The 72,089-nt window shown below is 36.7% G+C and overlaps 2 protein-coding genes across 2 annotated transcripts; both read right to left on the bottom strand.

Annotated features, from left to right (window-relative positions):
* Nucleotides 1-35,744: 35,744 nt before the first annotated feature.
* On the bottom strand, nucleotides 35,745-36,552 carry LOC136217236 (uncharacterized). The gene is made up of 2 exons (XM_066003838.1): nucleotides 36,349-36,552; nucleotides 35,745-36,269 (listed from the first exon to the last, which is right to left on the bottom strand). Exons 1-2 carry the CDS (start codon nucleotides 36,520-36,522, stop codon nucleotides 35,745-35,747), a joined length of 699 nt encoding a protein of 232 aa, XP_065859910.1. The 5' UTR covers nucleotides 36,523-36,552.
* Nucleotides 36,553-47,192: 10,640 nt separating this feature from the next.
* On the bottom strand, nucleotides 47,193-48,422 carry LOC136220693 (transcription factor MYB74-like). Its single transcript, XM_066008484.1, has 3 exons — nucleotides 48,284-48,422; nucleotides 48,019-48,148; nucleotides 47,193-47,805 (listed from the first exon to the last, which is right to left on the bottom strand). The coding sequence occupies exons 1-3, from the start codon at nucleotides 48,420-48,422 to the stop codon at nucleotides 47,193-47,195; spliced, it is 882 nt and encodes a 293-aa protein (XP_065864556.1).
* Between the last annotated feature and the right edge of the window lie 23,667 nt (nucleotides 48,423-72,089).

The raw sequence follows: 72,089 nt of genomic DNA, 5'->3' as shown, positions 1-72,089 counted from the left end.
TCAAGGATTGCACTTTCGGAGTGTCCTTTAGGAATCCTTATTTCTTTGGGTAGATTCATGTCTTGTGCTGTTCCTGTTTCAACAATCTCTGCAGAAGTAGATGGGTCAGTAAAAGTAATCTTAGGTTCACTCTTACTCTTGGTCAGCCTTTTCGTGAATGACTCAGTAGCTGGTTCTGAGTCAGCGATGGTTACTGAGTTTGGATCATCTTCGGTCAGCGGCTGGTATCTACCTGCAGGGTCAGTTTCATCGAACTCTACATGTATTGACTCTTCTAAAACTTGAGTTCGCTTATTAAAAACTCTGTATGCTTTGCTTTTTGTTGAGTAGCCCAGAAAGATAGCTTCATCAGCTTTTGAATCAAACTTTGCTAAGCTATCTTTGGTATTTAAAATAAAACATCTACAGCCAAAGGCACGAAAGTATCCAATATTGGGCTTTCGTCCTTTCCAAAGTTCATGGGGGGTTTTCTTGAGTATAGGTCTAACTAGAGCCCTATTAAGAATGTAGCATGCTGTGTTAACAGCCTCACCCCAAAAACACTTTGGAAGCCTATGCTCCTCCAGCATTGTCCTGGCTATTTCAACCAGAGTTCTGTTCTTCCTTTCAACAACCCCATTTTGCTGAGGTGTTCTAGGAGCAGAAAAATTGTGGTCAATGCCGCTGGCTTCACAGAATTCAACAAACTTTTGGTTTTTGAATTCTCCACCGTTATCACTACGGATATGAGCTAATTTTAGGTCTTTTCCATTTTCAATTTTTCTAACCAAATTTGAAAATGTCTCAAAGGTCTCATCCTTGCTGGTCAGCAAGATAACCCACGTATACCGAGAGAAATCATCTACAATGACCAAGAAAAAATCTTCTTCCACCCAGACTCAGCGGCTGGACTAGACCAAAGAGATCCAAGTGTAGTAATTCTAACGGACGTTTAGTTGAGACAATGTTTTTACTGTGAAAAGATTGTTTAGTTTGTTTTCCAGCTTGGCAAGCGTGGCATAATTGATCTTTTTGGAATTTAAGTTCAGGCAGTCCCTCAACCAATTGCTTTCTTGCTAGTTTGGCCAGGAGGTCCATGCTTACATGACCAAGTCTCCTGTGCCGTAGCCAGGAATTTTCTTCCTTCGTTACTAAGCACACAGTTTTTGAAAACTTTTTCTCTAAGTCTAGCATAAAGACATTATCTATCCGAGGGGCAGTTAAAATTAACTCATTAGTTTTACCCTCGTATATTTTACATCCAGTAGCATCAAATATAACTTTTCTCCCATTGTCACATAGGTGAGCTACGCTGAGTAAGTTATATTTGAGTCCGCTGACTAGGGAGACAGATTCAATAGTAGGATTACCTCCGATGGTTCCTGAGCCTACTATCTTACCCTTTTTGTTGTCTCCAAAACTTACGCTTCCTCCTCGTTTACATTCGAACGTGATGAATTGAGTTTCATCACCCGTCATATGCCTTGAGCATGCGCTGTCAATATACCACATTTTTGACTTCTCGGCACATCTCAGGCTTACCTGTCTTGTAATCAGTTTCCTTTAGGTACCCAATTCTTTTTAGGTCCTGACTTGTTAGGTTCAACAGGTAAAGCATCATATTTTATTTTGTGGCGACATACATTAATAGTGTGGCCACTTTTTCCACAGAAGTCACAACTGACTTTCTGTTTAGGACTCTTTACTGACTTCTCAGCACCCCAGTGCTGAGCGTGCCAGCGCACCTTAGTGGTGTGTCCTCTGCCGGTCTGCTGTCTTGTATGCTTTGTCGAGACTACTCAGCAGCTTCATTGTGAAGTTGTTCCTGAAGGTCTTCTAGATCCTTCTGTTTGCTGAGTTGCGTTTTTGTCCAAAACGACAACGTCTTGACATATGCGGGCCGAGTTGTACTGAGTTGTTTGACTTGGGCCTTGGCTTCCGTATTGGGCTTGGGCCTTTTGATTCTTATGTCTTATAACAGTTTTAACTCAACATTGAACAAACACATTAGTAGAATAAATCAAAGCATTTAAACTTAGTGTGTTTAGAATATGTATTTTAAATTATACTTAAACAAATTTGTCAAATCAAAATTATGTGGAAAGGTGTTTCAACAGTCACTAGTTGACTAAGCCAGTGTCTTGCTGATTGCTAAGTGCCGCTGTTACATAATCTTTTCTCAAAGGAAAGAAATCTGCCCTAATCATTTTAAAAAGGTAAAATAGTTCCTAACCCCCCCTTGGAACTATATTTGCAACCTTACAAGGGACCAACACAAAGCTCCACCTTCTCCGCAGATACAAGCTAGGGGATACTGTGAATTCCACAGCGGTTATGGGCATACTATTGAAAACTGTGAGAGGTTGAAGCACGAGATCCAAGATTTGATTGAGGAGAAGAAGATAGCTGATCCTTCATCGACGAACCCTTCCACTAGGCGTAATCCACTGCCTAATCATAGGGTGAGCATGATCGTAGTCGGGCTGAAAGAAAGCATGGTTGTGGAATCCTTCGGGGAAAATGAAGAGGAGTTGTTGGACTCCGATGAGAAGAGCAATGTAGGAAATGGTCTGTATGTGTCCTTCCTTGGCAAAGAACAGGAGGGTGAACCGATGGATGAAGGGTTGGACGGTGGAGCACCGTATGACGAAGATAGTGCTGAAGAGACCGGGGAAGGGTCGTCTCGGACTATTGTGCCAGAATTGAGTCTATTTAGCGGAGGAGAGGATCCCGATGTGCACTTGCGTGAATATATGCACGATATGTTTGTTGAATCTTTCGGGGTGGATGAGATTGCTCAGTGGTTCCACCATTCACTAGTAGGCGAGCCTTTGGGATGGTTCCACTCGTTGCCCGACTCCTACAAGCATGATTGGGAACGACTGTCTGATCTATTCCTAGAAAAGTACAAGAGAGCTAAGGATAGGACCGCAGAGCGCTTTGCGATGCAGATTGGGCCTATCAAGCGTCCGCTACCGAGGGTCAGTAAGTATAATGGCAACAAGGATCCGATGGAACACCTTCACTTCTACTTGTCGGCCATGGGTCCTTTGGGTTTTAAGGAAGAAGAGATCACCAGCCTGTTCTGTAATTCGTTGATGGGTGAGCCGTTGATGTGGTATATGTCACTTCCGATGCATGTCAAGAGCGATTGGGCCGCAATGACCAAAAGGTTCATTAAGGAATACACAGTATGGATGCTTGCAGAGCAAACCCCGGACTCACCCTCTTATGAAACACCCGAGGCGGTGTTGGCAATGCCCAGATATGGCGGATATCGGGATCCCGTGGAGCACGCAAGGTTGTTCCGCAACCACATGTATGACGCTGGATTTCCCCAATGTGAACTACATGAACATTTCCCAGAAACTCTCATGGAAGAAGCCTTGTTGTGGCACCAAGGCCTATCAGAAGAAGAAATGGGTCATTGGATACCTCTTAGGGATGCGTTTGTGTCGAGGTATGAGATGTATGTTCCATGGACGGGATCCCTAGAAGACCTGGATAGGATCAGGCAATTCCCCGAGGAACCATTCGTGGATTATGTTAGGAGATGGAGGTACCGCTACGAGCTATATAATGAAACGATGAGCGACAAGGTGCAGATCATGTGCATATAGAGAGGCGCTATTCCGTTAGCGGTAAGGAGAATGAACAGAGTGTTTCTCCAAAACTATGATGAATTGATAGGCTGGGCCATGTATGGATCGACAGATCCCTTGTATTTAAATTCAAACGTCCCTCACGTGATGGACCTAATGGTTGTGGACATCTGGGAAAGTTCCTCGAACGAGGAGGATGCTGATAGGAGAATTCCTATCAATATTTGGGATGAATCTGATGAAGAACCGGAAATTGCTGTCATGACAAGATCAGGTCGAGTGGCCGAGGGAAAGGCAACCGTGGGTGAGACTGAGATAGGGGAAGGATCGGCTCCCAAGCCAGATGACCAGGTCCTCGAGCAGTTGAAGAAAACACAAGCTAAGTCTACAGTGTGGGAAGTCCTATGTCATTCCAAGTACCACCGTGAAAATCTGATGAAAGAGCTGCAGAATTTGGTTATTTCTACCGATACTGAGCCAGCAGCATTAGTAGGGGCAATTATGGCCTGGAAGAAGACCGAAATCACGTTCACTGACGAAGATCTCCCAGAAGAGGGGAAGGCTCACAACAAGCCTTTGTACATCCGAGCTGAAATTAACGAGAAAAAGACTAGCTGTGTGATGGTCGATGATGGATCGGCCATTAATGTTTGCCCACTGAAACTTCTGTCCAAGTTGGGAGTAGAAAGAGGAGATTTGACTGCCTCGGAAACCGTGATCAGGGCCTATGATGATAGCCGTAGGCACATCGAAGGAGTGTTTAAGGCCAAGCTAAAGGTGGGGCCGTATGAGGAGGAGACTGAATTCACTGTGTTAGATATACCGGTGACATTCGCCGTGTTGTTGGGACGTCCGTGGTTCCACAAGTTAGGAGGTGTGCCCTCCACGCTCCACCAAATGATCAAGTTCCCCTTCGGGGAGGAGATAGTAACGATCAGAGCGGAGAAATTGAGTTCAGTGGCGGCATTGGGAATTGAGACTCAACTTTTCTCCGGGTTCCAAGTGTCTGGGATCTACGAGTCTAGCATGACGACCGATGTGGTAAAGATGATGAAAGGGGGTTTCATCCCCGGTATGGGCTTGGGGGCACACCATCAAGGGTTGCCAGAATTTCCGGATTTCAAGAGTCAGAAAACCCGGAGGGGTTTGGGATATGAGATGGGAGGTCCGTCCAACACAGGCAGTGAAGGAAAAGAGGGCCTAAGGAAGTATTTTGTGAATGAGGGTCACAGGAAGGTTTATTCGGGGGTTCCTGAGTCATGGACTAGCGCCGAGGGAAAGATTCTGCCAGGTTTCGAGATCTTCAATGATGTTACCGACTGGGGCAAAGGAAAGGCAAGCTGCTTCGTCGAGGAAATCATGATGTTAGATCTGAATGCCGAGGAGCAGGTCATCACTATTGAAGCAACTGTGGGAGCGGTGGACGAGCCCAGTACCTCCAAGGCTTATGAGAAACCCGAGAACCCCAATGATGATAATTGTATTACTGCTTTATTTGAATCTGACGATGTACTCGCCAATACTATCAATGAAATGAATTCTGATTTTGCTTACTTGCTTGATGTTGATCGTGATCATTCCATGCATTCTCATTCATATAACATGCTTACATTTGAAATCAATACAATAGAAATGTCAACTTTCAATCTTGGCACGGATGAAAATCCTAAACTTATACAAATTGCTCAAGAATTAACTAACGAAGAGAGAAAAGAATTTGAGAGAATAATTAAAAAATACGAAATAGTGTTTGCTTGGACATACGAAGACATGCCAGGAATTGATCAATCAATCGTAACTCACCGTATCCCAACTTACCCCGATGCTAAGCCCGTAAAACAGAAACTCCGACGCATGAGACCGGAATGGGCGGATAAGATCAGAGAAGAAGTAAAGAAGCAGTTGGAAGCAGGGTTCATCAAAGTAATCGACTATCCTCCTTGGGTCGCAAATGTAGTGCCAATCGCGAAGAAGGATGGCAAGGTGAGAATGTGCGTTGATTATAGAGATCTTAACAAGGCGTGCCCCAAAGATGAATTCGCGTTGCCTCATATTGATGTGTTAATCGATAGTGCAGCATCGAGCGTCTTACACACGAATGTTGACGGTTTCATGGGTTACATGCAAGTTCAGATGGCCGAGAAACACAAAGCAAAAACCTCGTTCACAACTGAGTGGGGAACATACTGCTATAGGGTGATGCCGTTTGGTTTGAAAAATGCCGGGGCAACGTACCAACGAATGGCTACGACATTGTTCCATGATATGATACACAAGGAAGTAGAGGTTTATATGGATGACATGATGGTCAAGTCAGAGACGAGAGAAGGACATTTCGCAGCACTCGAGAAGTTTTTGGCCCGAATTGCAGAATTCAAACTAAGGTTGAACCCGAAGAAGTGCTTCTTCGGCGTTTCATCGGGGAAAATCTTAGGCTATGTGATCGGGAATAAGGGAATTGAGGTAGATCCCGACAAAGTGAAGGCCATACGGGAAATGCCGACATCAAAGAATGAGAAAGAGGTGAGAGGGTTTCTGGGGCAGGTTCAGTATATCAGTCGGTTCATAGCAAGCCTCACTGCAATCTGCGAGCCAATCTTTAAGCTGCTGCGGAAAGATCAACCCACGATTTGGAATGATAAGTGTCAGCAAGCCTTAGAGAAGGTCCGGGACTACTTGTCTAATCCGCCAGTTCTGAGACCACCTAAACTTGGAAAACCGCTTCTCCTCTATGTAGCGATTGAAGAGCGGTCTATAGGGGCAATGCTGGCCCAGGAAGGGGACACCGGTGTGGAGCACGCGGTGTATTATCTGAGTAAAAAGTTCCTGGAGTACGAGCTTAAGTATAACATGATCGAAAAGACGTGCGTGGCAGTAGTATGGCTAACAAAGAAACTACGACACTATTTTCAATCTTACAAAGTGATCATTATTTCCCGGATGGATCCCGTAAAGTATCTGTACCGAACTCCGTCTCTAACAGGGAAGCTAGCCCGATGGTTGTTGCTTTTGTCCGAATTTGATATCGAATATGTAACAAAGAAGGTTATTAAGGGGAGAGCCGTAGCAGAATTTCTGGCCAACCAACCTCTGAACGCAGAAGAGGAAGAGATAAACTATGATTTCCCCGATGAGCACTTGAACGCAATAGAAGTTATACCGTGGAAAATGTTCTTCAATGGAGCAGTTAATTCGAATGGAGCCGGAGTAGGGGTGCTACTTATCTCACCAGAAGGAGAAAGGATCCCAATGGCAAAGAAGCTATCCTTCCCTCTCACCAATAATATGGCCGAATATGAAGCGTGCATCTATGGGTTGGAGTCATTAGCAGCACTGGGAGCATCATATGTTGAAATCTGGGGCGACTCAAAACTAATTATCGAACAAGCGCAGGGAAACTGGGAAGTGAGGGAAGAAAGGTTGTGTCCATACCTAGACCAGTTGGAGGGATTGGCGCAGAGCTTCAGCAAGTGTCGTTTTTATCACATTCCTCGAGCGCAGAACCGGGCAGCGGATGCTTTGGCCACTTTGGTATCAGTATGGGATAACCCTCGGAACCTTGCCTCGAAGCCTTTGGTATTGAAGAGGTCTCACAAACCATGCTACGAAGATGTAATGCTGTTGGGGGCAGATGAAAAGCCTTGGTATTTCGATATCGTAAACTTCATGAAGAGTGGAACATACCCGACAGAATCAGAACTTAGGGATCAGGCTGTGATTAGAAGGTTAGCTCAACAGTTCGTCATCCACAACGACTTGCTTTACAAAAGGCACACCGATGGTTTACAACTGAGGTGCTTGGATGCGGGAGAAGCCCGTGAGGCAATGGAGTCAGTACATTCGGGAATTTGTGGGGCCCATATGGGAGGAGCAGTATTGGCAAAGAAAATCATAAGGCAAAGCTTCTATTGGCTCACCATGGAAAGAGATTGTAATGAGTATGCGAAGAGATGCCATGATTGTCAAATCCACGGAGATTATAATCACTTACCAGCTATGGAATTGCACGTGTTAGCACCCATTTGGCCGTTTGCGGCTTGGGGCATTGATATCATCGGGGAGGTGAGGCCTAATGCATCAAACGGACACAAATTCATTGCAGTCGCCATTGATTACTTCACCAAGTGGGTAGAGGCAGAATCATTTAGCAAGTTGGGGTCTAAACAGATGAGGAAGTTCATTAAAAAGCACTTAATCACCAGATTCGGAGTGCCTCATCACATGATCACGGATAATGGGGTCCAGTTTCAAGGTGAAGTGAGAGGTCTCTTCCAAGAGTACGGTATTGAACATCACAGGTCTTCTCCGTATCGTCCACAGGCTAATGGCGCAGTAGAAGCGGCTAATAAGAACCTTAAAAGGATTCTCGTAAAGACAGTAGAATCGCACCGAAACTGGCACGAACAGCTTCCACTCGCTCTATGGGCTTATCGCACGACGATTAGGACGTCAACTGGGGCAACGCCATTCTCCTTAGTGTATAGGGCAGAAGCAGTCCTGCCAATTGAGATTGAAAAACGATCGTTGAGGATCGCGGTAGAAGCGGAAATTCCCGAGACGGAATGGGTGAAGAAGCGGTATGAACAGTTAGCATTGGTGGACGAGAAAAGGATGGAGGCTCTTTACCACGTGCAGTTATATCAGAGAAGGATGGCCCGAGCCTTCAACAAAAAGGTCAAGGTCAGCCCTATCAAAGAAGGGGATATGGTGCTGAAATAGATCCGAGTGACGCACACCGACCCGAGGGGCAAGTTTAGGCCAAACTGGGAAGGGTCGTTCCTCGTGAAGAAGATACTAAGCAAGGGAGCGGTGAAGTTAACTACTATGGACGGCATGGAGTTCTCCGAACCTACCAATCTGGATAGGCTTAAGAAATACTTTTCGTAAAAAAAAAAGAGAAAAAAAATTCCCGATAGGTTGAAAACCCGCAAAGGGCGGCCTATGCAACAATAAGGGACATCCCAATGGGTGAAAATCTGAAAGGGCACTCATTTGAAAATTCCGGGATAATAAAAGGAGAGATGAAAAATCGCTGGGATCTGAAAACCGAAAAGGCGGGTCCTGGTAACGATAGTTATATCTTGAGCAATTATAAAAATAATGTATAAGAGGCTAAGTATTTCTGTTGTTTGTAAATAAATAAAGGCATGAATATATTCGAAGAGAATGATTGGAATCGTTATAATCTACTGAATGCATGGTAATATGAATCATGAGTTATACATTTCTTACCTTTCTTTTCACATAAAAAGCCTACGTACTATCCACCCCTCTCCCTATACACAAGCTATACATCGGGGTAATACTAAGAAAAAACCTACAAATAATGAGCCTAATAAGGAGGAAGATCCCAGTAATCCTCAAAGTCCCTCAGACGAGAAGCCCGCTCTGCAGATAAGGTCTCCTCGGCAACTCGAAGTCTCTCCTCGGCGGCAAGACGCCCCGTAGTCTCCAGTCGCACCCTCTCCTCTGCAGCAAGACGCCCCTTAGTCTCCGCTCGTATCACCCCGGACCAATGATCATTCCTCTCCCGATAGACCTGGCCGACCCTGGCATCGGCCTCCCGCAGCGACTCGCTCCGTCTCAGCTCGTGTACATGAAGATCGCTCTGTAAAAAGAAAAAAGAAAAAAAAACAGATGTAAAAAAAGAAGAAGATGTTGGAAATAGGGCTAAGGTATAGCAGCGGAAATATAAAAAATTTAGCCTACTTCATTTTAACCATAGGATCCGTTAATCGTTATTTCATATAAAGAGGGATAAGAAGATATACCTTTCGATGATCAATCTACCGTTGCAAACGAAGTGCCCACAACTTCAAAGGAGATGTAAACTGTTTACCAATCTGCCCCTATTCGAAATAGACCTTCCAGACCTCCGAACGACGATCCCTTCGGTGGAAACGTGGAAGAATGTGTCTAGAAGCTACTGTCCAAAAATCGCGACGATCCGACGGTTCAATCTCCAGGAATCCTCGAAATAGTGAACTGACCTGATGTAGGCGAAGAAAAACGAATTTCTCCCTTTTGATTGTTTTTCTTCTTTCGTGAACACGGTGAGGTTAAATTAGAATCAACCCTTATGAGATGTAACCAAAATAGATTACCTCTAATTAACCAACACAAGATCAAGGAGAAAGAGGGATGAATTAGATTAATCAATCGATGGAATGCCGAATGAATTCTTGTCCACGAACTTGGGGATGGAATTCACTTTCTCTCTCTAGCTAGTAGATTTCGAAAATCACAAGGGGTGGGGCTAGAGTGTGTGTCGAAATTCACTAGGTAAGGGGTGGGGCTAGAGTGTGTGTCGAAATTCACTAGGTAAGGGGTGGGGCTAGAGTGTGTCTCGAAATTCACTAGGTAAGGGGTATATATATTATCTTGTCTCTAAACCCTAGTTAGATAGGATTAGGTTACTTAATAGCAATCCAATTCGGAATAGGATTTCTAATTATTATCTTACTATATATCTAATATAATTAGGATAATAATAAGTAACCTAGTTAGATAATAATAGGAGGACATTAATCCAATTAATAACTCCTAACTTGATTATCTCTTAATTAATTTAATTTCACAATCCTAATCCAATTAGGAAGAGTGGAATAAATTAATTCCCTTCCTTTAATACATATAATTTCGACCCCCCTTATCCATGGGCCTTACTGGGCTCCCATCTATTAATCAGATCCATCTCTCTTTTGTTTCCAAGTCTTATGTGTGATCCATTAGGTCCTTACTACTTCTGGCCGTATGCAACTATTAAATTAATTTCTCCAAGAATTATATTTAATCCTTGCATAACGGAATGATGAACAGAGCATGTTATCGGCATGTCCGTAATCATTCCCCCAGAGTCCGTTAAGAAGACAGGTTGATTCTGCCGTTAACCCTTCCGTATTAGTTACGGTATAATACGATCCTTTATCAACTACATCCTTGAACTGAATCTTATGACTATGGATGATGTCAAGTCATATATAGCGAGACGTTCGTTTTACTTGTACAGGCCGAGTCAGCTCAAATAGATAGGTTAAGTGAAATCTGTATTTCTACTCTTAAGCTATCACCTTGCAAGGATTTAGAGTCGAGTCTTCCACAAGCGATCCTTGGACGTATCTCCCATTCGTCGGGAGTGATAAATGCTCAATCCAATGTATAACTACCCTGACATTACCTCCTGTGACACCCAACCTTTGCAGTTCACACCCCAGAGTCATCTCTGTTAAGGATCGTGGGACCACGCGATCAAAGTCTCACATTCAGTAATTCAGGATGACCAATTAACATTCCTTTGAGTCTGAGGATTATTTATACCTATTAATACCTGATAACAAACCAAATTATTCTTGAATAAAGAATAAGAGAAAATTAATAGAAATAATGGTAAACCATTATTCCTTCTAAAAGAGATATTTATACATGATTAATGTGGCATTAATGATAATTAATGCAGGGAAGAATATGCAAATAATGAGGAAAAAGAAGGAGTTTCTAGCACTATGCCACGCCACGTGGACCATGGCGAGATACGCCATAACGAGATACGCCCAATGAGAGCAAGTAGCAGAGACCCGCCATATCTCTCAAGGAGAGCATACATATGCCTTGACGGATCAAAGAATATTATCCCAAGGACCAAAAGGGATATTCACCTTGAGAACGCCGCAAGAAGAACCAGATGGCGGATCTCCACGGTTCAGCTCAGTGAGATCCGCTGGCGAACCTATGAGGCGAATCTCCTCTTTCACCTGATTCATCACAGTAACGGCTAACCGCCAACTCGGCCATAAAGATTATTAAATGAATCATTAATAGTCTTAAACCACCAGGTTAAGAGTAACTTGTAACTGCCATTAAATGAGCATTAATGGAGACTTTCTAGTTACCTAGAGGTTACGAATTCCCCAACTATATATAGCCTACATCCCTAGGCTATCAAGGTACACACATTCACTTATTATTTGTCAATTCAGTTTGCTCTCTTGATCTTCCTTACTGACTTTGGCATCGGAGTGTCCCCGGCCGATCCCAACGGCGCCTCACAGGGACGTGCTCTGATCAAGGATTTTTTCCCGTGTTATCAATTGGTGCGGTGAGCGTGGATCTCTAACAAACAGAAGATCACAAAATCTTGATTGTATAGAGTTTCACAAAGAACAAAACAATGGAGTCAACAGAATAGAAATCACAATCTCCAACTTTGGCTCAATCAGTACAACAAATCTATCCAAAGATACAGTTCTCCATATATTGGTGGGAAAGAGTTTTCTACATTAAATCTGGAATTTTATGATGAAAAAGATAAGTTTCCTCCCATTTCTTATTCCATTTTTTATTAAAGAAAATTGAGATCCCTCACTCTTATAAAGTGCTATGAATATCGTTACATGTTATTATGATAAATCTAATAAATTGTAAAAGGTGAAGTCATAAACGCAAATCTTTCATTAAACCTTGCATGCTTACTATGCCCTCATATTTTTATGCATGACAAGTGTAATATGATATTATCATTGAACCAGTACAAACGCATGTATAAGACTCGTGATCTTGGGATTTACAAAAGGAAAAATCATCCATTCAATGTGATTTTGTCATTTGATATTAAAATATCATAAAATTGCTCATGTAATTGCAAAGGATTTAGATCTAGTCGGTCTTTTGGGTGAACATGCATATAACTATTAGAAGAAATTGCAAAAAATCATATTTGGTTTTCCTTGTACAATTCACCATCTATATATGGCTTTTCTCCTATTTAGTACTTTTAATATCAAAAATTCATATTTTTTAATATTGTTTTGTCAAACGGTTATTTCATTCCCTTTTTTACAAGGATGTGTTTATTCATATAAAAACTGTTTATCTGACATTATTAGAATTTCTTTTACCGACGTAAGAGAATTGAACATATTAAATCAATTTGTGATCATCATGTAACTGTCCCTAACTATTAAGGCCATTATGGGTTGATGAATTGCCAAATTGGATAAACAAAACTTTCATGTCTTGAGCTAACTACAAAACTGTGCAAATGTCAGTTTCGAATGAGAAGCATCGTAAAACATCTTCGCCACGAAGACAGGGCTTTTCTCGCAGAGGTAGGTCACCTCCCTCTCCAATACGCTGACGTAGTAAGAGGCCTATTGATACACCCCGGAGTACCGGCCCACCACCATCATCCTCCCGACCAGGAGACATTGGTCATGTCCCCGTAGGAAACCAAGTAGGTCATGACCGATTACATATAGGCGGTTCAGGCGGCGGTGGATCAGCTGCAGAAGCATTGGCCAAAAATACAACATGTAAAAGCTTACAGGAGGATCTGATCCGGAGAAAACCCCGTAATATGGCGAATCTAATTGAACGATGCAAAGCATTCAGGGAGGTAGATGACATACGCCGCGAATCGTTATCTCCATCACATAAAACCAAAGGCGAATCTCACAATCGAGATCGTGAGAAAGACAAAAATCGGGGTTCTTCCTCCATAAACAGGACTTTAGTACAAGTAATATAAATATTCCAGTGGTCAAATTTGAGGGGGTACCCAATCTAAGATTATTACCACCCTTTGGTTGGCCACCACACTGAAGCTTGCTGGGAGCTGGCAAACTAGATAGCTTTGTCCAGAATAACAAATAACAAGATGACAAGCTGAAGACAGATCCCAAAAATAAATGCAAAAGTGTCATTAATGTCATGGCGGATGGACCAGGGTATCAGCCACCCGTGGAAAAAGCAAAAAATATCCGCTCTAGATAAAACATCCCTCCATTGCTCCTTTTGCAGAAACAGGTCCAGTAATCTCTCCACATACAGATGTGTTGACAATTGAAGGATGGAAGATGAAATGAGGCGGGTAATGGTAGACACGGGCAGTTCTTGCAATATCATCACCATAGGTACATTCTCACCAACAAAAGAGGAGTAATGATTAGCGGGAACCAAAAGACGGTTCAAGAGACCTACTCAGCGTCACTATCAATTCGCCCACAATCCAAAGAGGACGAAGGTGAGAAATATAAACTTGTCACTACAGCTTTGGGCGACACAGAAACGCTCCTTATTGCTGATGGAAAGCGGGTACGAATCGCCAAAGGATTAAACATCATTGAGTCTGAAAGCCTATTTGCATAGGAGAATGAGATCCGTACAGGAATAAGCCCAGATATGATCACTCATAAGTTAAACATCATTAAGGATGTGGTTCTAGTTGCTCAGAAAAGACGGAACCATGGGCCTAAAATCAGTATTTTTACATATTCTTATATGTGCATTAAACTGTTATAGTATCCTATATTTTATAATTTATTCTTTCTCGCCATACTTCTTATATTCACTTGCCTAGCTTTTAGTGCTGATATACGTCCAGTGGCTGGCGAATCATAAGTTCCACAGGTGGATCAATTACCTCAAAGATAGGACAATTGATCCCATCACGGGCGGATCCCCTTTCCATAAAGGTAAGAAGCACAGACCCTCAGGAGCTTTCAAATAAGCTCAACTCTCTCCTCAAAGACAGGAAAAGGATTGACCACCATCAAAAGCGGGTTAAAATCATCTCAAACATGAGATCATTACACCCTCAACTTTATCCTCAAAGATAGGAGAACACTCTCATGGGCGAATCCATCTTTAGATGATCACCATTCGGTCGGACACCATTCGGTCGGACACCATTCGGTCGGACACCATAAATGAGTTAAAACATTCCTTGGACGCAAGGACTTTACACTCTCTCACTCCCTTCCCAAAGAAGGGTTCACAAGTCCTACGGGCGGATCGCTTCACCTCAAAGATAGGTAGCAAGTTAATCCCCTGGGCAGCTTTACTTCCTCTAGAAGGAATAGAACAGCTTCTAAACCTTCACAAAGGTTCACACATTGGGGTACGGCTGGCCACCTACCCTAAACAATCGGAGAAATCGTAAACCAGATTCTAGAAAATTACTTGCTAAAAGATATAATGCATTAGTAAAAATAGTTCTGGAAAGCAAAGGGATTCATCTCCAAATAATGAAGCCTCATCTTCATCTCCAAGTAATGAAGCCTCGTCTTCATCTCCAAGTAATGAAGCCTCGTCTTCATCTCCAAGTAATGAAGCCTCGTCTTCATCCAATTCAATTAATGAAGCCTCGTCTTCATCCAATTCATAAAGCCTCGTCTTTATCCAATTAATGAAGTCTCGTTTTCATCAAATTAATGAATCCGCATCTTCATCATAGAAATAACAAAGTCTCGCCTCCACAAAATGCACAAAGGTCCCTAAATGGCTGATCATTCTTACTGATCCCTAAGGGCGGGTCATTTTCCTCAATATGGCAGAACTGAAGAAAAGAAGTCCCTAAGGCGAATCATAATCCTATGCGGTAGGAACAAATGGCCCCATCTAGGGCGGGTCCACTTTCCTCCAAGATAGAAAAATAAAACACGGCGGATCAAGCCCTGATCACCGCCAGGATTAAAACATTTCTCAAACGTGAGATCTTTACATCCTTCAAAACTTCTCTCAAAAAGAGGAGTTTTCTACACCTATGGCAGATTGATCCACCTCAAAGAGAGGAAGCAGATCAAACGCTTACGGTAGCTTGATTCCCTCAAAAGGAATACCAAGCACACAAACCTTCACCAAGGTTCAAGCCTTCACAAAGGTTTTCATACAAGGGTATGGTTGGCCACCTACTCTAAGTTGCCTTGGACAGATCACTCAAAGATAGGTAGCAAGTTGATCATCAAGACTAAGCCATATGAGATCCACGGGCGGATCTCTAAGGCGAATCTCCTTATAAACGGTCAGAGTTCACAGACAACGTAAAAATCTCCATATATTGGATCCTAAGGAAAGAAATCCATGAAGCTTATCATAAGCTTCTAGGGATATGGTTGGCCACCTACCTCGAGACATAACAAGTTTGAAACCTTCGGAAAATTCATAACAAGATTGAAACCTTCGGAAAATTCATGACAAGTTTGAACACTTAAAAGATCAATAGCATGGAATACGATTAGACAGCCCTAAAGAGCTTTTTATACCTTTAGGGGGGCTTCTGATAACAAACCAAATTATTCTTGAATAAAGAATAAGGGAAAATTAATAGAAATAATGGCAAACCATTATTCCTTCTAAAAGAGATATTTATACATGATTAATATGGCATTAATGATAATTAATGCAGGGGAGAATATGCAAATAATGAGGAAAAAGAAGGAGTTTCTAGCACTATGCCACGCCACGTGGACCATGGCGAGATACGCCATAACGAGATACGCCCAATGAAAGCAAGTAGCAGAGACCCGCCATATCTCTCAAGGAGAGCGTACATATCCCTTGACGGATCAAAGAATATTATCCCAAGGACCAAAAGGGATATTCACCTTGAGAACGCCGCAAGAAGAACCAGATGGCGGATCTCCACAGTTCAGCTCAGTGAGATCCGCTGGCGAACCTATGAGGCGAATCTCCTCTTTCACCTGATTCATCACAGTAACGGCTAACCGCCAACTCGGCCATAAAGATCATTAAATGAATCATTAATAGTCTTAAAACCACCAGGTTAAGAGTAACTTGTAACCGCCATTAAATGAGCATTAATGGAGACTTTCTAGTTACCTAGAGGTTACAAATTCCCCAACTATATATAGCCTACATCCCTAGGCTATCAAGGTACACACATTCACTTATTCTTTGTCAATTCAGTTTGCTCTCTTGATCTTCCTTACTGACTTTGGCATCGGAGTGTCCCCGGCCGATCCCAACGGCGCCTCACAGGGACGTGCTCTGATCAAGGATTTTTCCCCGTGTTATCAATACCAATGAGATGAACAGGTGACAAGGACGAATCTACCCATCCTGTTATCTCAAATCGGATCCCCAATCCTAATGAACGACGTTTCATCGGATCTATGTAACTGTCCAGATATCTATATATGTGAAGCTTGTGAGATTAGCTTTCTGTCGGACAGAAGACATTGTTACATACAAGTCTCAACAGTGATATGTCAATCCTAAACATCTCACTTGACTTGGGGTGGTTTTAAGTTTATTAGTTTATTATAAAGTCTTGTCTCACTTCATGCTTGTATGAACACTTTATAATCACTTTAAACAAACTTACGGATTTCCTTTTATTAGACTTTATTTAGTGCTGTAAAAGGGTTTGCCTTTATATAGTTATCAAACATATATCTTATTAAAACAAATGATATAAAGAACAATTCATTTACAATAAGTTTGCATCCTACAACCATTGTCTTTAGGACACTAAACCCCAACATACTCCCACTTGGACTAAAGCCAATTGTTTCTAAAACTTATCCTAGTAGAAGTCAAATGACGATCATGTACTTTCTGGGCTAACGGCTTTGTCAACGGATCTGCAACGTTGTCCTCGGTAGGTACTCTTTCTATTCTCACATCTCCTCTAGCCACAATCTCTCTGATGATGTGGTATCGCTTTAGGTAGTGTTTGGATGCATTATGAGACCGTGGTTCCTTTGCTTGCGCAATGGCTCCATTGTTATCACAGTACAGAGTAATGGGATTGACAATGTCAGGCACCACTCCTAGTTCTGTAATGAACTTTCTAATCCAAATCGCTTCCTTTGCCGCTTTCGCAGCAGCGATGTACTCTGACTCGGTCGTAGAGAAAGCCACGCTTCCCTGCTTGGAACTCTTCCAACTGACCGCGCCCCCATTCAAGATAAACAGGTATCCTGATTGGGATTTAAAATCATTCTCATCTGTGAGATGACTAGCGTCTGAAAATCCTTCAATTTTCAGATTTCCTTCTCCGTACACTAGGAACATATCTTTAGTCCTTCTCAAGTACTTAAGAATGTTCTTGACGGCAATCCAATGCTCGTCTCCCGGATTCCCTTGGTAACGACTCGTTACTGATAACGCGAACGCTACGTCAGGTCTAGTGCATAGCATAGCATACATAATCGAACCGATCGCGCTGGCATACGGGACTACAGCCATGCGTCGTTTGTCATCATCAGTTTTAGGACATTGATGATTGTTTAACTTCACTCCATGCACCATGGGTAAGTTACCTCGTTTCGATTCAAGCATGCTAAACCGATTTAGCACCTTTTCAATGTATGTAGCCTGTGAAAGACCAAGCAGTCTACGCGATCTATCTCTATAGATCTTTATACCAAGTATATAGGCTGCTTCACCAAGGTCTTTTATTGAGAAGTTACCGGATAACCAAACTTTCACCGATTGTAATAGAGCAATGTCATTTCCCATTAACAGTATATCGTCCACATATAGTATGAGAAATGCTATAGAGCTCCCACTTGCTTTCTTGTAAATGCAAGCTTCCTCGCAATTTTGTTCGAAACCAAATTGTTTTATGGTTTCGTCAAAACGCTTATTCCAGCTTCTAGATGCTTGCTTGAGTCCATAAATGGATCTCTGAAGTTTGCAAACTTTATTTGCATCCTTTGATATGAAACCTTCAGGTTGCATCATGTATACATCCTCAAGCAGGTTTCCGTTTAGGAAAGCTGTTTTCACATCCATTTGCCAAATCTCATAATCAAAATGAGCGGCAATTGCAAGCATGATTCTGATTGATTTGGACATAGCAACTGGAGAGAAGGTTTCGTCATAATCAACACCTTGTTTTTGTCGATATCCTTTCGCTACCAACCTAGCCTTGTAGGTGCTAACCTTTCCATCCATGTCAGTCTTCCTTTTGAAGATCCACCTGCACCCGATGGGTTTTATTCCTTCGGGTGGATCAACCAAAGTCCACACTTGGTTAGTATACATGGAATCCATTTCAGAATCCATGGCCTCAAGCCATGCTTTAGAATCTGGACTAGTAAGAGCCTCTTCGTAGTTTTCGGGTTCGTCGTCTAGCACTGGAACCTCGTCATCATCTCCCACTAGAAAACCATATCTAACTGGGAGTTCACGAACTCTTCGTGATCTACGAATAGGTGCCACTGGAGTCTCATCTAATGGGACTTCTTCGGGTACTTCAACCGCTTCTGTTGTTTCAGCCGGCGTCTCTTCCTCTTGAACTTCGTCGAGTTCAATCACGCTTCCCTTTTGTGTTTCTTCGAGAAACTCTTTCTCTAAGAAGGTTGCGTATCTGGATACTATTACTTTCTGATCATCTGGATGATAGAAGTAATACCCTACGGTCTCTTTGGGATATCCAATGAAGAAACATTTATCAGATTTAGAATCTAATTTGTCGGACGCAATGCGTTTGACATATGCCGAACAACCCCATACTCTCATAAATGAGAACACATGTTTCCTACCAACGAACAATTCATACGGTGTGGAACTAGCGGATTTAGTTGGTACTCGATTTAGGGTGAAGAGGGCAGTTTCTAAGGCATAGCCCCAGAACATCTTTGGAAGTAAGGCCATGCTCATTATGGACCGTACCATATCTAATAGGGTACGGTTTCTCCTCTCGGATACACCATTGTGTTGTGGTGTATAGGGAGGTGTCCATTGCGAGCATATCCCACATTCAGTTAGATAATTCAGAAAATTATCAGAAAGATATTCGCCACCTCGATCGGATCGAAGCGTCTTTATTTTCTTTCCTAATTGATTTTCTACTTCATTCTTGAAGCATTTGAACTTGTCAAAAGCTTCTGACTTGTGCTTCATCAAGTAGACATAACCATATCGAGTATGGTCATCTATGAAGCTAATGAAGTATCTGAATCCTCCTCTTGCTTGGACTGACATAGGACCACATACATCCGAATGAATGAGTCCTAGATTGTCTGATACACGCTCACCTTTATTGCTAAAGGGTGTCTTTGTCATTTTACCTTTTAAACATGATTCGCATGTTTCCAATGATTCCGAATCAATTGAATCTATAAGCCCATCTGAATGAAGCTTTAGCATGCGTCTCTTGTTTATATGACAATCCCACAAGCAAGTTGAATTATCTAGCTTATGTCTTTTGGTATCAATTGCGAAAACAGAAATCTAACACATAAATCCCATTTTGTGATATTCCTGAAAAATAGAAAATCCCATCTCTATAAAAATCACAATGTTTGTTCTTTATCAAAATATAAAACATACCAAATGTTGGAGTACCGGCTTTTCCCTTCTTGAGGGTGGCTAGGTACACCAAACAGTTTCTTTTCTAATGCCTTTCTTCACCATAATATTGGCACTTTCTTTTAGGCTTCTTCACTTCCTTTCCCTTAGCGTAGTGGGCATGGCTTTCTTACCTTTCTTGGGATGTTTAGGATTGGGAGAATTCCCTTTCCACTTCTTTCATCCCTCTATGACAATAGCCGGTATTGCCTTGTCTTTCTTCATATTGGGCTCAACTGACTTGAGCATATTTGCAAGCTCTTCAAGAGAGGTTTGCAAGTCATTCATCTGATAGTTCATGATGAACTATGAATAACTCTTTGGGAGGGATTGAAGAATTAAGTCTACACTTAGTTCGTTATCCATCGCGAATCCAATACTAGAAAGTTTGGTAATATAGCCAATCATCTTGACACAATGTGTCATGACTGATGTGCCCTCTTGCATCCGGCAACGATATAGCAATTTGGATATCTCGTAGCGTTCGCACCTGGTCTGTTTCCCAAACAGTTCCTTTAGGTGCATGATGACGGAATAGGCATCCATCTCCTCATGTTGCCTTTGTAATTCCGACGTCATCGATGCAAGTATGATGCAACCGGCATGATCATCATCAGCCTTGTGCTTCTGGTAAGCATCAATTTCCTCGATGGGAGCATCATCTTCCGGGATAGGGGGTATCGGTGTATCAAGTACATACCCAATTTTCTCGAACTTCAAAACAATTTTGAGGTTACGAAACCAGTCGGTGAAGTTTGAACCATTCAACTTGTTATCGGTAAGAATGTTTTGCAGATTGGTGTTAGTCATGATTTTAAGAGTGTTTAATTAAACTTGAGAGTGAGAAAGAGTAGACGTATGTTATTCATTTGCTTTAAAGTATAACAATCTAAAATTATAGGCCTTTTAATTTATTTCAGATTGCTCCCACTATTTTGCCAAATTAATAACCCTCCATATTAATTCGAAGAATTTCACAAATCCTTTAGTGAGCTAGGATCCTAACTCCTGAGATTTCGCCTTAACTTTAGCCAACAAACTAGTCTCATTCATTAGGTAGATTCATTCAATCAATCACATCTCGAATGTGACTCCTAGGTTATTGGGTTACTAACCACATTAGTAACTAATATGTCATTCATATTAATCCCAACCATTTTGCCCATTAGTGTATGAACAACATGACTTTTGCCAACCAATTGTCATACTCTAATTTAAGTATTACCCCATATTCATGAAAGAACTATTTTCGATAATCCAGGTGTTACCATAAAACCCCGAGCTTGACTTTTGCCAACAACCCAAAGGCCCCCAGTACTGCCGGCTGAATTATAATATTAGGGAGGGGCAACCGATTTTAATAACTTATTTATTTACTTAACTTTTTAATGAGGGATTTTTTATTTAAGTCTCATAATCTAACTTAGTCTTGATTTGCTTTAGCATACATCAGACATACATTCACACATACATTGGCGTTATGGACATATCATCTAAATTATTCCGTCGAGCCAGAGACGGAATAAAAGGGCAAACCTAAGGAAATACTAACTATTACATATTTCTCTTTAGGTCCTCCGTCTTCTCCATGGCGCCTTGAAATTACATATTAATTTCTATACTACTAAAAGAAAACTTCAATTGAATTGAAGGGAATCAGATGAGAGGAGAAATTACAATAGATAGTAGAAAGGCAGGACGCGCAGGCCCTATTTCAAAAATACCAAAAGACTAAAAGAGGGTCCAAATATGTCCATAACTCCAAACATGCAAAGACTCAATTAAATAAATTTAATTGGTTGATTACATAACTGTCTTATGTAATATTTAGGTTAATCACATTAACTTATCAAATTAACTTTCATCCAATTTTACTTCTAATCGTTTTATATCTTTATATTAATTCTTAGATTAATATAACCATACAAAACGTTGATTATGCATGTCCCAATTATTTTGATTTCAATTCATTTAACGCTTTGATTTACAACTTGGTAAAAACAAACTTTTAAACGAATTTTCATTCGATAATCAAAACAGAAAACTATTAATTTCCGAAACATGTATATATATTTTATATTCAAAACTAATTTTAAACACATATATATCAGATTTTCAAAACGGTTGAAAAGCGATTTTCAGAAATAGGAAAAACTACAATAGATTTCCGTTTTATCTTTAGAATCAATAAAACTAATTTTATTAATCTAACCATAAAACTAATAGATTTTGTTATAATGATTATCAACCGAAATTATTAGGAACATAAGCATAATCAGTTTTAATTAACAATTAATCAAAACTTTATTTATCTTTAGAATTAATCAATCAATACTATTTGTCAATTAATCCTAACCATAAATATTTATTCAATCCTATTGAAAACTTCTATATTTTCATATATGAAATAACGGATTTAACGATGGCTCTGATACCACTGTTGGAAATAGGGCTAAGGTATAGCAGCGGAAATATAAAAATTTTAGCCTACTTCCTTTTAACCATAGGATCCGTTAATCGTTATTTCATATAAAGAGGGATAAGAAGATATACCTTTCGATGATCAATCTACCGTTGCAAACGAAGTGTCCACAACTTCAAAGGAGATGTAAACTGTTTACCAATCTGCCCCTATTCGAAATAGACCTTCCAGACCTGCGAACGATGATCCCTTCGGTGGAAACGTGGAAGAATGTGTCTAGAAGCTACTGTCCAAAAATAGCGACGATCCGACGGTTCAATCTCCGGGAATCCTCGAAATAGTGAACTGACCTGATGTAGACGAAGAAAAACGAATTTCTCCCTTTTGATTGTTTTTCTTCTTTCGTGAACACGGTGAGGTTAAATTAGAATCAACCCTTATGAGATGTAACCAAAATAGATTACCTCTAATTAACCAACACAAGATCAAGGAGAAAGAGGGATGAATTAGATTAATCAATCGATGGAATGCCGAATGAATTCTTGTCCACGAACTTGGGGATGGAATTCACTTTCTCTCTCTAGCTAGTAGATTTCGAAAATCACAAGGGGTGGGGCTAGAGTGTGTGTCGAAATTCACTAGGTAAGGGGTGGGGCTAGAGTGTGTGTCGAAATTCACTAGGTAAGGGGTGGGGCTAGAGTGTGTCTCGAAATTCACTAGGTAAGGGGTATATATATTATCTTGTCTCTAAACCCTAGTTAGATAGGATTAGGTTACTTAATAGCAATCCAATTCGGAATAGGATTTCTAATTATTATCTTACTATATATCTAATATAATTAGGATAATAATAAGTAACCTAGTTAGATAATAATAGGAGGACATTAATCCAATTAATAACTCCTAACTTGATTATCTCTTAATTAATTTAATTTCACAATCCTAATCCAATTAGGAAGAGTGGAATAAATTAATTCCCTTCCTTTAATACATATAATTTCGACCCCCCTTATCCATGGGCCTTACTGGGCTCCCATCTATTAATCAGATCCATCTCTCTTTTGTTTCCAAGTCTTATGTGTGATCCATTAGGTCCTTACTACTTCTGGCCGTATGCAACTATTAAATTAATTTCTCCAAGAATTATATTTAATCCTTGCATAACGGAATGATGAACAGAGCATGTTATCGGCATGTCCGTAATCATTCCCCCAGAGTCCGTTAAGAAGACAGGTTGATTCTACCGTTAACCCTTCCGTATTAGTTACGGTATAATACGATCCTTTATCAACTACATCCTTGAACTGAATCTTATGACTATGGATGATGTCAAGTCATATATAGCGAGACGTTCGTTTTACTTGTACAGGCCGAGTCAGCTCAAATAGATAGGTTAAGTGAAATCTGTATTTCCACTCTTAAGCTATCACCTTGCAAGGATTTAGAGTCGAGTCTTCCACAAGCGATCCTTGGACGTATCTCCCATTCGTCGGGAGTGATAAATGCTCAATCCAATGTATAACTACCCTGACATTACCTCCTGTGACACCCAACCTTTGCAGTTCACACCCCAGAGTCATCTCTGTTAAGGATCGTGGGACCACGCGATCAAAGTCTCACATTCAGTAATTCAGGATGACCAATTAACATTCCTTTGAGTCTGAGGATTATTTATACCTATTAATACCAATGAGATGAACAGGTGACAAGGACGAATCTACCCATCCTGTTATCTCAAATCGGATCCCCAATCCTAATGAACGACGTTTCATCGGATCTATGTAACTGTCCAGATATCTATATATGTGAAGCTTGTGAGATCAGCTTTCTGTCGGACAGAAGACATTGTTACATACAAGTCTCAACAGTGATATGTCAATCCTAAACATCTCACTTGACTTGGGGTGGTTTTAAGTTTATTAGTTTATTATAAAGTCTTGTCTCACTTCATGCTTGTATGAACACTTTATAATCACTTTAAACAAACTTACGGATTTCCTTTTATTAGACTTTATTTAGTGCTGTAAAAGGGTTTGCCTTTATATAGTTATCAAACATATATCTTATTAAAACAAATGATATAAAGAACAATTCATTTATAATAAGTTTGCATCCTACAACCATTGTCTTTAGGACACTAAACCCCAACAGAAGAAATACAGACAAGAATAGAAGTCATACATACATATGTGCATACATTCCACTACACTAAAATAAAATAAGGATACTTACCAGATGGCTGGCGCAACGCAAGCTGAGTCGATCTCTGAGGTAACCAGATAGCCCCACATAGTCGGTGCACGTCTCCCTCGAAGTCTAGAGGGCGTCTGAGGGATCAAACGGTATCCTCGACGTGAAAGCAGGAGGAGCCATCTCAACACCGGCATAGGCCACTCCGGACTCATCATAGCAAACTGTCGAGAAGTCCCTCCCGAAGTCGGGGTTAGGTACGCCTAAAAGGGGCCACTCCGATCGAGCAGCGCCAGAGGACTCGCCGGCACAATGTGACGGCTCGCTCGCAGACGTCTGAGCCCGGGCCCCATCAAAAAAATTTGACATGTGGGCACTCCTCCAGGAACCCTCCTGCAAACAAAGGCACAATAAATACCACTAACTATCTCATAAATAAAAATAAATAGGTCGAACCACTCACCGGAACCTCCTCCCGACCAAAGACTGCAGCGACAGCCTCCGTTGAAAACACGTCTGCCACGGGGTCCACCTCCATCGCAACCTTAGGGGCGTCCATCGGGGTCAATAGTGTCGATAAATAGAGAGCGCGGCCCCCTGCATGGTCCCATACATCTCTAGGGGCAAAGCGGCGGGTCAAATCACGGCAAATGTACGATAAGGGCATGGTCCGCACCGCAAACATGGAGGCGGGGATCTCGCCCGGTGTCCAATGCGAGGCACTAACCCCGGTGATGCCCTGGTCGCCCAAGTACCATGCCCGCACGCAGGGGCTGGTAAGTACGCACTGCTGCCCCTGGATGCGGGTGACGTACGCGTAATCGGGACCGAAGTCGAGGTCATCCCACCTAAACCGAATCTGAAAACAAAAGAGAAAAGTCAGGTCTGATCAAACGAAAATCTAGCATAGTTAGAAGATGTTCACCTCCCCCAAAGTCCGTGAGTCGATCCACGCTAAGAATCGCGTCACCGTCCGCCTCTTCTCGGTGCCTAGACTGAAATCACTCCACCGAGCCATAAGTGGAGGCCTAACCACCCGCGGTCTACGCCGACGCTCGCACGGGAGAATCTGCCTCTCATAGGCCCAAACCTGCTCGCAGAAACAAAGGTTACTAACAGAAATCGCGAAAAGAGTGAGGAAACAAGTCGAGGATGAACGACGTACCATGAGAGCAAAGGTATAGCCACCGAAGTCCTTGCGCTTCCGGCAAGTCAGGTCTAAGAACTTGTATAGAAAAGCCAAGCCGGCTTCTGCCCAATCATAAGACGACACTGTATCCAAATCACGAAAGGCTTGGATGAGACCCGCGTGTATCGTCCCCCTCTTGGTGCGGAAGACCGTCAAACCCAAAGCATACAGAAGAAAGCTGCGAACAGCCTGATCGGTGTCGTCCAGCCCGCAGGAGTCCCTGCGACTCAATAGTCCTGAGGTGGTGATAAACTTCGCCGGGGTGGACCCGACCCCTGTGTAGACTCCTGGTCTGATCAAAGCAGCTAGCTCATCGCGGTCGACCCGGGGACGCACCATATCAAAGAAGAGGGGAACCGGGGTACCGCTCCCCCGCAACCCGATCAGCAGGGAGAAGTCACGAGTCGAGATCATCATCTCCCCAAACGAAAAGTGGAAGGTGTGGGTCGAGTCTACCCATCTCTCACATAAGGCGCGCAGGCCGAAACGATCACATACTCCGTTGGCGCGTGGCAGTGCCAGGATAAAGGGCTCGAAGCCCAACTCTCGGACCCGGGCTTTGGCCGCCGGGCTAAGCATGGCATGCCGGAGGTGGACACCCTCGGTGGTCCCAGAAATCTCAAGGACCTGGAAGAAACAGGACGGGTAAGGAAAGGGGCCCAGCTAAAATCATTACTCCTCGAGAACCTCACTTTGACACATAAAAGTCTGTTAACCTAGTTGTTCTTTCGGTCATGCTTAGGTCTAACTTAGAACTACTAGTCAGTTAGGGTCGTTACCCCGTGAGGTGTCATTCATAGGATCATTTGTATAGAATTTAATTAATTCGTTATTCTTTGGTGTTCCACTCTCCCGCGTGTTCACAAGGAGCATAATCTAATTCTAACTTAGGTTAAGAGTGTTTAATTTAATCATTTTTGCATGATTCATGTTTTTACTATTCACGTGCACATTTTGCGTTTTTACTATTCACGTGCACTATTCACGTTTTACTATTCACGTGCATTATTCACGTTTTTTTACTATTCACGTGTACTATTCACCTTTTCACTATTCACTATTCACGTTTTTACTATTGGCATGCATTGTTCGTATTTTTACTATTCACATGCATATAATTCACATTCTTTCAAAAGATATATAAAGTGTTGCTTGCGGGCGAAGAAATTCGTGTTGTCTAGCTAAAGTCTTCTAAAGCAACTTAGAGGTTAGCATGCGAATCATGTTCAAAGTAGGGTTACTAAAGCCTAGGAGTCTAGTCGAAGGATGAAAGGGTAGGAGAGTACTTACCTGGTTAGAGTGAGTCCGACTCAGATTTGAAGCAGGATCCTGGAAAGGGGCCACTGTAGTCAGGTTCTCAAAACCTGCATCCATGCCCTTCGTGCCGTCGTATTTATCCAAATCCATCACGAGAATAATCCAAATCAGAAGTTAGAGAGAGAGAGAAGAGAGAGAAGGTGTGGGGTTGAAATGAAACCCCACCACCTTATATAAGAAAAGGGAATGACATTCCCGTAAATAGTGAAAAAGGTACGATGTGACATAAAGGTAAAAAGTAAATAATTAATTACCAGGTGCACAAACCTCCGATTTGCAGTCCGTTTCAGCCTGCATTTCTGCCAAGCGGTGATCGATAACATCAAGATATGACTGCAGACGATAGCCAAATTTTACAAAACAGTGGCGTCAGTCAAAAATACAGACAACAGTCAACAGAAAAATAATTGTTAGTCTGAAGCATTCCAGACGAAAAGATAAGGACGCTCCTATCAAACAACTCAAATACCCGAGATGATAGCTCCAGTAAAAATACGAACGACAACGCTTTAGAATTCAGAATTGTTAGAGAGAACCTTTTGCTATTGAGCAATTTTACCCGCGGTCGTGGACCAGGGTTGCTTTTGAGCCATTTTACCCGCGGTCGTGGACCAGGGTTGCTTTTGAGCCATTTTACCCGCGGTCGTGGACCATGGTTGCTTTTGAGCCATCTTACCCGCGGTCGTGGACCAGGGTTGCTTTTGAGCCATTTTACCCGCGGTCATGGACCAGGGTTACTTTTGAGCCATTTTACCCGCGGTCGTGGACCAGGGTTGCTTTTGAGCCATTTTACCCTCGGTCGTGGACCAGGGTTGCTTTTGAGCCATTTTACCCACGGTCGTGGACCAGGGTTGCTTTTGAGCCATTTTACCCGCGGTCGTGGACCAGGGTTGCTTTGGAGCCATTTTACCCGCGGTCGTGGACCAGGGTTGCTTTTGAGCCATTTTTACCTGTAATCGATTTAGAGACTAGGGTCGCTAGAAAGAGCTTTTTACCCGCAGTCAGTTTGGGCTAGAGTCCTTAAGAAGAACGTCCGCCAGCAGCCGATTCGAAGGCAAGGACAGAGAGGATCGAAGACGATGCCGGAGCGCGCAGCGCAGAGGTCAGGTATTCTTCCTCATACTCTTTACGTGTCTTTTACTTTAATATATTTACATTGCATGTGTTGCGTTAGCAAAAAACGTTTTCAAAACACACACATCACTGTCAAAATAGGAAAGTAGGGGCAACTGTAGACACCGAGTCGGAGGACCTGTGACGAAAACCTGTAACAAGACGGTCGAAGCGGTTGGTTCCGGAAGTTTTAAAGCAAAAATATATAATAAAAAGGGAAGAAGTTAGTGGGAGTCGCGGTAGTCAAGTGGACGGCTCGCGAGTGCTCAGCGACGTGGTGCGAGCGCCTAGCGGCAGCCGACGCGTGTCCGGCAGCGCGGGGCGCACTCTCGACGTCCGTTGGGCGCGCACGCCCGGCTGCGCGGAGCGCGCGATCGATGACCGATGGGCGCGCGCGCCTGACAGTGGGGGCGCACGCCCGGCGGCCGCTGGGCGAGCGCGCCCGGCAGCCGCTGGGCGAGCGCCCAGCGACGTTGGGCGAACGCCCAACATCAGTCGGGCGTGCGCGCCCAACGCTGGTTGGGCGTGCGCCCAACTGAGGTTGGGCGTGCGCCCAACGATAGTTCGGCGTTCGCCCAACCATGTTGGGCGTCCGCCCAACATAAGTTGGGCGTCCGCCCAACTAGGTTGGGCGTTCGCCCAACCGGCTTTGGGCGTCGCCCAAAGCTTTCGGGATCCGTTGCCTATTTAAGGCACGGATCCCCATGCATTTAGATGGAGGAGGAATTTTTTTGGAGCTTTCTCACTCTAGACATTTTTAGAGAGAGAAAGTCAATTTTTTGGAGAAAATATTTTTTTTTCCCAAAAAAAATCCAAATTTTCCAAAGTTGAATATTTTATCAAAAACACAAAAAACGCCGGAAAATCACAACTCGTGGAATCAACCGACTTCGACTGTCAGATACCGATCTTGAGGTATTATCCGAGGACTAGACTCGTTTTATTTTATTTAAATTATTTTCCTTTATTCATTTTTATGTTATAGTTTTTATTTATTTAGTCTTTTATTTATCACGTCTTATTTATTATTCCGTATTTATTTAATTTTCGTCACGTGTTAAATAAACGTTCGGTTTTGTTTTGAAATAAAAACCTCATTTTAATATCCCAATACGAACCATGATCCGATTCAAAGGTAGTTCGGGAATTAAAAACGTTGTAATTATAAGTTTTTGAAAATATTTCTAAATAATGTTTTAAAAATAAAACGTCGTTTTAGGGATCTCCGTTATAGACTATGATCCAATTTTGGTAGTTCGGGGATCCAAAACGATAGAATAGATCTAATCTAAAGCTTTTGAATAAATCTGGAAACTTCTGGACTGTTTCTGTAATTCTGCCTTTTCTGTCGCTAACAGCAGATTGGTCGACGGATTTTCCGTCGGTAATATGCTGGAATCCGAAAATTCCACTTTTAACCCTCTTTTCTCTTCTTTTTGACATTTCTACTTGTATATATATGTATATAACTATGTAATATATTTATAAAAATTATTTTTGGGCCTTATAACTATTTATTAATTATGTATTATATAGCTATTTATTTCATATTTGGGATTTAATTCGTTTTGACTTAGTTTTGTAAAGTATTATATATAGTTTTGGTATATTTAAGTTATATTAGCTCTTATTTAGGGTGAAAGTTATGTTCTATATATTTAATACTTAAAACTATTTAGAACTAAATGTTATTCTTTACATTTATGAATTTTCTTCATTGTTTTTATATAGTTATAATTAGGGTAAAAGGTATTTTGTTTAGTACTTTTTCTCATTTTCTTCATTATACCATATAGTATTTCTTACTCATTTTTATCTATAGATATATCCTTATTTTTAGATAAAACTATGTATATATATATTTCTATCTTATTTTTGTATATATGTATATATTTTAAACACATTTGATTGGGTACATTTGGCATTGATTTGTTAATTATTGTAATGATGTTCAAGTAAGGGCTAATTGAGTGAAAAAGGAAAAATAAAAGACAAAAAGAGATTTCAAGTTGTTTGTTTAAATTAAAGTTTTTCTAGATATTCTTCAAGTGTAAATAAATTTTTTTTTGTCATTTTGAACCATTTTCAAAATATCATGTGTTGAAACCCTAATTCATTCCAACGGCGGATTAAGCGAACCTTGTAATTAAAATCGTTTTCATTGTAAATAATAAAGTTTTGAATCGTTTTCTTAACTAAATGTTTTTTTGGTACAAAATAAATTGACTTGTATGCCTAATCACGCTCTTAGATTAAAAATGTTTGCTCAAATGTTTTCAAAGCGCTCGAGTCGTTCCAACGGTGATTCGAGTGAACGTCATTAACAGGGTTTTTGAAACGTACCTAAATCGTTCCAACGGCGATTAAGGTACGAACCATGTAAATAAACTCGTTTTTTGGGAATGAGATTAGCTTAGAGTTAGTGTATAGTTTAAAGCATAAAATCACACTGTGAATAAATCAATTCTTTCTTCTTCCCCTCTCTCTCCTATATACTTTAAATTTATGCAAAATGGGTGATTCTTTACTAAAATGGCTTTCAAATAACATGCTCAAAACGGTTTTCAAAGCGAGAAAGAAAAGGTTTCAAATGAATTTTAAACTTAAAGAAATATGCGATTAGTCCGTTATCGCCTAACACGCTGAGTAGGAGGCCGGTGGTTCATAACCGGGCGATGTCGGGGTGCCTAGTAGCCTTTCTCCGGAAAGGAGCTAGCCTTCTCGGCTCGTACCTAAGTTTCCCGAACCCTCACCGGTCTCCCGCAAGGGATCGGTGTTCATTTTCCCATTCGTGGGTGGCGACTCTTCCATACTCCGAGCTCCGGTCCTGCCGAGCAGCTTGATTCCACAATTGGTTGCTTTCGGCGCCAATCACCGCTTACGTCGCCATGAGGTGTCCACCCCCCGGTCCGTCCAGGAGATTAGGCCGCGGCACCTCGTCTAACAACTGGCCCTTTAGTTTGACTGATTTTGATATACTATATTTTGAACTATAATTGTCATAATTTAAGAGTATCAACCTGCCTGTCTGTTCCTTTTCTGTTGTGTGCTATAACTATTGCTCACTGAGGTTTTTGCTCGTATAGACAAAAATCTCATACCACGTTGAATCTTTCTTTTTCAGATTAAGGTCTATGTTCGCGAAGTGACCTTTGGATTGATATTGAAGGAGACTACTTAAGAATTTAGCTTTATATTATCTTTTGGAGACTTCTGATTATTGAGATTTGACTTGAATAGTTAGGTTCCTTTAATGTAATTTCGACGAATTTGATATTCTGTTAGTTAATTTTGGAATTTCCACTAGTTCAGAATTAAGGCTAGCATAGATTAAATTTAATTTAATTTATGCGCCGATCATGGCCTGGGTTGGGTCATGACAAAAATATTCCTAACAACGACTAAAGATAAATGTATCATGTCGTATCAAGTAATAAAATCTGATAAACACCAGGTACCGAATCCACGAGAGTTATTTTTAACCAAGTATTTTTCTACTAGGCTTTCTTAATGTTAAGGCGAACGATAAAGTGAATTTTGATTGTAAATTACTTCTACTCATACTCACTCATATTCTATGTGAGACAGATTTTTTTAGCATACCTTTTCCAACTAGCACGACTAAGTTGAAGTGTAGTAAGATTGATTCGTGAAATGTGTTCTAATCCATTAACCTAGTTTTATGAATTATATTAATCTTAGTCTAATCCTATGAACCCCTTTCTGGTGCTAATCATTCCTTTTCCCCAATAAAGATGTGGATTTGTGATTATAGAAAGATGCGCTTATGAAAAGATGTGAATTAACCAGTTCTGTGGGCTGCATTCCACATGACATGTTGGATGGGCACAAAACCTCATGCATGCTTGTTCAAAATTAGATGATTATTTGAACTTTGATGTAATTTTTTCATTCTTTTGACTTTGATGAGTATTTTTTTGGACCATATATTGAATGTACAAATGCCATCTAACATTAATGGTTGGCTCTGAAAAGTTCATTATTACCAGAGGTACCACCCATCCAGAATTGCACTTTAATCATGACGAACCTTTGCATCTCGGATAAATGAAATTGTCCTTTGATTTAGTTTTGGCGGGCTATAAAGATAAACATCTTCTAATGCTTGCTAGTTTTATTACGCAACTCAGTGAAGCTTGAGGTTCTTCCACACAATGGCGAAACAAATTTGTTGTTAACCTTTTTAATGATAAAGTAACTAACTTATCAATATAATATATTAATGTATTCTTATACGTTTATGGATTGAGTATTAATATCTACTTAATTGATTTTAGGAAAACAACATTCCAATGTAGAGTGGTAAAAGGCTACAGGTTGATAGTGGTCATACAAAAAATGAGTCATTTGTTGCATCGAAAAATACTTTAGTAACTTTGCTCATTTGTTCACATGTGTAAAAAATTAGAATCTATGGTGTTTGGTTTTGGTCCGAATGATATCATTGATTTTGGCAATGTTGGTTGCTTGGAATTTTGTTATCCTAAAAATATTCGCATCGGGCTCATGCGAGAAGATATCACTTAGATGCTCGAGGTATCTTGGCTCGATGCTCCACTTATGCAACATTTTATGTTGTAATATATCTGAACAATTTTGTTATCTAAATTTTAAGTTTTTCCTTAAAATCTAAAAGTTAATATAATACTATATAAGGCTCTTAGAGATCAGCTAATAAGTTTGGGTCAGATTTCATTAGATTCTTTTGCCCAACTAATATAGCGGAAACTGAATTACGTAAGATCTTTGATAGTGTGACATGTTACATGATACGTGCGATGGAATTACAAAGTTTGAAGAGATTCATTTTTTGCCCATAGCACCAATAGTGAGTTAAATTTAATTATGATATATTTTTTAGCTGTAAAAGTTATAATTAAGTTGATTATTAGTCATTGATCTTCAAAACTATCGTTTCATTTTATTAGTGAGCATTGGGGTCTTCTGGTCATTTCTCTAGATAAATGTCATGTATACGTATTTGATTCGATAAAGTCCGGAGTTGCCAAATTCACAATTAAGGCTCACGTGAATAAGTAAGATAATAAAACTTTATATTAATGATTTCTTTTTGCATTTATTGGTTTACATTATTCTAAACATGCATAATATTATTATTATTATGTGCAAGGCATTTAGAGCTTATTAGATACTCAAACGACATCCTAAAAGTCAACATAACTTGACATGGAGTAGTCAACAAGTATAATTTTTTAATTTTTTACCTAAAGTCATATCTTAATTTGCTCGCAGATGAATTAATTTATTTTTAAAACCCAAAATATGTATTGCGCTCAACAACAGAGACGAATAGAGTGTGACAACTTTGTAAAGCGTTATATGTTCGAAATAGTGCAAAATCACCATAAGAGTATGTATCTAGCACGAGTAAGTGTTAATGAAATTGTTACATATATTCTACTTTAACTTCATTCTGATGTTGGTATTCTTGAAATATTGACACTTTTTAGGATTTTCCACATTAAAAACACCATATTCAAAGGAGGAGATAAATGAGGTTCACGATTTATTGACACATTATATTTTAAGCAATATCCATTAGTAGTATATATTGTACATGTTTTTAAAGCATTAAATGATAATATTAGTAATTCAAAATTCAATTTAAAAATGCAGTATGTTGTGATGAATTGGAGAAAAATACTACTATGAATATTAAGGGAATTCCCTCGTTGTGAATATTATAAGTGCTAATTATTATTTGTTTCATATTAGAAGCCTATTTTTACACAGGGGATATCCATTTTACAGGGGAGATTCTGTCGATTTTTTTTATAGAATATTCGACATAACCTTATAACGTGAATTTCATTTCATATGTAAAATATCAGGCTTAGTATATGTAAAATTTATTTTGTAATTTAATTTCTGTAATTTTAAGTTTCGGAATAAATACATGAATTATAGGGAAAATAATAATTTGTGTAATTTAATTTTTTTTTTTGCGACACTCATTGTGAAAGAGCGTCGCTATTGATATGGTCAATTGTGACGCATCAACACGCGTCATTGAGTAATTGCGGTGAGCTTTAGTGACAACTTCAGTCCGTCGCTAATGGTCCTAAAATAGGCACTAATAGTCATTTTTCCACTAGTGTTTGTGGCACATAAAACTCCTTTACCAACACTGCTTTCTCATCCCTTACGATTCACAACTTCTTGCTTTAATCAACCAAAGACAGTTTCAGGTGTAACTGCCTTATTAATACCTTCTATGTCAATCAACATTCCATCTGTACTACACTAAGATTTGAGATCCCCTATCAACTTTGCGGAGATATTTGGACTCTACATTTGAGATACCACCTCTCATATTTGCCTTTAGCCATTAACCGTATTTTAAATCGGTTGGTTCAATCAAATGACCATAAAGCTTTTCACAAAACCGATCAAATGACCACAAAATCACATACAATATCAATTGGATCTAAACCTAGTCTCCACCCGACTTCTTCAATTTCACATCTTCCTTTTAAGAGTATAACAATTATCCGAATGACCACAAAATCACATATAACTTTTCCAAAATCCATCAAAATTCTTTTTATCCGTCTCAATAAACAACCCCCATAAAATCCCCAACTGTCTTATGAATTTTCGATTACATAAACCCAACTATCAAATAATGAACTTGGACCTAAATCATGTTGAACAATGAAACAGACAAATGAATTTTTTTTTTTAGAAATGCGTTGTGTGATCAATAGATGGTTATTAAAGTTCCGTGGTTCACCCCTTTCAACACACTGAATGTGTAACTTATGGAATTTTTTTTGAAACAATTAAGTGTTCGACCTTAAATCCTCAATAAGACTCATTTTACAAGTCGCTGAACTTGCAGTAGACACCGTATCAAAACCAAAGAAAGAAATAAAAAAACAAAAACCGCATCACACGATAAGACGATTATTGCAATATTATTATTATTTTTTTTATAATGCAACAAAATTATAAATGAGAACAACTTAATATCAAAAAACAATTATTAGTAACCACTTTATGTTTTTTTCCAAAGCAAATTACACCACTTTTATGGATTAGGTAATGCTTGTTTCCTACAAGTTTAGAAGTAACCAAATGTCAATTAGTGATCATGTCTAAACAACACCAACAATATAAATGATAATCTAAAGAAATTACCAAAGTATGTGAAACTTGTAACATTAAACTTCAACCATTATTTGTGCTCTCCATTATCTAACCCACTCTTATTAGTTATTTCTCATCACCCACTATTGCCATCACCTAAATATCAGCCTTCTTTAGTTACTGTGTATGAAACTTTTTAAGAAATTTTACAATACAAATATAGACCAAATTAGGTTACCAAAATACTACTCCAATATTTATAATTTTGCAAGAATAGATAATCTAACCGAATTACACTAATTTAAGCTCCACACACCTCTCCGTGAACATAATTTGTTGGAATCCATCTGAAATTGATCTTCAAACTCAACCAAATATATTACTAAAAAATGATGAGACACTTTGTGGCCGACTAAATATGCACCCAAAAATTCTAGGCAAAGAAATTAAATAATCCATTCATCTCTCAATTGAAAAATTCCCAATTTTCCAGAATGGAATACATAAACATGGCCAGAAAATTAAACAATGCATAAAAAATGTGCCTGCAACATCACATAAATGTGACTCATTCCAAATAACTATATGTACAGTATAATTAAATTAACTACAAAATAAAGGAAAATTCAACCCTTCCCTGCATTTGTGAGGGAATTAATCGATGATGTATATATATATAATTATTCTACACTAATAATATTGTGGATTAAGACCTTTTCCTGTCAAGTAATCCCTCCATAATGATCTTTTTGTTGTACTCTTCTCTGTCCATTGATTCCTCAGCTTTAAGTCTACCTTTCAGCAACATCTTCCCTTTGCTCCAATTTGGCAAGAAAAATAGCCATGCCGATGTGCATAAAATAGCAAATAACTTACCCCATACCACCAGAACTAACAAAGCTACGAGAATCAAACACAGCCCTGTATTAATACCATAATACCCTTTTCCCTTCTCTTCATTCTTCTGTTTTTGTTGTTCCAATAGATTTGTAATATCAGTGTCTGGGAACCTCATGGAACTCGAAGCAATCGATGATGCACATGAAGATGAAGATATTGATGATGTTTCAATCGATGGTGTACCAGATATGATCCTTCCTTGATTTTTCTTCCCGAATTTTTTATTCAATGTTGTTGCTGTTATTGGATATGTATCCTTGTCATTTATTGATGCTGAATCTCCGTTTGCGATTTGTTTCTTCTTCTTCGCCCTTTTCTTGATCTTATTAGCCTGCAATGCATCATTAATTAATTCAATGAATATGAATATGAATGTTAATATAATAATATGAATATTATATCATGCGTACCAGGGATGTTTCAAAGAGAACAGCTTTGATTAGACGAACAAATTTCCTTCTACTTTTCTTTTTGAAATGACCGGCGGCGGCATCTGATGACGGCGGAATACGAGCAGTGTCAATATTTTCCATCCGGAGATGCTTGAAGGGAGAACCGCTACCAGTTGTACCTGAATTCTCCATAACCGCCGGCCTCAAGCATAACAAAAAATGATAACCTTTGTTTAATTGATCATTCCTTGTCCTATCTTCTCCCCTCGTATTGTTTCAGCTTTTTATATATGGAGTGGGGAAAAGGTTAACGGGTGGTTGGGGAATTCTCTATGAAAGCAGAGATTTAGGGAGTGTTTGTGGGTGGAGAAATTGGAGGAAATGTCTGAGAAAATGGAGGAAAGAGTATGTGCTGATTTTACAAAAAGGTGCCTTAGGAAAACAGTTTTTTAAATGGCTGTTTGTATGCTCCACTAATTGAATTATATGCTAAAAACTGTTGTTTAGGATTGTTTTATTTCCAATTATTAATTTCCTTATTAGCATTAAAAAAACAAAAAACGTTTACTTTCTATTTCTAATTAAGACATGGGATGGTTTAAAAAAAAAACTGAAACTAAAGCTCTCTTTCTAAGTTGAAGGTTAGTTACATTCTAGAAAAACAAAACAAAACAAAAGTTGTCGCATTAATTAGGATGTACAGTAAAACCTCTATAAATTAATACTCCATAAATTAATAAACTCTTTAAAATAATAATTTCTTCTAGTCCCGATTTGGGTCAGTTCAAAAAATGATTAATTTTAATAAATTAATAAGATAATAATTTTCTGGAACAACACTTTATAAATACATTGTATTATTACCTCTATAAATTAATAATTTCTCAAATACATGTGCGAAATATATATAGATATATATACTTAGGATAATTTAGCAAACTATGAATCTATAGTATTTTGTTTTTTCTTGAAATTTAAATCTAGTTGAATTTCATCTCTAACCATTCTCAGTGCATTCAAAAGTTCCGGTGTATCATTGTCAAATTGTAACAAAAAATTGTAAAGAGTGGATGATGCTATAATTGCTTCATTTCTTGTGACTGGTTTCAAAGGTACCGAATTATCATCAGCTTCATTCTCAATTGAATTTTGCATAACGCTCCACACAATTTCTTCTAAACTTTGGACTTGTGAGCATTCATTGTTTTCACCTTGATAATCCAATATTTGATTGACATCCATTGGATTGCGGTAACTAAGCTGGCTAATCATTCCCTCAAGTTTATAAATATCTTCAGTGGTTGTTTCCTCTAAATTCGTTGTAACAGATTCATGAGAAGCCTATTTTTTGGTATGATTTGAAACAATACTCCAGATAAATTTATATAGTAATTCATTAACTATGATACATTGAATATTTTTAACATAAATACAATGAATTTCCAGGTTCAATTAACTTATATAATGCACATTTAATTTTATTTGTTCATTAATTTTAGACAAAAACTTTAGTAATTTAAAATTTATTTTTAAAAAATTTTAAAATCACTCTATAAATTAATAATTATTAATTTATCGATTAATTAATAACTCTCTAAATTAATAAAATTCTATGGTCCCAACATTATTAATTTATAGAAGTTTTACTGTATTTACCAAAATTCTCTATATAGAGCTAGTTTAGTGGTAGAGCCAGGAGGGAAAGTTCGGAGGGGCTCCACTGTATATAGAAAATAAAATTAAATAAGCTACTCAAGGAAAAAAAATCAAACATGTAACAATTATAACTTTCGAGACGACACATTTCAGAAAAATTAGCTCGAGAGAAAGTGTGCTCTTTGAATTTTTTTTGTCCAACTCGTTTAAAATACAATATATTTCTTATTTTATTTTTAAATTTTTTACATTTAATCATATGTTTGTGATCTGTTACTAATAAGTAACAAAATGACGCACATGTGAAGCGTAGATGACAAGATTCATGACCGGGAAAACAATTTAATGAGTAATTTCTCCAGTTGACCAAACTTGTCAAAGTTATGAGTAAAATTGCTCTTGGCTACAAACATTAAAGGTAAAATGGTCTCATTTTAGACGTTAAGAGTAAAATTGTACAATTTTAGACGTTAAGGATAAAATGATTCTTAGGTATAAACGTTAGGGGTATTTTTACACTTTTTCTTAATTGATTATACTTTAAGGCATGATAATTGAAAAATTAATTTTTTTTATTAAGTAGTACTAATTAATTTACGTTTTATGGTATAGGTTTGAGTAATTAAGGAATTAAAAAGTTAGTTTTGGATATACAAAAGATGAAAAGTTAGTAAGCAATAATTTTTATTTAGTTATACTTACTTGAAAATAAAAAAACAAAAAAACTTTAGTGGCTTTTATTGGAAGTAGGAAAGCATTAATTGTAAGCTTATTTTTACATCATCATTGCATAATAATTTTTACATCATCATTAAAATTTGATAATAATGACATCATCATTGCATAATAATTTTTTATACACTATAATCATCATTATTATCAAATTTTAATATTTTGAATATATGCGTGAACAAAAAATTTCTTGACAAATTTTATAATCTAATTTCTAATAAAAAATATTTTTCAATTCACCATTGATTAAAAAAACGTAATAACTTTTTTATTAAACTGAACAAGCGAAATAATAAAATTACAATAAATTTGATATAAAAAAACTTTCGGATGAACTAAATGAAGAGAAGAAGAAGATTTTGATGCCTGATATAACAGAAGTGTGAGCCGAACTTTAACCGTGTGTGTCGAATTATCACAAAAAAATCAAAAAATATGACGAATGAATAAAAACAAAAGTTTTGGGAGCTGAATAAAATTTGGACGAGCTGAAATTTTTTAGCTGAACTGTCTATCTACTTTCGAATGAGAAAAAACACTTTTATAAGAAGACTGTTTGAATGTTTATTTTTCTCAATTAATTCACTTAATGAAGAATTAATCTTATGGAATTAATTCATGTTAATGAAAATTAAAACTAGTGTAATCACTAAAATGTTTTATAAAATTAATGATGAACATTAATCTCATTAATTCCATTAATAAGATTTAATTATTCAACTTTTATATATTGTTAATATATAAAATACTGATGTGGTTGAATCTTGAGAGTCCACATGTCAACCTGTAATTGCACATAAGCAACGTCAAAGAGGAGTCGTTGTCCGACAAACCCGCTCTGATTCCTAAGTCTGTTTATGAAATGACTCGAGGATGATCACCATCAGTAAACAAAAGTTGTATGTAAACTTAATAGAGTGAATGAACTTATGTACCTGTGATTGCTCTATTTATACTAATGTTGAGCTATAGAAAATAATTATAGATTATGGAGAATATAGCTCTGCCATATGTTTCTTGTTGATAGGAGGAAATGTGACCAAATATTAGGGTTTGATATCCTCCAAGCCCACTAGGCCGTGATTCTCGGGATCAGACGTGATTATGGTAATGACTAGATCATTGACTAGACCTAGTGAGACTTCTTGAATCGAGCTTCCTAATACATAATTGTATTACTTTATTTCATTGAGGAGATGCCACGCACACTATCTCTGAGAGTTGGTTTGGGCCTCTTAGGCACTACATGGCATAGTTATATTCACCTGATATCAGATGTCCCCTCTGAATCTAATTTATGTTCTTTAAGATGAGAAACTATTGACTTCGGAAAGCATTGTACTTGTTGTTTCCTAATAAGTTGAATGGGGTGTTAGTGTTGTGTCCTATAGGCAATTATTTTAGAACATAACTTGTTAATAGATGAATTGTACATTACTGAGTTATTTGATTTATTTGATATAGTAAGTTCAACTATATGAAAGACATGTTATCTTTTATCACAACTATATAAGTTGTTTGGTGATATTTTCCATGAATTCCATGTTGGAATAATCAAGGGACCCCAAACACTCATCGATATGTTTATTAAGGTCAAAGGATATTTGGAGGAGACCCAATGGATTACCACTAGCGTCAATTGGTGTTATGGGTTCTTGAGTATGTTGCGAGGATGACATGCCTGTTAAGTTTTCTCAATGAGCCATGGTCGCTTATTTGGTTCGATCTACACTCATCGCACCAATTTGATACAACTGAACCAGTCTGATGGTGCTTTGATGGCGATGGGAATTCCACCCTATGGAGACATTCGTCTCCCTTCACAAATGAATGCCCGACTCTTCTAGTCCCTAGTGGCCTAGGGTGTATCACTTAAGTTAGTATCGACTATTGAGTCAAGAGTGGCGGAGATCCAACGCCAGAATAGTCTCTTCCATTATAGTGTTGCTTATACTAACTAGGCCTTTATCATCAGCGGATGTTGACATGTCATAGTTGAATTTAATTATTCAATGAATAAATAAATATTTTTAAAATATAATAATCAAATTTTAATTATATATTTTTGTAAATAATGGTTGAGATCATATGGAAACTTATTTTAGAAAAATAATGAAAAAAAGAAAAAAAAAACATGCATGCATGCATATGATCAGGGGCGAATCCAGGATTTCTCCTTCGTGGGGAAAAACAATATAACTAAAATATTTTTTATCCAAAAAATAATAATTATAGAAAATCAGAGATCAAAACTCAAGTTCAAGTAAAATAGTAGCAGAAATATAAAATCAAAATTCAAGTATGAACAAAAAATACCAAAGTAGAGAGGCAAAGATCAGAGATGAAGTGTCGGACCAACGATCAATGATCCGACTACGGAGGGATTGACTGCCGATTTTGATTTAATCTTAGTTAGGATGAAGGATTTCAATTTAGGCTTAAGAAGAAAGAGGAATTGAGGAAGATGAACTAAAGAGATTAAAAAGAGTAAGAGAGACCGATAGTTTGTTTTACGACCTATTTAGTTTTACATTTAAATATTCACTTTTTATTTTTTATTTTTGTTGTAAACAAAATGATGTAGTTCTAATTAAATAAAACGACGTCATTTTGCTTTAAAACAGAACTAAAAAAATAAAAAGAAAATATTAAATTTAAAACCACCTCATTTTCAATTATAGAACCAGTAAACCCTAAACCTCCATTGATGAAGGGGGACAAAGCTCTAAAACTTCAAAATTAATACTTGGGTTTTTAAAAAAAAATACAAATGTCAGTTGGGGCAACTGCCCCCAATGCCCCCATACTGGATTCGCCTCTGCATATGATGAAAAACAAGGTTTTGACAAAAAAAAAAAAAAAAAAATACAAGAGCCACGTAAGATTTAATACTTATTTTTTCACAAAGTTTAATACATTTCTAGTTCTTGATAGGTATCCAAAAATAAATAAAGTTAATTAATTGTCTTTGTATCACACACAAAACAAAAAATAATAATAATAAATAATTGTTTTCTATATTTTTAAAATTGAGAAAATTGCAAAATTTGGTCAAATGAAAGATTCATTCACATATTTAGACCAATTACCCAATCTACTACATATCTAGACTATATTATTGTGACTTTTCCAAAATACCCGAGACCTTTCATCTTCCCCTTCCAATCTATCCTTTCATCTTCCCCTTCCTTTATATTGAACTCATCGCTAAACATTTCTTCATCATTAGGGCCGTCTCTTCTTCATCTCTTTATCTTTTGATTCTTCATCTTCCTATTTCTAGAAAATTAAGTCATGGTTCTTCATCTTCCTGTTTCTTTTCGTCTCTTGGTTTCTTTCTTCCTGTGCGAATCGAAGACATCGTTATTCGACGTTATTCTACGTGTTTTTCTGCGTTTATCATATGATCATTATCCATTTTAATGATAGAAGGCAGAAATAATGTAATAACCTACTGTTTCATTTTCATCTTTTTCGAGAAAATTACATCACGAAATGAGTTTTGTGAAGTCTGCAAAAAAAAAAGACTGGAAATGACGATTTTACTTTGTAGAAAACGATTACGAAGTCTGCGAAGAGAAAATCATCATTTTTGGCATGAGTTTTTCTCTCCAATATTATGTCTTAAGATTTGTATTATTCGATCCTTTAATAGGCATGAACTAGGCCTCTATTAAGCTTATGAGTGCTTAACAAATTTTACATCACTTTTTTACGAAGCTCAAGTATCAAGTTTATCAAGCTTACAAGTGCCTGATGGACCTTCACTTTTTGTCAAGCTGAAGTGAGAAACTTATCAGGCTTACAGGTTCCTGATGAACCTAACCACACTTTTGACAAGCTTAAGGCAAAACTTAATTCTTTTCTCAGGAAGAATCAATCATACATCACATTTGTAGCCCAAATGATTAAACAACCCACACACTATACTTCCTATGGTGTTTACAAATTCACCTTTTAGCTTAAGTGAGAAACTCTTTTACATAAGGTTTAAATTTAAGAACAAATATCAGATATAAATAGCACTCTCTTTGAATTTATAGGAAGGATGTTGGGTAAGACTTGTATGAACTCAATATGAGATATAATTGTTGTAAGTCTCTCACCTTGGAATGAGCCTTGAATCCTCCTTTTATACTTGAAGAAAAACTAGCCCTAGTCGTTTATGGTTGTCATTATTTCATCCTTTTGTGCTTTTATGTCATAATATCTTTCTTTAACTCCTTGCTTTGTTTAGTCTGTTGTAACTGAAATAAAAGCTTGTTTAATCTTCTTTATTTGTTGAACTATGTTGGACTGTAATCGTTTTATAGCAGATAATAGACATATACAAGGGCGGAGCCAGGGAGGGTAGCAACACCCTTGACGAACAGTGGTTCAGTCCCGAGTAGCCCCAAAATAGTTAAAATTAGTACTTAAAATGTAAAATGTGATTATATGACATAAAACTAAGTTTGCATAGTTAGTTGTAATGATAATTAAAGGAATCTCTACATCCAATTGGTCCTATGTTCGAATCTCCCTCTCTTAACGTTTCCAATTATGATCAAATTTACCCTTATATTATCAAAAATTTGAAAATTTTGATTTGAGTACTTGAATCAAAGCCTTAAGTCGTTATTAAGAAAAAAAAATCTTCATGCAATGGAGCCCCTCCGGACTTTGAGCCTGGACATATATAATGATTCTTATGTGCATGTAACTATTTTTCTTCTCTTCTTCAGGTCTTCTATAACGATGCTTTGAAGAATTCGATTGCTTTTTCTATGTCTGTTCATTATTTCTTTAGGATATTACAACTAGATATGATCTTGAAGTAAGGGTCCCCTGAAGTAGACAGTCATCTCCCCCTCAATAAGGTGTGCATCAATAGAGTTTCTATGTTCAGAAGATATTTTGATATTTTTGTTTTTCTTTGGGATAAATGAATTTTGTAGTAAAAAAATATAATTTCTGCAAAGATAATTAGATCATATTAGTTTGAAATTTATTGATATATTTTTATTTGAGACATTTATTGATAAAAATAATTTCAATTTGTAATATAACATGGAATTAGTAAATGAGGGATATGTTACATATTTTTTATGTGTCTTAAGAATGTTTGATGAAGATGAAAAGGGTATAAATGAAAAGGGTATAAAAAGGAAATTTAAGAAAAGAGAAAAAAAAGACTTGCTCTTTTTTTCCTATATGAGTTTTTGAGTCTCTCCTCTCCTCAAAACTAGGACCTTGCCTGAAGAACAATCAAAACCAGGCAAGAAGACAAAACTCCAATCTGTCTAGTAGTAAATGGAACAAAAGCTCATGTTCTATGTTGGTATCTCTCATATGTCGATGTTTAAACAAAAGCTCATGTTCATCAAAGTGGGCAGAAGTCGAACCTTTGGCTAAAATAACACCCGAAAAGATCATAGATTTTGTAACAACCAATATCATGACTAGATTCTATATGGTACTCAGTTCAACTATGGCTCCAATTTTAACATAACTAATCACTGCTCATTCTCTTATAGCAGCTAGACTGAATAAGAGATTGAAATGTCTCAAGACCAAATGGGTGGACAAGCTATAGAACGTACCCCAAGAACGACTACATGGGAAAATCCCTTCATGCTAGCCTAATGTATAGAAGTCGTAATACTAGTAGAGATGGGTGTGCCTAGTGACAAATTCATTCACTATAGTGAGGCACAAAATGAGTCGAATATGCAGAAATACCTTCACAACCTAGAATCCAGAAAGGATAAAGCTTATATTGTCATGATAGCCTATAAATAAATAATATATACAGTGACAAGAAAATAAAAGCTAGAAGAATGAGACTTATTGAAGCCTCACAATCAAAATAAAGAACTATACAATTGGGAAAGACTCTATCGCGTCACCAATAGGTTTGATTACTGGAACTAGGAACTAGAACATCTCAATAGCTTCTCAAACTCCCCATTGGAAGATGAGGAATCTTTGTTAGTTCTAATTATCTTATAAAAAAGATAACAAGTATCCCTATAATATAATCGGACATGACATCTATCCAACATCCATGGGAAAGGAATGGAACTTATAATGAAAGGTGTGAGCCTTCGATAAAGAAAGGAAGTAAAAAAGATGTTTTACCTTCTTGAAATAACTACACCAAACGTGGTCCGCGTCTATTAGAGGCTGTGATGGTTCACAATCACTCTAGGACCATAATCAATCACTGTTATACTCCATAAAAACTAGATTCCACACGTCTTGAAAAATGAGAAGAACTTTGTTACCCTTAAAAAGCTAGACTAGGTTTGGGGGGCCTGAAAATTCCTAAGATATCATAACTCTCGTATTAAACACTCATTTCCTGTTATTGCTTTTTTACTCTTGTACTTACGTGTTTTTTATTTGTTGCGATAAGGTACACTTGTCCTTATTTTTTGTATACGTTTCTCAAACATCAAGTTTTTGGTATCCTTACCGGAAGCTATTCTTAATATGATATGCATTAAAAAAGTTCTTGTTAATCTGAGTTTTTATTTTTTGTTTTACTCTTTATGCAAAGAAGAAGTTGAAGTTTTACTCTTTATGCAACCTCAATACTATCAAGCTGAAAAGACCTACATCTTGAGGGGTAGTGATCTCGAAGCATTTCTTGAATGGGTACAATAAGTTGAGACCATGTTTGACATACATGAATATTCAGATGAGAAGAAGGTGAAACTTATAGTATCTTAATTAACAAAATATATAGCTGTTTGGTGGGATCAATAAAAATGCACGAGACGAGACATAGGGATGGTGATGAACCTATAAGCACTTTGGGAGAGATGAAAAGGATTACAAAGAAAAGATTTCTCATTATCATTAGGAGCTTTTGATTAATTGAACTTCAAACAAGGACACATGTGGTACTTAGTCTGTAAAAGTGTTAAAAGCATTGAGGGTGGATCAGGAGAAGAGGTGAGTGAAAAGTCAATAAGGAGGCCAAGAGATGAGGGTGGGAGGAGAGTAAAGTTAAGTAGCATGAAAAAAGGACCAAAATCTATATTTATATGCTAAATTGAGGGTGTTAAGAAAGATGAATTTGAAAATAAAAGCTTATTGTAATTTTGTGGCAGAAGTTTTTTGTTTAGAATATGTGAGTAAATCTAACCTTCCTTTGAGTTTTCTCCTCTTTTACACGACTTTGAGGACGTGTTCCCAGAAGAGATGCCAAACAAGCAACCCCAAATTCAAGAAATTGAGCATCAAATTGACTTTATACCCTATGCACAAATACTAAACTACCTATAGCAGTAATTCCGAGGAAACAATGGAGATTCAAAGGCAAATGGAGGAGCTGAGCAAAGTGTTTGGTTTGGGAATCTATGAGCCCGTGTGTTGTACCAGTCATCCTAGTATCGAAAAAAGGTAGAACTTGACGGATGTGTATCGATTGTAGAGCCGTCAACAAAATAAAGATTAAGTATACGTTGAATGAACTAAAAGGGCTGTGATTTTTACAAAAATAGATCTTAAAATTGGTTACCATCAAATACACATGTTAGTACATAATGAATGGAAAACGACTTTTAAAACTAAGCACGATTTATATAAGTGGCTAGTTATTGGCTTAACTAATGCGCTTGGTACATTTATGAGATTAATGAACCATGTATTGGGTGAATATATAGGTAAATTCGTTGTGTGTATTTCGTTGACATTTCCAAATCTAAGGCAAAACACCTGAACACGTCAGGGCACTTTTAAATATTTATGACAACAAAAGTTATATGTTAACCTTTCTAAGTTTAATTTATTTTTTTCATGGAGGAAGTTGTGTTTTTAGGTTTTGCCATTTCAATATAATAAGGAGTATACATTAATGTTATTGAAAAAGTTAAGGGGATTCAGAAGTGGCCAATGCCAACTTTTTTGCTCCCACAAATTGTAATTAGTGTGAATTACAAAGCAATTACAATATTTGGAAGTGAGATTGAAATTGTAATAATATGCTACCATGTATCCATATTTTGCAATTGCAAACCCATGCTCTAAAAAACAATGAACGGTTTAGTGTTTCTTCACCAGTTGAACTTCAGATAGGATGATAGAATTATCTATTCTAATTGTAAATTGTTGTTACCATTAGATTATTTCCTTTCTAGATTAAACTTTTCTATATATTGCTCTTTTGTGAATAGCAAAGCCGGTTCCCAATATTCATTTGAATGATTAATATATATATATAAAATTCGATTACTCAATTTGAGATTTGTTAGATATTATTTGGATGAAGTCGCTTTCAATTAAAATTTGTTATTACATATACTAAAATTCGAATATGAAATCACTAGTTTAAACAGTTTAAAGTGCTTATAACTACTAAAATCTAACGTGTCCAATTACGTAGTTCCCCAAAATTACACCAAAAAAAAAACAAAGAGGAACTTACAATCAAGATTTGATTGACAAAGACAAACTCTGATAAGCATACAGCTATTATTTCTTCAGTCTTACAAGAAGCCATTAACATCAAATCCATTTGAAATATCGAACATCAACATGTTGTTACTACAGTAACTATCTCTTTCATCTTCTGTGCCACCATTGACATATGTTGTGGACGAAGACCGCAACGGTGTCGTATTGGATGAAGGTGTAGACATGAGTGAGCTAAACCCCAAATTTGATACATTTTCACATGAATTATTAGCTTGATTACTAAATTCATAATACCCACAGTTTGGAATTTGGCCACTGAAATTTGGTTGCAAATGTTGAGCTTCATTAAGAAACTCAGCAGTAGCAGTATGGACTAATTGATCTTCTTGAATTTGATTTTGTTGTAAGTTGTGGATTTGATGTTCTTGATGAATAGGTTGAGAAGGTAAAAGATTAAGCATATTTGGATTAAATGTAGATCCAATTCCAAGTAAATTTGAAATATTAATTTGAGATGATGAAGTTGAGTTGAGAAATGAGTAGAGTTGAAGAAGATCTAGACGTGGTTTATGGGTGACTGGATCAATTCCCATCCTTAACAGTTTCTTCTTTATGTGTGTATTCCAGTAGTTCTTTATCTCATTATCTGTTCTTCCAGGCAAACGGGAAGCAATAATAGACCATCTGAAATTAAGTGAAAATAATAAATAATTTTAGACTCCATTTTACAATTATTAGCAAGCATTGACTTCCATTCCACTAATAAAAAAGATGCTACTATAATTAGTATATTCAATTATCAAATATTTAGTCTACAAAGTAGGTGATTAAATGATTTGAAAAACATCAACGTAATTCAAAACCCAAATAGTACTTTTATTCTAAAAATAGACTTACTTATTGCCCAAAACACTATGCATTTGAATAATGGCTTGTTCTTCCTCAAAAGAAAATTTGCCTCTTTTAATATCAGGCCTCAAGTAATTAGTCCACCTAAGTCGGCAACTCTTTCCACATCTTTTCAGTCCTGTTCAATAAAAGAGAAAAAAACCCATTAAATTGATGATGAAATGAGCATGAATGAATTGAATTTCACATTGTTGTGGAGATAATTAGGCAGTATCTGTTCCATATGCACCAAAAGGAAACTAAAAGAATTTACCTGCATTCTTAGGAAGAATTCGCCAGCGGCCATGGCCGTGTGTTTGAATATAATCAATCAATTTCTGATCTTCTTCAGCAGTCCATGGACCTTTTTTTAGTCCATTTTTGTCAGAAGAAGAAGAAGGTGCTTTTCCCATATTTTTAATTAATTTGCAATCAATTTATTATGGATATATGCTTAAATGTTTGTGTGGGTTTAGTGTATATATATATAGAAAGAGAGGAGCAGAAAGTCCATAAAGATAAGGAAAGAAGAGTAAGTCAAAGGGATTTGGTACCGCCCTTTGTTTATTACAAAATACGTGTCTTATTATCAAAGGTTTATATTCATATATAATCACATAATTTCTACAGTCATTAACCACACCTAATTCTTCAAGTCCATATGTTTTCAGAGAACTCACCACATCACAAACTGGCGCCATCAATCATTCAACGGAACAAATTTTATTATAGGTCCAATCCAGTGAATCAAGTTTTCCCTGTGCTGAAAAAATTTAAATATACTGATGAATCAATTAATGTTATATACAGGGCTGGCTCCAGTATTTTAGAGGACCTAGGCAGGGCCGGTCCTGATTTTTTTATAGGCCTAGATCAAAAAAAGTAATAAAAATTGTACTTAAAAGTTTAAAATAGAAATTTAGACATATTTTAAATCTAAAATATCATATTATTTGGTCATTTAAAAAAATTATTATATATATTATACAGTAAAAAATAATTTAAGATCATTTTGGCTCAGGTCTTAGGCGATCGCACTTATGGCCTATGTTCAGGGCCGGTCCATAAACATTTGAGCCTTTTTATGATTTATTGTCCTACTAGATTATAATTTTCATTTTGAATTTGTAAAAATATTCAACATAAAAAATTTGATCGGTACAGATTGTTATGTAATTAACTCAATATGTTATATTACAAAAAAAAAGTTATTTTTTATTAAATCACGTCATAAAACTCGAATACCGAGCTCATTCCATGTAAGCTCAAAAAATATACATATTATTTTTAAGGATAAGAAATGATTTGCGGTGGTCCATAACGTTTTGCGGTGGTCCATAAATATTCGGACATTCTTATAAATTGTTGTCCTACTAAATTATAATTTTCATTTTGATTTTGTAAAAAGACTCACCATAAAAAAATTTGATCGATACAAGTTGTTATGTAATTAACTCTTATATGTAATTAACTCAATAGCATGAGTAAATTAGTGAAAATTAATTATGTTCTAAAATATATTGTAACAAGTAAATCAATATATATTAGTCATTTTAGATTGAATATATATTAACATTTTGATTTAAGGAATAATTAAAATTATAAAAAAATAATTATTAAAATTCTATAATAATAAAAACAAAACATATGAAAAATAAAGCAAAAACATACAATTCTGGGAATTGAACTCACACCGTCAAAATAACTCCACTGTGCCTTTACCATTTAGCCTAACAATGCATTTTATTATATATCCAAGTCTATATAATTTTAACCATTGCAATTTTTATAATAATCAAATTTGAAAAAATTTGGATCGGAGGCGCCATAAGTCGGAGGCCCTAGGCGGCCTCCCCTAGAGCCGGCTCTGGTTATATATATACATTTTTTTACACCAATCAACAATTTTCATTGATCAGGAGGTTTTATTTTGGATTAATTTGATATTAGATATCAAATTTAAAGATCAAATGAATATTAAAACTTAAGGGCCTTAGGCCCTGTTCTTTATTACTTAATTTCAGTAACAATCAGTTCAGTTCAGTTCAGTTCAGTAGTAATCAGTTCAGTTCAGTATTCAGTTTCAGTATTCAATAATTTATCATTATTTATTATAATTATTATATATTATTATTATTTATATATAATTTATTATTATTATCATTATTTATTTATAATTTCAGTAATTTATTATAATTATTATAATTTATTATATATTAATTTATCTATTTTCATTATAATTATATTTATATATAATTTATGCTTTGTCATTATATATATTATCATTATTTATTATAATTATAATTATTTGGTGCAATTTATTTGCAAATTTTGCGAAAAGTAAATAAATATTATATTAATACGTTTACATTACAATGCTCTAAAAAATTAACTAGCTCAACTACCTTAATATCTCAAATAGTGCAATTTTATCCCTAATATTAGAAGTCAATAGCAATTTTACCCTTAACATTGATAAATTGAGTCAAGATTTTGTATTCATATGAAAATTCATATTTAGACGTTAGGAGTAAAATAACCCCGGACCCAAAACGTTAAAGGTATTTTTGTACCTTAATACTTAATTGTAATAAAAAGTTAAGAGTGTGTATTCATATAAAAATTTGTATTTAATTTCATAGGCTTTAAATTATATATAAATTTGTGTTTGTATGTAATTTATATTTTTAATTTAAATTAGACTCATTTTTATTTAATGTCATAGGATTTTATCGAGCCTAGATTTTATTTGATATTTAATTTAGTTTAATCTTTAATAATATGTTTATTTATTATTGATATTATTTTTTTGGTAGAAATATTATTATTATTATTATTATTATTATTATTATTATAAGCTTATTAATATCCAATATTATCATTAAATTATTTTAAAGTCTAATATCATCATTATTGTTACGTTCGATTAAACTCGGTTAAGTTCGGTATCATTCAGTTAAGTTCAGTAGCATTCAGTTAAATTCAGTTCAGTTCAGTATTCAGTATCATTCAGTTCAATTCAGTTCAGTTCAGTTCAATAGCATTCAGTTCAGTTCAGTTCAGTTTTTTTCAGTAATAAAGAACAGAGCCTAAGTTTATCTTAATATTAAATTTTAAGACCAAATTGATTATTTAACCAATTATTAATTAATATTGGATTTGATGAGGTGGTGCACCTTGTTTTATGATGTGGTGAGCCACCATTGGCTGTATCGTAGCCTCGTCATCTTCAGTAGGTCTCCATTTACGTTCTGTATTTGGCATTGTCTCATATTCTACAACAGTTTATTACTGTGTGATTGATGGATATATTCAAAAGGTAAATCAATATTTTATTTTCTGTGGTCCCACTTCAAATCAAAATGTGATACTTTTACTTTTCGGCTACATAGCAGCTGTCACTTGCCACGTATACGTGTTTATATAGCATGCATTGCATTCTTTTTTGAATTAGAGTTTGACCCATATAGCTTAGCTTACGTACAACCTGTGAACAGTTTGTATAATGTGGCTCCAATCCAAGCTAGCATACTCAACTTTATTTATGTAATAATAATTAAACATCAAATATGGATAGAAATATTTCCATAAAAAAAAATATTGATAGAAATATTCAACTACAATATCTACGTTTTGTGCGTGCAAAATCACAATATATATATGCAAAAAAACGTTATTAGCTACTTATCTTTCAATTCTTTTTTGGATCATTCCGTGTTTAAACTTTTATTTTTATTTGAATACATTAATTCATTGATCATCTTTTTTTTTTATCTGATGACCAAAAGAAGTAATTTTGAACATAAAATTCGATTAACAGACTGTTATTTATTACACATGCATTCGAAATTTGTATTTATTTACTGTTTAAAAACAGTTTTTGATGTGTAATGTGACTATAAGAAAACTATAAAAACTTTAATTCAAGCTGTAAAAATTATTTTTTTAATAATTTCAAATATATATGAAGTTAATAATGTCTTTTTAACATAATTACATATTTAAAACTTACTAATTGGTCATCAATGACTTAATAAGACAAAAAATAAACGATCGGGAGTTTAATGTATCCAAATAAAAAGTCAAGGGTTTAATGAATTAAAAAATAAAAGATCAACAACCTAATGATTCTTTTTGCAAAAAAAAAAAAAATATATATATATATAGGAGAGGGCTCTTGTGAGAACCCTTTCCTAGGTGAGAACCACCCAAAACTACGTAGTTTTGGGTAAAAAAATTTAAAAAAACAATGTTGCATAGGAGGGGATTCAAACCTGACACTCCTCAACCACACTTCACACTGCTTACCACTGAGCCAATTACCTTCCTTGTGTATATTGTCACGGGCTGTTTAATATACCAGTTCCTTTTAGCTTCTATTTTTAATATTTGATGCATGCACTTATTAATATCGATTAAATATGCATAATAATAAATTATTAATAGAAAAAAAAAGAAATGTGCATAATAATGAATTATTAATAGAAAAAAAATCCAAGAACATACTCTAATTTCTTATTTATTTAATTCCTCTATATTTTTGTAATTTATATTTTAAAATGTTAAGGACGATGTTCTAAATATTGTTACATATGTTTTAAACTTTATAATTTGTGTTCTAAAAATTAAATATAGTGTTTTAAAAAAATAATAAATATATGTACCATTTTTGCATTTGTTCTATAATATAATTTATAACACGTATTCTAAATAACATACCGTATGTTCTAAAAAACATAACGTATGTTCTAAAGTTTATATTTTGTGTTCCAAAAATTAAGTATAATGTTCCAAAAAATTAGTAGATATCTCGATCGTTTTTTCTTTGTTCTATAATATAATTTATAACTCATGTTCGAAAAAACATAACACATGTTCTAAAAAACATAACACATATTCTAAAAAACATAACGTATGTTCTAAAAAATATGTCTTACGTTCTAAACTTCATAGTTCGTGTTTTAAAAGTTAACATATATGTTCTAAAGTTTGTTTTAAAAAAATATATAGTTTCTGTTCCAAAAATTAAGTATAATGTTCTAAAAAAAATCGGTAAATTTCTGAATCGTTTTTTCATTTGTTCTATAATATAATTTATAACTCATGTTCGAAAAAACATAACGCATGTTCTAAAAAAACATAACGTATGTTCTAAAAAATATGTCGTACATTCTAAACTTCATAGTTCGTGTTTTAAAATTTAAAATATATGTTCTAACGTTTGTTTTAAAAAATATATAGTTTGTGTTCCAAAAATTAAGTATAATGTTCTAAAAAAATCAGTAGATATCTGGATCGTTTTTTCATTTGTTCTATAATATAATTTATAACTCATGTTCGAAAAAACATAACGCATGTTCTAAAAAAACATAACGTATGTTCTAAAAAATATGTTGTACGTTCTAAACTTCATAGTTCGTGTTTTAAAAGTTAAAATATATGTTCTAACATATGTTTTAAAAAATATATTTTCTTATATAACATAAATTATAAAAATATAAAGGAATAAAATAAATAAGAAATTAGAGCATATTCTTGGATTTTTTTCTATTAGTAATTCATTATTATATGCATTTTTTTATTAATAATTCATATTATGCAAATTTATTTTTTTTCTATTAATAATTCATTATTTTGCATATTTAATCGATATTAATAAGTGCATGCGTCAAATATTAAACAATAGAAGCTACAAGGGAAATAGTATATTAAGCAGCGCGTGACAATATACACAAAGAAAGCAAATTGCTTAGTGGTAAGCAATGTGAAGTGCAATTGAGGGGTGCCAGGTTTGAATCCCCTATGGAGCAGCATTTTTTTAAAATTCTCTACTCAAAACTACGTAGTTTTGGGTGGTTATCACCTAAGGTGAGTTCTCACTTGATCCCTCCCCTATATATATATATATATATATATATAGGAGAGGGCTCTTGTGAGAACCATTTTTTAGGTGATGACACTTCTTTATGGTGAGAACATTCAAAACTACGTTGTTTTGAGTATAAAATTTAACAAAAAATGTTGCTACTGGTGGAGTGGTTCGAACCTTAACCTCCTCATTTACACTCCACACTGTTTACCACTACTTGTATATTATGTCGCGCGCTGCTTAATATACTATTGCCCTTGTAGCTTCTATTTTTAATATTTGATGCATGCACTTATTAATATCGATTAAATTCGCATAATAATAAATTATTAATAGAAAAAAAAGAAATGTTCATAATAATTAATTATTAATAGAAAAAAAATCCAAGAACATGCTCTAATTTCTTATTTATTTAATTCCTCTATATTTTTGTAATTTATGTTTTAAAATGTTACGGACGATGTTCTAAATATTGTTACATATGTTCTAAATTTTATAATTTGTGTTCTAAAAATTAAAATAATGTTTTAAAAAAATAGTAAATATATGAACCATTTTTTTTGTTCAAAAAAAAAACTTACATTCTAAATAACATAACGTATGTTCTAAAAAACATAACGTATGTTCTAAAGTTTATAGTTTGTGTTTCAAAAATTAAGTATAATTTTCTAAAAAAATCAGTAGATATCTAGATCATTTTTTCATTTGTTCTATAATATAATTTATAACTCATGTTCGAAAAAACATAACACATGTTCTAAAATATATAACGTATGTTCTAAAAAACATGTCGTACGTTCTAAACTTCATATTCGTGTTTTAAAAGTTAAAATATATGTTCTAACGTATGTTTTAAAAAATATATAGTTTGTGTTCCAAAAATTAAGTATAATGTTCTAAAAAATCAGTAGATATCTGGATCGTTTCTTCATTTGTTCTATAATATAATTATTAACTCATGTTCGAAAAAATATAACACATGTTCTAAAAAACATAACGTATGTTCTAAAAAATATGTCGTACGTTCTAAACTTCATAGTTCGTGTTTTAAAAGTTAAAATATATGTTCTAACGTATGTTTTAAAAAATATATTTTCTTATATAACATAAATTACAAAACTATAAAAGAATTAAATAAATAAGAAATTGGAGCATGTTCTTGGATTTTTTTTCTATTAATAATTCATTATTATGCATATTTAATCGATATTAATAAGTGCATACGTCAAATATTAAACAATAGAAGCTACAAGGGAAATAGTATATTAAGCAGCGCGCGACATAATACACAAGAAAAGCAATTGTCTCAGTGGTAAGCAGTGTGGAGTGTAAATGAGGATGCCAAAGTTCGAACCACTCCACCAGTAGTAGTGTTTTTTGTTAAATTTTATACTCAAAACGACGTAGTTTTGAGTGTTCTCACCATAAGGAAGTGTCCTCACCTAAGAGGAGGTTCTCAACATTTTGTGTATCCAATCAGTCAAAAGCAAGATATATACCAATTCATGAAAAATGATTGATACAAAAAAATAAATATGTTGTGATAGATCGAAGATTTATTCAGAGGATGTGTTTTTATATAAAAAATTAAAATCTTATTCACAATTTTCATAAAAAATTTGGCGTCTTCCAACGGCCAGCGAGTACTCAAGCCCTCCAAAACCCTCATGGATCCATCCATGTAGACATATACAGCTGACATTATTTGATTGGATAAATGTATTGCACCTGTAGGTATAGTAGCATTGCCCTTCCAACAAATGTCCGATTCGAGTTTCCAAAATCCTTTTCATTCTAAAACAAAGAGTTAACTTTCCATCATGTTTAGAAGACATTTTAGCGCGTGTAGATAACGTCGTCTGGTAAGGAATCATCTTACGTGTCAATTTCTGTTAGCGAGATATTTACTTGCGTCATTTGACAAACGTTGTGACTGAAATTATAATGTTTTCTAGCGTGAAACCTAGCTACGTGTTCTCTGAAAATCTTGAAGCTTATACTAACATTTAAAAAAAAATGTATTCAACAATTAATAAAATGATGACATGGAAAATGATGTTTTTTTTTGTTTGATGGTAGAAATCAGGTTCTGATTTTTGTATGTGAAGTGCTTAAAATTTTCGGTTCTAAGTTTTTTCCTCTGTCACAGTTGTTAAATTGGGTCCTTCGCAAAAAGCATTCGGCACTCTTAAGATCGGGCAGAGCTGACTGCTACAAGGCTCTTTTTATGGCAAGTTTTCGAAGTTCAAGTTTGGATTTATGGATTGAAATCAATAAATATTTAGAGAATGGCTCAAAATTTCCCTTTCATCGAATCCAGCATCGATAACACATGGCACTGGTTATGCACACTTTTCCATAAAAACAAATGGAAATCAGAGATTGTGGAATTCAGTTATATGTTTATTTTGGATTTTGTTAATTTTACTTTAAAATTTGACAATATTTAGTGCCAAGATGAGACTGATTGTACTTACATTTTTTTTAAATGACATAATGCACAACTAAATATTGAGGTTACAATCACCAAAATTTACTTACAGGGCTAATATTAATCAGGAATTTAGCGGCATAAAATTTTGTCGGTAACGTATAAAAAGTCCACATGTTAAATTACCGACGGAACACATGATTACCGATAGATTACCGACGGAATACATTATTACAGACGAATTAACAACAGACATTTATTTAATGAAAATCGATATTAGAGGCGGTTTAAATCGCATCTAGAAAACGTCGCTGTTAACAAACCTTACCTTGACGCCCAAAAAAAACCCGTCGGTAAAATAGCAACTCTAGCATTCACAACACTTTTCCGACGGTTTAGAAACCATCGCTAAAGTATAAAAATTTCGTCCGTAAAGCACTTTTTTTGCAATAAATAAAAGAAGGGTTCAGTACAAAAATACTTCTAATGTTGACGGTCAGAAGAAATTTTATCATTAACGTTTAAAATAATGCGATTTTACCTCTAAAGTTAGTAATTAAAAGCATTTTTACTCATAACATTTGTAAGTTGGGTCAATTTCAGTCATCGTTGAAAAATACAAAAATTTTGTTTCCGTATTCTGCATCAGTTACATATTACAGTAAAACCTCTATATAGGAATACGTTTGGGACCGGACAATTTGTATAACAATTAGGAGGTTATTCTTATATAGAGTTTGGTACCTGATAACAACCCAAATTATTCTTGAATAAGGAATAAGGGAAAATAAATAGAAATAATGGCAAACCATTATTCCTTCTAAAAGAGATATTTATGCATGATTAATGTGGAATTAATGATAATTAATGCAGGAGCGAATATGCAAATAATGAGGAAAAGGAAGGAGTCTCTAGCATTATGCCACGCCACGTGGACCATGGCGAGATACGCCATAACGAGATACGCCCGATAAGAGCGAGTGGCGGAGACCCGCCATAGCTCTCAAGGAGAGCGTACATACGCCTTGACGGATCAAAGAATATTATCCCAAGGACCAAAAGGGATATTCACCTTGAGAACGCCGTAAGAAGAACCGGATGGCGGATCTCCACGGTTCAGCTCAGTGAGATCCGCTGGCGAACCTATGAGGCGAATCTCCTCTTTCACTTGATTCATCACAGTAACGGCTAGCCGCCGACTCGGCCATAAAGACCATTAATGAGCTATCAATTAGCTAACCGCCAGGTTAAAGGTAACCAGTAACCGCCAGCTTAAAGGTAACCAGTAACCGCCATTAATGGAGCATTAATGGAGACCTTCTAGTTGCTGAAGGTTACGACTTCCTAGCTATATATAGCCTACATACCTAGGCTATCAAGGTACACATTCTCACAACCTTTGTCAATTCAGTTTGCTCTCTTGTTCCTCTATACTGACTTTGGCATCGGAGTGTCCCCGGCCGATCCCAACGGCGCCTCACAGGGAAGGGCTCCGATCAAGGATTTTTCCACAAGTTATCAATTGGTGCGGTGAACGTGGATCTCTAACAAACAGAAGATCACAAAATCTTGATTGTATAGAGTTTCACAAAGAACAAAATAATGGAGTCAATGGAATAGAAATCTCAATCTCAAACTTTGGCTCAATCAATACATCAAATCTATCCAAAGATAGGCTTCTCCATATATTGGTGGGAAAGAGTTTTCTACATTAAATCTGGAGTTTTATGATAAATAAGATAAGTTTCCTACCCTTTCTTATTCCATTTTTAATTAAAGAAAATTGAGATCCCTCACTCTTATAAAGTGCTATGAATATCGTTACATGTTATTATGATAAATCTAATAAACTATGAAAGATGAAGTCATGGACACAAATCTTTCATTAAATCTTGCATGCTTACTATGCCCTCATATTTTTATGCATGACAAGTGTAATATGATATTATCATTGAATTAGTACAAAACACATGTATAAGACCCGTAATCTTAGGATTTACAAAAAAAATTCATCCATTCAATGTGATTTTGTCATTTGATATTAAAATATCATAAAAGGGCTCATGTAATTACATATGATTTAGATCTGGTCGGTCTTTTGGATGAACATGCATATAACTATTAGAAGAAATTACAAAAAGATCATATTTGTTTTTCCTTGTACAATTCACCATCTATATATGGCTTTTCTCCTATATAGTACTTTTAATATCAGAAATTCATATTTTTGAATATTGTTTTGTCAAACAGTTATTTCATTCCCTTTTTTACAAGGATGTGTCTATTCATATAAAAACTGTTTATTTGATATTGTTAGAATTTCTGTTACCAACACAAGAGACTTGAAAAATATTGAGTCTATTTGTAATTATCCTGTAATTGTCCCTAACTATTAAGGCCATTATGGGCTGATGAATTACCAAATTGGATAAACAAAACTTTCATGTCCTGAGCTAACTACAAAATAGTGCAAGTGTCAGTTTCGGATCAGAACATTAATTTATGCAAAATTCTTAGGATATACATGAGAATTCCTTAAAGATTGGAGGAGAATCATGGTACATGTATTTTTCTTCTAAAATTACCCTTTCTCTTCTATTTTATTCGTACAAATGAAATGATATAAGAATAATTTTATATATAACTATATTATTAAATCATCACTTACCTTTCTTTAATTACACCTCATTCAAATGAGGCTTTAATGATCTCTGAATGCCATTAATCTATGGATGCACAATATTAATTGCAAGTAAATAGCAACTATGTAAGATATCTTACCCAATATAGAATGCCATAACTTTTATGACGTTTAAAATAAATATGCTATCTTGTTGGATATTAATGCGCATTGAAATACAAAAGGACATTATTCTTAAACCATTCTCATTATGGTTATTTATTAAGAATTCATTATGATATTCATGTGCAGTAGCAATCTTTATGGTTATGACCGTTATACGTGATATTATTATTAAAACAAGCACGATTAAAATTCTATTATGAATTTGTTTGACATATAATATTTACTCAGTTTTATCCTTTGACTAAGCTCATTCTAGAGTCAGGGACCAACGTGAAGGAATTATTAAGTTGATTCCAATATGAACTAAAAATTCCATAAAGAGACATTGCATCATACATGATATTTGCCAACAAGGCAAATGCAAACATTCTTTTGCTATGAAGTATGTTCCATGGATTAAGCCATTGATCCCCAAGGTAAGTGAATATAGCTTTTATGACTTACCACAATCTTTTAATAATGGACATAGCATGCCCCACTTCTGGAGTTCTTTTAGTGCTAACCCACAGGTACAAGGGAGTTGCTAATACTACAACCAGTGCAAACACTGATATGAAAAATAAAGCTCAATCCAAAGAAGTGTATATGCAGAGTCACTTCAGAAAAATTCCTTGACTATGTCATTGGCCAAAAAGGAGTTAGAGCAAATCCAGATAAAATAAAAACCTTGCGAGGAAAAAGGTGAAAAGAGCGCCTAAATAAAAGCCATGCGAGGAAAAAGGTGAAAAGAGCGCCTAAATGAAAGCCCCACTATGGGTGAGAAAGATCCAGAGGTTGAACGGGCGGATCATCATACTAGAAAGATTGTCAACAAGCATATCAAGGTATAAAAAAATTCCTAGCAGAACCACCCTTGATGAGCAGACCAATCTGAAGGGGAGACCTGCATTTGTATCAATCTGTCATGGATAAAGATATGTGCACCGTGGTTATTTAAGAAGAAGAAGGTCAGCAGTTCTCCATCTATTATGTTAGCAAAATGTTGAAGGATGCGGAGACAAGATATCAGAAGTTAGATAAAATGGCTCCCACGGTTGTGACAACATCCATCCGCGTTAAACCATATCTCCAAGCATAACCTCAACATGATCGAGATCAAGATCAAGAACCGGCTTCACCATCATGATTCAACATTGAACACACGAATGATGAGATTGAAAGGCGAGTGCATACCGCTCTATATAGACAAGAGAACAATGCAGAAAGGTACGCCATCAAGTTAACATGAAATCGCCATTCACAGCACGGATCCTGGGGTACGAAGCGGACAGAATGTTTAAAGCTTCCAACTTGCCACAATATAAAAGAAAAGATTCAATATAAGCGGGACATTACATATCCCGAACCCAAAGGAGGGGAGCATGTAACCGTTGGAAGAAACGCCAAAGCGTACTACAGGTTGGCCACCACATTGGTTGGCCACCACACTGAAGCTTGCTGGGAGCTGGCAAACTAGATAGCTTTGTCCAGAATAACAAATAACAAGATGACAAGCAGAAGACAGATCCCAAAAATAAATTCAAAAGTGTCATTAATGTCATAGCAGATGGACCAGTGTATCAGCCACCCGTGGAAAAAGCAAAAATATCCGCTCTGGATAAAACATCCCTCCATTGCTCCTTTTGCAGAAACAGGTCCGGTAATCTCTCCACATGCAGATGCATTGGTAGTAACAATGGCGATTCAAGGATGGGAGATAAAATAAAGCGAGTAAAGACACGGGCAGTTCTCGCAATGTCATCACCAAAGGTGCATTCGCCAAACTAAAGGTTGATCCGATCCAAATAGAAACAACCATTGTTGACATCATTGGAGTGACGGGTCACACTATCCAGACCAAGGGCCAGAGGTTGCAGCCCTAATTTCCATCCGTCGTCTGACAATGTACATTCCCACCAGCAAAGGAGGAGTAATGATTAGCGGGAACCAAAAGGTGGCTAAAGAGACTTATACTCGGCGTCACTATCAATCCGCCCACAATCCAAAGAGGACGAAGGTGAGAAATATTAACTTGTCACTACAGCTTTGGGCGACACAAAAACGCTCCTTATTGCTGATGGAAAGCGGGTGCGGATCGCCAAAGGATTAAAACTTGAGATCAAAGAGGATGTTAAAAAAAGTTCTCATTGAGTTTGAAAGCGTATTTACATAGGAGAATGAGATCCCCACAGGAGTAAACCCAGATGTGATTACTCATAAGTTAAACATCATTGAGGATGCGGTTCTAGTTGCTCAGAAAAGACGGAACCATGGGCCTAAAAATCAGTATTTTTACATATTCTTATATGTGCATTAAACTGTTATAGTATCCTATATTTTATAATTTATTCTTTCTCGCCATACTTCTTATATTCATTTGCCTAGCTTTTAGTGCTGATATACGCCCAGTGGCTGGCGAATGAAAAGTTCCACAGGTGGATCAATTACCTCAAAGATAGGACAATTGATCCCATCATGGGCGGATCCCCTTTCCACAAAGATAAGAAGCACAGACCCTCAGGAGCTTTCAAATGAGCTCAACTCTCTCCTCAAAGACATGAAAAGGATTGACCACCATCAAAAGCGGGTTAAAATCGTCTCAAACATGAGATCATTACACCCTCAACTTTCTCCTCAAAGATAGGAGAACATTCTCATGGGCGGATCCATCTTTAGATGATCACCATTCGAGAAAGAGTTAAAACATTCCTTGGACGCAAGGACTTTACACTCTCTCACTCCCTTCCCAAAGAAGGGTTCACAAGTCCTACGGGCGGATCGCTTCACCTCAAAGATAGGTAGCAAGTTGATCCCCTAGGCAGCTTTACTTCCTCTAGAAGGAATAGAACAGCTTCTAAACCTTCACAAAGGTTCATACATTAGGGTACGGCTGGCCACCTACCCTAAACAATCAGAGAAATCCTAAACCAGATCCTAGAAAATTACTTGCTAAAAGATATAATGCATTAGTAAAAATAGTTCTGGAAAGCAAAGGGTTCATCCAACTAATGAAGCCTCGTCTTCATCTCCAAGTAATGAAGCCTCGTCTTCATCTCCAAACAATGAAGCCTCGTCTTCATCCAATCAATGAAGCCTCGTCTTCATCTCCAAATAATGAAGCCTCGTCTTCATCCAATCAATGAAGCCTCGTCTTCATCTCCAAATAATGAAGCCTCATCTTCATCTCCAAGTAATGAAGCCTCGTCTTCATCTCCAAACAATGGAGCCTCGTCTTCATCCAATCAATGAAGCCTCGTCTTCATCTCCAAGTAATGAAGCCTCGTCTTCATCTCCAAACAATGAAGCCTCGTCTTCATCCAATCAATGAAGCCTCGTCTTCATCTCCAAACAATGAAGCCTCGTCTTCATCCAATCAATGAAGCCTCGTCTTCATCTCCAAATAATGAAGCCTCGTCTTCATCTCCAAGTAATGAAGCCTCGTCTTCATCTCCAAACAATGAAGCCTCGTCTTCATCCAATCAATGAAGCCTCGTCTTCATCCAATCAATGAAGCCTCGTCTTCATCCAATCAATGAAGCCTCATCTTTATCCAAACAATGAAGTCTCGTTTTCATCAAAGTAATGAATCCTCATCTTCATCATAGAAATAACAAAGTCTCGCCTCCACAAAATGCACAAAAGTCCCTAAATGGCTGATCATTCTTACTGATCCCTAAGGGCGGGTCATTCTCCTCAATATGGCAGAACTGAAGAAAATAAGTCCCTAAAGGCGAATCATAATCCTAGGGGGTAGGAACAAATGGTCCCATAAAGGGCAGGTTATTCCTTTCTAAAGGAAATATAACTCTCAAGAAGCCCCTAGAGGCTAACAATGGATACGGTTGGCCACCTATCCACAAGGAAGCAAAAACCCCTAAAAGTGCATCATATCCATATATGATCCCACATAGGGCGGATCTTGTTCATAAGATCCCGCATAAGGAAGCCCCAAAAGGCGCATCATTTCCATATATGATCCCCCATCTAGGGCGGGTCCACTTTCCTCCAAGATAGAAAAATAAACACCATTTAAACAGCCCTAAAGAGCTTTTTATACCTTTAGGGGGGGCTTCTGATAACAACCCAAATTATTCTTGAATAAGGAATAAGGGAAAATAAATAGAAATAATGGCAAACCATTATTCCTTCTAAAAGAGATATTTATGCATGATTAATGTGGAATTAATGATAATTAATGCAGGGGCGAATATGCAAATAATGAGGAAAAGGAAGGAGTCTCTAGCATTATGCCACGCCACGTGGACCATGGCGAGATACGCCATAACGAGATACGCCCGATAAGAGCGAGTGGCGGAGACCCGCCATAGCTCTCAAGGAGAGCGTACATACGCCTTGACGGATCAAAGAATATTATCCCAAGGACCAAAAGGGATATTCACCTTGAGAACGCCGCAAGAAGAACCGGATGGCGGATCTCCACGGTTCAGCTCAGTGAGATCCGCTGGCGAACCTATGAGGCGAATCTCCTCTTTCACTTGATTCATCACAGTAACGGCTAGCCGCCGACTCGGCCATAAAGACCATTAATGAGCTATCAATTAGCTAACCGCCAGGTTAAAGGTAACCAGTAACCGCCAGCTTAAAGGTAACCAGTAACCGCCATTAATAGAGCATTAATGGAGACCTTCTAGTTGCTGAAGGTTACGACTTCCTAGCTATATATAGCCTACATCCCTAGGCTATCAAGGTACACATTCTCACAACCTTTGTCAATTCAGTTTGCTCTCTTGTTCCTCTATACTGACTTTGGCATCGGAGTGTCCCCGGCCGATCCCAACGGCGCCTCACAGGGAAGGGCTCCGATCAAGGATTTTTCCACAAGTTATCAGTACCCAAAAAAAAAAAATCAACACTTAAAGTTTATAAATTTAACAACAATAAGAACTCTCTAATTGGAAGAGTTTTGAGTTTAGTTTAATAAAACAAATTAATGTTTAGCATATCAAGTCTACGAGTTTTATTTCCAATACCTAAAGAATTGGAAGAGTTTTGAGTTTAGTTTCCAATACATAAAGAAAAGAGTTTTATGGGAAAATGGAAAGAATTTATAGTTAAAGTTGGAATTTGTGTGCCAACTCATATTTAATCTCAATAATTTTTAAATTTTTTAATAAATTTTGTTTAAATCCTTAATACATATATACATTATTTACATAATTATTCCTATATAGAGGTATAGTTTCTAAAGGTGGGACTTGGATTATGTATAACAATTAACATTTGGGAGGTTATTCTTATTTATAACCGGCCCAAGTTGGGACCGAAATTTTTTATAACAAATTGGAGGTTATTCTTATATAAAGTATTCCTATATAGAGGTTTTACTGTAGTTAGTTTTATTTTTATTTTTCTTATATTTTTATAATTTCATAATAAAATTAAATATTAATATTTTAAATTCGATAAAATATTTAGATTTTTTTCTCCAATTCCAATTCGTACTGAACACTATAATTTTTTAATTTTTTTTTGCACGTCTATACATCAAATTTAGATTCATTGACTTAATTGGTGCCAAAATTATGCAGGTTTAATCCTTTAAAAATGATTAATTCTTAACAAATTTTCGCCTGTTGGTCGCTCAAACATTTGTTTTTTGCTTTACCAGTGGCCATTATTTCAATTTTAATTCCCATGGGATTCAAATTTATATTTCAACACTAAAATTTTAAGTACACCCTTCCAATTATTCTTAAGCCGTGATAATTTCTATCACTATTTATGGAAATAATATTACCAAAACCATATAATCGTTACAATTATTTTTTCGGCCTAAACTATACAGAGTGCTCTAAAATTATCCATTTTGGTCATTTTACCTCCCGAACTTAAGGGATAATCTATTAGCCACTCAAACTTCTTGAAACTGATATAATGCACCTTTTACTTTTCTCAATTGGAGAAAATATTAACCCGTGCAAACCACTTGCTTTCCATTTGACTTTCTATATGCAATATAGTTTTTCCTTTTATAAAAATTTGTAAACTTTTCTGGATGTTATTTCAAAGTGTCTATGAATTTAGAAAGGTTATTGTAAAATTTAATCTAAGAAGATTAATTTTTTTGAAGGGAAAAACCATATTGCATTTGCATCCTAATAATATTGAATGAGGAAAGCAAAGCTTTTGTATTAATTTCTCATTAAAACATTTTGGAATAGTGACTACATCTTTCTACTAATTTAGGTTTGCTCAACAAGTAAAGGATGAAAAGGACTGAACACAAGTGGCATAATCATAGCCTCAGGATGGATTGTGATGAGTGGCTGAGATGGTCTGGGTATTTGATCAAGTAAGATTTGGTGTATCATATTGTGGTGGATCTGCTTCTAGAATGTGCTATTGGTAGAAAGATAAAAAGGCCCCTTTGGCTATTCTAAAGGTCTTCGATAGATGCAATAAGTGGAGATAAAGTAGACATAAAGTCTAAAGCTTTGAGTTTGAACTGTACAACTCCTCTTCTTCTTCTTTTTACGTTTTCTTCTTTTATTTCTCTGTATTTCTTCCGCAAATGATGAATAGTTGATGTTTTGAGTTTTGTTGTGTATTATCCTCCCTCAAACTGGACGTGCGTAAGGATTGCGCAGACCGAGTTTGCCAACAAGAAATCGAAGATGTGGTGCATGCTGGGGTTTGGTGAAGAGATCGGCGATCTGGAGAGCCGAGGAGATGGGCATTAACCTGATGAGGCCGGACTAGACTCGTTCACGAATCACATGACAGTCTATGTCAATGTTATTGGTCCGTTCGTGAAACACCGGGTTCTGAGCAATGTGCATAGCGCTGGTGTTGTCGCAAAAGAGAAGGGAGGAAGCAGTGTGTAAAAGCTCTAAGGTGCGAAGGAGGCTGGTGATCTAGTGGAGTTCGCAGGAGGTAGTGGGTCATAGCCCTTTATTCAGCCTCTAAGGAAGTTCTGGAGATAGTACTACGTTTCTTGGATTTCCAAGAGACAATTGCAGAACCGAGGAACACGACGTAGCCGGTGATCGCCTTGTGAGTAGTGGAGCAAGAGGCCCAGTCGAAATCGGAGAAAGCCTGTAGCTGGAGATCATTGCATGCAGGAAAGAAAAGGCCCAAACCGATGGTGCCTTTGAGGTAACGAAGTATCCTGTGAGCATTGTTTATATTATCTGATGTGGGTTGGGTGAGATATTGTGAGAGGTGATTGACGATATAGGAGATATCGGGTCTGGTGTGGGTAAGATATAGGAGCTTTCCAATTAATTGTCTGTATAGGGTTAGATCAGGTAGCTTTGTGGCATGTGGGATGGGTTTTTGGTTGGGCAAAGCTGGTGAAGAGGCGGGTTTACATTCTAGAAAATTTGTGTCTTGTAAGAGTTCTAAGATATACTTCCTTTGTGACATGTGCATGTCGTGCGAGTTGCGAGAGAACTCGAAACCAAGAAAGTAATGCAGGGGGCCGAGGTCCTTAATGCTAAAGGAACTATAAAGGATGTGCTTTGTGAGGTTGAGGGTAGGCAAGTGATCTCCTGCAAGGATGATGTCATCGACGTAGATGAGCAAGATGGTGTTGTGATGGCCTTGGATGAGGATAAAAAGAGAGGGATCGGCTATAAACTGGGTGAACCCCATTTTCTGAACAGTTGGAATGAGCTTGGCATTCCACTGTCGTCCGGCCTATCAGAGACTATAAAGGGATTTTCGGAGTTTGCAGACCTGTGTTGGAGTGGATTTAGGAACCCCTGGTGGTAGGGACATGTACACATCTTCTTGAAGGTCACCGTGGAGGTAGGCATTATCAATGTCTAGTTGTAATATGTGCCAATTCCTTGCAGTAGCAATTGTTAAGATAACTCTAATGGTGGTGAATTTGGCTACATGTGCAAATGTAGCGGTGAAGTCCACTCCTTCTTGCTGGGTGTATCCTTTTGCCACAAGATGTGCCTTGAAGCGTGCAATGCTACCGTCCGATTTGTGTTTCAACTTGTAGACCCACCGACAACTAATGGGTCTCTTGCCTTGAGGTAGTGGAACTAAATCCCAAGTGTGATTAGCCTCTAGAGCTAATAATTATGTATTCATGGCTTGCTTCCAGTTTTTGTCTGATTGTGCTTCTTTGAATGTTGCAGGTTTTTTATGGCATGTGACATTGATGGAAAATGTTCTATTGGCGGGTGATAACTTGGAATAAGATAGGTGCTTAGAGAAATCGTGAGGCGAGTTTTCAAGGCAAGGTAGAGGGGAACCTGCTGCTAAGGCTATATGATAGTCTTGAAGGTATCTCGACATCCTTCTAGTTCTGGTTGGTCTGCCCAAGCTTTGTTCTAGTGGTTGAATTGTTTGATCGTTGTCAATGTCATTGCCTGTTTGTGTTGCATCCATATCTTGTAGTGTATCTGGTATTTGTTCCTCTTCCTCTAGGTCTGACTGTGTATCTTCTTCATCATGAATGATTGTTGCATGAATTGTGTCTAAGTTTTCTTCACTACAGAATGATGCATCCGCCGTTTGTGTTTTGTCTGAAAAAGGGGAACTCTGCTCGAAAAATTTGACATGCCTGGAAAAAAGATCATGTTAGTGTTTAGGTTTAATAATTTGAAACCTTTGATGCCATGTCTGTATCCGAGAAAGGCATTTATAGGGTGTTTGTTTCTAAACTGGTGTCGAGGGCAATCTGTTGATTAGGTATACGACATGACTGACTGCTTCGGGCCAGTAGGACTTAGGCAATGAACTTTGGAACATGATGGCACGAGTGGTGTTCATAATGTCTAAATGCTTTCATTCTACTCGGCCATTCTATAGTGGTGTCTCTGGGCACGTCGTTTGATGTATGATTCCATTAGTTGCATAAAAGTCTCTCACAGTGAATTCAGGGCCGTTATCAGGTCGTATGATTTTCACTTTCTTGTTGAACTGTCTGTTAACATAGCTACAAAAATGTTGTAATGGTGTGCTGGCTTCGGATTTGGTGCTCATGAGTGAAATCCATGTATACATGCTATAGTCATCGAGTATAGTTAGGAAATAATGTTTATTGGAGTATAATTCCCTGACTGGTCCCCAAATGTCTATGTGAATGATATCAAAGATGTTTTTAGCTATATTGTTGCTTAGTGTGAATGATGTTTTCTTCTGTTTGGCTCTTTGACAAATGTCACATTGTGCATCTTTGATTGAATTGAAATCATTACATGATAGATGGAGGCCCCTCAACCTCTCATAGGAGGGATGGCCAAAACGTAAATGCCACAAGCTGGCTTTAATTGAACAAACAATATGATCATTCACTATGCTAGGGATAAGATGTTCTAGGTAATAGAGGCCCTCATACTCTTTAGCGCAGCCAATCTTTGTCCAATTTTGGGTATCCTATATCACACACGTCGACCCAGTTATAATCATGCACATCTTGCTAGTGTCTAGCAATTTACTGGTTGATATCAAGTTGTAATCAAAGTTAGGGATACGCAGTGCACGATATAGGATTAGTGATGATCTTAACAATACAGTGCCAACATATTCTGCCTTTACCCTGTCTCCATTTGGTAAGTTGACCCAACAGTTATCAATCTTGGTGTATGAACTATAAAACTTAACGTTGCACACTATGTGGTCCGTAGCCCCAGTATCTATTATCCAGTATGGTCTAGCAATTTTACTAGGAATAGTATTTGGGATCATACCAGAATTTTCCCCTTTTGAAAAGGTGTTGATACTGTTGTTGGTTGCTGGGGATTTTCATGAGCCGTTTTGCGGTAACAATGCGACAAGGGTCTGGTGTTGCTCTTTGGTAAGAGAGAAAGGTTCAACACCGGCGTGTCTGTCGTCTTCTTCCCCTGAATCTCCGCTTTCTCTGTGTTGATTTGTGGTTGCATGTGCTTTTGGTTGTGCATTTCTGTAGTTGCTTCCTTTGCTTCTGTTTCCATGACTTGGGGGATAGCCATGCTTTTTGAAGCAAATATCCTCAGTATGTCCTGTATTCCCATAGAAAGTGCGCAAAGATGAGCTTTTGTTTGTGTTTTTGCGATTTGCATACCTCGGGTTATTGCGGTTATTGTTAAATATGTTCTGTGTGTTAGTGAAGGTAGAGGCTTGATGAGGATAATCTGGGAGCAGATAGTTGAATAGGAATCATTCAGCCCTTGTAGAAAGGTGATCACCTGATCCGCATCCTGCTGATCTCGCAAGATCTTGAAGGCGTTGCAGCTACAAGCAGCCCTGCAAGTACACTTAGGCATGGGTCTTAAGTTCATTAACTCATCATACAATATCTTCAAGCTTGTATAATACTCAGTAACACTTCCATTTCCTTGTTTCAGGATATGGATTTCTCTCCGCAACGCCAGGATTCTCAATGAATCAGTTTGAGCAAACCTTTCTTTCAGATCTGCCCAAACTTGATCCGCCTTGTCTAACCACATTATACTTCTGGCTATTGAAGGTGAGAGAGCATGGTGGATCCATGACATAACCATATTGTTGCATCTCTCCCACTGACTGTACATGTTATCATCCAATGCATGTGCTTGAATGGTTCCATCAACAAAGGAGAACTTGTTTTTGGACATGAGGGCCACCTTGACGGAACATGACCACTGGTGGTAGTTGGGTCCAATGAGGACCTGTGAGACTAAGGCTAGGGCTGGAGTCTCATTTTGTGGAAGGTGATAGGGACTGCTGGAGGTGATCATAGGACCAACCATCTTTGATGATTAAGCATAAAATCAGAGTTGCTCTGATACCATAATAATATTGAATGAGGTAAACAAAGCTTTTGTATTAATTTCTCATTAAAACATTTTGAAATAGTGACTACATCTTTATACTAATTTAGGTTTGCTCAACAAGTAAAGGATAAAAAGGACAGAACACAAGTGACACAATCATTGCCTTTGATCAGGATGGATTGTGATGAGTGGCTGAGATGGTCTGGGTATTTGATCAAGTAAGGTTGTGGTGTACCATATTGTGGTGGATCTGCTTCTAGAGTGTGCTATTGGTAGAAAGACAAAAAGGGCCCTTTAGCTATTCCAAAGGTCTTCGACAAATGCAATAAGTGGAGATAAAGTAGACAAAGTCTAAAGCTTTGAGTTTGAACTGTACAACTCCTCTTCTTCTTCTTTTTACTTTTTCTTCTTCTTATTATTTCTCTGTATTTCTTTCGCAAATGATGAGTAGTTGATGTTTTGAGTTTTGTTGTGTATTACATCCAATTGGAAAAAATAAGGGGCGGGTTATGTCACTTTTAGTGAGTTAGAGTGGTTTGAATTGTTCCTTAAAATCGGAGGACAAAGTAACCAAAATAGACAACTTTAAAGGATATCGCGACCTTATTTGATTTTCCTTATTATATATAACAGAACAAAAGACTATAATAACCCAAAAATTGAAACTTTAAATATGATTTCCTTGTAGCAGCCTGAGACAAGACAATGTAGCTTGTGGTGTTGAATGAGGGAATAAGGGCATGTTGCTCCCTCACCTCACAATTTCAAGAGTCTTGACTATTGACCATCAATCTTAGTATTGTTTTTTTCTGAATTTGATTGTGAAATGCACATTGCAAGTTAGGCATCAAGATCCATATGTTATTTGCCTTGTGCCTCAATAATATTATTCTCCATGACAGTTGCTAATTAAGTATATATATACATATACATGCATCTGTATATATCAATTAATTGTTTTCACTGTACTTTAATCATCACTTAGAACTGGAAGTCGGTGCTTTTAATTTAGTCTACTCTAAAAGATTATTCAATCAACATCCAAATACACCCTATACTACACATTCATTTTAACTCCCCACTTTATTTATATATTTTTTTAGTAAAAACCCGAAGAATTCAAACATCCAATTAGATTTTGGGACTCCTAAACAATCTGATCCAAATATTATTTAAAAAAATAGAAAATAAAAAATTTTAAACCCTGAAAGGCATGTTAACAACCTATATGGAATAATGCGAGAATAATCATTACAAATTATGAGGGAAGGCTTTTGCCGATCGGCTATGAGGTACTGCTTTCAACAGTTGTAAATTTGAATTATGGTAGTTTTTTTGCTCACAATTCAAACAAAATGGGTAGAAACTGCCATTTACAGGGAAAACAGTTTTTCGAGAGAAGATAAAGGTTTTGTGTGAAAAAAAAAAAAAAAAGAGAAAAGGAAAGAAAGAAGGGATTTATTGCTTGGAATTCATTAACTATTTCTACTACGGATTGATTCTAAACATATATAGAATCATCTTTCTAACTTTTCGAGTCATTTTGATCATAAACGCACGGGTTTGGGTCACTGCTCGGGTTTCTAAAATTTCGTGTTCGTGAGTTTACTGTACTAAAAAATGGATTATAACTCTAAAGTATATTCTGAAAGGTTTTAAAAACCTTCCCATTTAATTTGCAACTTGATTGATTTATTTTTGATGTTGTTTCGGGTTTCATGCCATTGTTTGTCTTCATTGAAGCAAAATTCTGTTGTCTGCAATGTCGCCGATCGGCTATGTCCTGTTGCCAAATCGGCTACCTACGTGGCCGATCGGCAACAGAGTCGGACCAGCAGAACCTTGTTTTGGTCCGGGTAGAGCAGGAATGTTCCATTTTCGGTAAAAAAAAATATTTTGTATTTATATGTTTTAGTATGTAATCGTATGGAATTAATATCAATCTGGGTTATAAAGGGTATTCTGATCTTTCCAGAAATATTAAACCGACTATAAACTAGGTTGTGGATGTAATTGTATAATGTTTGTGTTAGATTGATTAGGCTTTAAATGAGTTTATTGAACTGACTAAACTGTATCCCTATCATTGCATCGTTCCCAGACTGCTCGATTTTGATCAGTTGAAGAAGGAATTCGCGGTTTTCCATCGATTAGGCAAAATAATATTTTTGTTCTATAAGCTTGGTTGAATTTTATTTCAGTCAATTAACTTTGTTTTTTTTATTAATTAATGGTTGAAATCATCATGTTAAAACGTAATGTGCAGTGAATTCCACATAAAAA

This window comes from Euphorbia lathyris, chromosome 2 (genome assembly GCF_963576675.1).
Source record: "Euphorbia lathyris chromosome 2, ddEupLath1.1, whole genome shotgun sequence".
NCBI classification, from domain to species: domain Eukaryota; kingdom Viridiplantae; phylum Streptophyta; class Magnoliopsida; order Malpighiales; family Euphorbiaceae; genus Euphorbia; species Euphorbia lathyris.
This window is presented reverse-complemented; position numbering and strand designations above follow the sequence as displayed.

What these genes read in the sequence shown, in the direction of transcription:
- LOC136220693 (XM_066008484.1), bottom strand. Translation starts at nt 48,422, where the DNA reads ATGGGAAAAGCACCTTCTTCTTCTTCTGACAAAAATGGACTAAAAAAA. An exon ending in AATTCTTCCTAAGAATGCAG is followed by an intron (nt 48,149 to 48,283) that starts GTAAATTCTTTT and finishes TTTATTGAACAG; the next exon opens with GACTGAAAAGATGTGGAAAG. An exon ending in CATAGTGTTTTGGGCAATAA is followed by an intron (nt 47,806 to 48,018) that starts GTAAGTCTATTT and finishes ACTTAATTTCAG; the next exon opens with ATGGTCTATTATTGCTTCCC.
- LOC136217236 (XM_066003838.1), bottom strand. Translation starts at nt 36,522, where the DNA reads ATGGAGAATTCAGGTACAACTGGTAGCGGTTCTCCCTTCAAGCATCTC. An exon ending in TTCTCTTTGAAACATCCCTG is followed by an intron (nt 36,270 to 36,348) that starts GTACGCATGATA and finishes GATGCATTGCAG; the next exon opens with GCTAATAAGATCAAGAAAAG.